The sequence below is a fragment of the Amblyomma americanum genome, chromosome 3, assembly GCF_052857255.1.
Source record: "Amblyomma americanum isolate KBUSLIRL-KWMA chromosome 3, ASM5285725v1, whole genome shotgun sequence".
NCBI lineage: Eukaryota > Metazoa > Arthropoda > Arachnida > Ixodida > Ixodidae > Amblyomma > Amblyomma americanum.
In genome coordinates this window covers 71,051,255-71,123,343 of record NC_135499.1, presented here as the reverse complement: position 1 = coordinate 71,123,343, position 72,089 = coordinate 71,051,255, and positions in this window count along the sequence as shown.

The following is a 72,089-nucleotide window of genomic DNA, read 5'->3' as shown; positions in this document are numbered from 1 at the left end:
TCGTTTAGGTAGGAAAGTGATGTTTAGTGGTGACCGTGCAGCGTTATTCCGTGGTGTCGGTGGTGAACCTTTGGTTCCACTTGGTGTGTGTGCTTCGGATGTTGTTATTGGTGGTCTAACGTTTAGAACAGAATTCGCAGTGCTACCACGGTCAACGCATGATGTGATTCTTGGGATTGATTTTCTGCAAGAGTGTGGTGCAACTTTAGACTGTCGTACGGGAGAAGTTGCTTTGAATTCTTCGTTACTTTCAGCTCTTGTGGATAACTCGACACCGGATTTTGGAGCATTTGCGGTGGAAGAAGATACTATTGTACCAGCTTTCTCTGCAGCATTCGTGCGGGTTTCCTCTATTCACAATCAGTGCGAATCTTTTGAAGCTGTGGTAGAGCCTACGACACTCGCCTGCTCTAAGAAGAGTATCGTCGTGCCTCGTTGCGTCGTTCCCGTGGTGAGAGGCCATACCGAGCTGTGGACAGTGAACCACTCTGAAGAGCCAGCTGTGTTGCCCCGGGGCCTCAAACTCGCCCGTTTCGAGGAAGGTGTGTCAGGTTTCGTCGCGGCGTTAACCAACTCTGTCAGTGAGCAGCACGTGAAAAGAGATATGGAGACCCAAGTTAAGGCTATGATTAATCAGGCTCTTTCCCCAACCGAGCGTCGCACTCTAGTGGAACTCCTTCTGAAACACGTGTTCGTGTTCGACTTTGCCAAAGACGATTCAACACCACCGCCTACCAGTCGTATTCATCACACGATCAACACCGGCTCCGCACCTCCTATACGCCAGAAGCCCTATCGAGTCTCAGCCACTGAACGTAAGTTAATAGATGACCAAGTTCAAGAGATGCTAAAGCGAGGCATAATTCGAGAATCCTCCAGTCCTTGGGCGGCTCCAGTTATCCTTGTTAAGAAAAAAGATGGCACATGGAGGTTCTGTGTTGACTACCGTCGCTTAAATACGGCCACGAAGAAGGACGTCTACCCGCTTCCACGTATAGAAGACGCAATTGATTGTCTGCACTCCGCTTCATACTTTTCTTCTATTGATTTGAGATCCGGCTACTGGCAAATCCCCGTACACGCTGCAGATAGGGAAAAAACGGCATTCATTACACCAGACGGACTTTACGAGTTCAACGTTATGCCTTTCGGATTATGTAATGCACCTGCAACATTCGAGCGGTTCATGGATACAATCCTGCGTGGCCTCAAGTGGCAAATTTGTTTATGTTATCTGGACGACGTTGTAATTTTTGGCAAAACGTTTAGTGAGCACAACCGCCGTCTGGATATTGTGCTTGATTGCATGGAACGAGCTGGCCTTATCCTCAATTCCAAGAAATGTCATTTTGGGAACCGTGAAACAATTGTTCTTGGTCATTTAGTTGATAAAGAAGGTGTTCGACCAGATCCAAAGAAAATTGAAGCTGTCAAAAGTTTTACGGTGCCTCAATCAGTGAAAGAGCTGCAGAGTTTTTTAGGGCTCTGCTCGTACTTTCGACGCTTTATAGCTAGGTTTGCGGACATCGCTTACCCACTCACGTGTTTGCTGCATAAAGATGCACCGTTCAATTGGACCAGCGAATGTGACGCAGCTTTCCGGCATCTGAAATTTCTTTTGACCTCGGGCCCCATCCTACGCCACTTCTGCCCATCTGCACCAATTGAAGTGCACACTGATGCAAGTGGTATCGGTATCGGCGCTGTACTTATACAACGCCATGGTCACGATCAGCACGTGGTAGCATATGCCAGCCGTTCGTTGAGTAAGAGCGAGAGAAATTACACGGTTACTGAGCAAGAATGTCTCGCCGTTGTTTTCGCTGTACAGCGCTTCCGCTCCTATCTGTACGGGAATGCTTTCACCGTCGTGACCGACCACCACTCGCTTTGCTGGTTAGTGAGTCTTCGTGACCCCTGTGGCCGGCTTGCTCGATGGGCTTTGCGCCTACAAGAATTTAATTTCACTGTTGTGCATAAAAGCGGCCGTAAACACTCAGATGCCGATTGTCTTTCCCGTTTGCCGCTTCTAACGACTGAGGACGACGCAGACAACTTTGATGAATACTTGTCGTCACTTTCACAAGCCTTCCCCGATCTTCAAGTTTTTCGAACTGAGCAACGCAAGGACCAAACATTAACCTCTTTGTTTGATGCCGCTCAAGATTCTGTAAAGAATACTTTTTGCATTCGCGACGGTTTGCTTTATAAGAAGAATTTCGCTTCTGGAGGAGCACGCATGCTTCTTGTCGTACCCGAAAGCCTACGCATCACAGTTCTTGAAATGATGCACGACGACGCCACGTCTGGGCACTTGGGAGTGACACGCACACTCCACCGCACACAACAACGATTTTACTGGCCTAACATGCGTTCAACCATCCAGCACTATGTAGCCAGCTGTGTGCAATGCCAGCGCTTTAAGCTGCCGACTTCAAGTCCACCGGGCAAATTGCGGCCAATCACACCTCCAACAGCCCCGTTTGAGCAAGTTGGCATTGACCTCCTTGGACCTTTCCCACGATCCTCTAAAGGAAATCGATGGATTCTTGTGTGCGTAGACCACTTAACCCGTTATTGTGAGACAGCCGCGATACCAGTTGCTACTGCGTCTGAAGTATCTAACTTCTTACTTCGATTCGTCATTCTTCGGCACGGCCCTCCTGCAGTTCTCATTAGCGACCGTGGACGTCAATTTACAGCGGACGTTGTTGAAGAACTTCTCCGCCTCAGCAGCTGCAGTTTTCGCCACTCCACGCCATATCATCCCCAAACGAACGGTGTGGTAGAACGCACTAATCGTACGCTCACCACCATGCTTGCCATGTACGTCGCTGCAGATCATAAGGACTGGGATGGCGTACTCCCGTTCATCACTCATGCGTACAACACCGCGCAACATGAGACAACTGGCTACAGCCCCTTTTACCTGCTCTATGCTCGCTCGCCTCGCTGCGGCCTTGACACCATGCTACCATTTTTCATCCACGATGAACCTTCTCTTGCGACCACACTCTGCAGAGCTGAAGAAGCTCGCCAGCTTGCCCGCGTTCGAATTTTATCTTCGCAAGAGCGTTCCAAGAACCGCTACGACGTCCAACACCAAGAAGTTTCTTATGTTCCTGGTGACATTGTGTGGTTGTCGACCCCTCTACGCAAGCGTGGTCTGTGTCGGAAACTGCTATCCCACTACACTGGACCATTTGTTGTGTTGGAGTGCATAAGTGACGTTAATTACGTTATAGCACGACTAACTGCTAGTGGTCGACGGTCACGCCAATCTCAGGTGGTGCATGTAGCCCGCCTCAAGCGATTCCATCCCAGACGGTCTGTTTAACTCGCCCGACGGGCATCGTCTGCGAGGAGGGAAATGTAGCGTGCTTCCACAGAACCTCGACGGAAGAAGCAGAAGATGAAGGACTGACCCGCGGAGAAAGAGGAAGAAAAAGAGAGAGCTGAAGGACCCTGCTTCCATCCTGCTTCGACCGGTCCCCTCTTTGAATAAACCCCGTGCGTGCAAAGCACGTAACAATATATATATATATATATATATATATATATATATATATATATATATATATATATATATATATATATATATATATATATATATATATATATATATATGTATATGTTGCATGTGTGAAAAAAAATTTGTTGGAAGTTAGCGCTCGTGTTGTAAGCTTCTTCGGTGTCCTGTCTACTCTGTGCTATAGTCTCTTGCTTGAAGAATTTCAACTGCCTGAGGTTTTTATTGTGAACTAGCATTCAACATTCTGTCTCCTGTGATTGCTCAACTCTCCATGCCTTCTTGCGGTAGTTAAGATGCCTTTAATTCGTAGCCAAAAGCCAGTAAAAAGCCTTGGCAGTTAAGGTTACACAGTGTTTGCATTCAGCCTCCATCGTAATCTCAAAGGCTAACGCCTTAGTGGCGCCGCCACTAAGGCGTTAGTCTTTGAGATTACGATATAGATTAGGATGGCGCCTTAGTGGCGCCGCCACTAAGGCGCCGGGGTGGGATCGCGGCAAACTGTTACTTTTTAACGCATAAACGCGCCGAGCAACCACTAAGCTGTTCTGTCATCGAAAGGTAAAATCATTCTACGCCTGCATGATCGGCTTAAGTTACCGTGCACAGGTGGAGTGGAGGGCTGCTGATTAATATATGTTTTATGCTATTATGCTCCAGTGAATTCGAGTCAAACGAAGAGCCCCCTACCCGATCCAATTAATTGTTAGAATGGTCGTATTTGCCCTGTGACAGATTTGGGCAGACGACGGTCATTTTTATCCTTCAAAAATATCTACAGGAACAGTCCATGCAAGCGGCAAAAAGTGTTAAGTTAGCTTTTGACGTAAAAGCAATAAAAGCAAGTAAGCTGGAATCGATATGAAATACGGCTTAAAAAAAAACAACTCTTCATGTCTATGGAGGTAAAAATTAAGTCTCTGGACACGTCCGAGGAGCTCGCGGATGCTCTAAAATTTGCAGTTCAAGCTATCATGCAGCATTACTCCTTCTCTGTGCATGGACAGTTCTCATGTCGAATCAAGGCACCATAATCTCATATTTCTTTCAATATCTGACAAAATTGCATTATAGAGACAGTCCCCAGAAGGAGTAGAAACAGTTGTATTGATCGTGCTCGGTACAATCTGCATGCATGTTTGAGTCTTGCAGCGAATGTAGGAAGCGAAAAGCGTTTCCTATCGACGGAGTAAGGGGCACCTGGAGGAATCCGTTTTAATGGCTGAGAGATAAGGAAAATCTTGATGGAAATGAACGAAGGTTTTCTTTATGAAATAATATGTTTGTACAGAATAAAGCACGAATTTATGAAGCTACCCAGAATTTTGTCGTTGGTGACAGATTGAATCATACCTTCGTTGACTGTAAATTGGAGGTAAAAATTGTATTTTGCGTCAGTGAAACTGCACCATGCTTTCTTATCGCCAAACGCAATCTCAGGTGACGAAGATGCCTCAATGTAGTCGATACCGCTCCTTGCACTCTTACACGAATTCAATGATATGGAGTCGTTTAATTTGTTGTCTCGTAAGTGCTTTTTTCGTCGTCCCTACTTTTACGCTATCAGCCGCTTCATGGCTACTTATCGGCCATAAGCAAGCCCAACATTCGCCTAAGCCACTAGAAGTGCATGTGCGAATGTCGTCGGTACACGTACTGATGTGGGTATTGCTTGGAATTTCATCGGCAAGTGCAATCAAGGCTACGTTGGATAATGCTGGGGTCAGGTCTCCTGCTTGGGGAACGATACCACATATCTTATATGGGCCTTACAATCAATCCTGCCCTACACTTGGGAGCGAGGTGCTGGAAATGGTAAGAGAAAACGTCTACTTTGGTCTGCTGGTGATTGCAGATACTTGGTTTATGGTTTATGGGGGATTTAACGTCCCAAAGCGACTCAGGCTATGAGAGAGGCCGTAGTGAAGGGCGTCGGAAATTTCGACCACCTGGGGTTCTTTTACGTGCACTGACATCGCACAGCACACGGGCCTCTAGAATTTCGCCTCCATCGAAATTCGATCGCCGCGGCCGGGATCGAACCCGCGTCTTTCGGGCTGGCAGCCGACCGCCATAACCACTCAGCCACCGCGGCGGCTGATTGCAGATGCGGATCACGAGAGTGCAGTAATTAAAAGAACAAGAATGGGGTGGACCGTATATTGTAGTGTCTGTCAGATCAAACATTAGATTAAGGTGGGTTCGGACAAGAATACCGGATCGCGGGTGAAGCGGGTGCATCAGCGCTGTCCGCCTGCCAATTGACGTAAACGTCACTGCTCTTAGTGACCTTGAGCTTCACCTTGAGCTGACAGCGCAGTCTTTTCCTGGCCCTGAACGCGGACCGGATGGAAAAGAGGAGTGCCTTATCAGCCGGCGGACTTGGCGGCGGACCGGGATTGTTTTTCCTCTTTTTTTTGCTTCTAGGTCTGTCTACGTTTACTCAAGCGATCGTCCAGCTAGCTATCCGGAATTAAGTTTGCTTTGCTCTATGCTGGCACCTTGCAAAAGTGGCAGATCGGGCTAGATGGTAATTTATTATGCGATACAGCGCGAGCATAGACAAGGACGAAGAAAGACAAGACACCACAGCGCTGTGGTGCCTCGTCTTTTTTCGTCCTTGTCTGTGCTCGCGCTGTATCACATAATGCTGGCCCCACTCCTTTTGGCGCGCTTATCGCCGTATTTGGAGCACGAGGGCAGCTTTGTGCGTCCTCCTTTTCGTGTTTTGTTCACTGCGTTATGCACTCCGTATGCGCTTCACTGCGTCGTTATTGTGTGTTTGAGCGTGTTCGTTGCGTGAGTGCCCGCATTCCTTTGTTTATGCTATTAATAATGACCGAAGATGGAAAGAAGGCGCTCCGTGACGAAGCGACTGTCACGTTTTTAGCTCTCCTTGAGAGCTGCCATCCTATATGGAATATTGAACACGCTGGCCACATCAACGTGACGTTAAGGAATAGGTTGCGGCAAAAGATCGCGCGGAACTTGCTGTGCGACATCCTGAGTCGGCGCCGCACACAGTCTGTACGTAAATTTTCTTATTTTTTTTTACTTAAACCTTGGAGCTAAGTGGAATTTCGAAGTTGCCCTTGCGATGTATTTTGCTTTGTTATGATTCGCTACGCGGGATTCCTGAAGGCGATGTTTGGAAAAAGCGCCGGACGTTTCGAAATGAACGTAAAAAAATTATAGCGATGAAGAGCCGCCAGGGAGACGCTCAAACAGAGCCCCGAAAACAGCGCATGCACGTTCGAGGAGAGAGTACGCGCGGATTATCCTCGTCATTCGCGTGAATGCTAGACGTCCGGACCCTCTAGCGGATGCTTGGTAAGGTGTCACAATAACCACGCTGACACGCGCGGACCATCTGCAATCCGGTCCGCTCGTCTGAACCAACCTTCACCAGTATCAGCAGAGATATGTATGAAAGCCTCATTTTACCGATGCTCGCCTATGGGGAAGAAACATGAAGGACAACGAAAAAATTTGACTTGAGCGCTACGCAGCGAGCTATGGAAAGAAAAATGATTGGTGTAAACTTCAGCTGTCATGAAGGCAATCTGGAAGCATGGTGTGGAAGGGCCTTACGTAAAAATGCTGGAAGATATCTATTGCGGGTGCACAGCTACAATAGCACTACATAAAACCAGCGATAAAATTCTAATAACAAGCATGTCCGGCCGGGAAACACGATGTAGGCAATGCTATTCACCGCCTGTTTACAGGAGATATTCAGATTGCTTCAATGGGAACACTTGCGAATGAGTGTAAATGAAGAATTCCTTAGTAGTCTGCAATTCGCTGATGGCATTGCCCAGTTAAGTCACTCCGGAGATTAAGTGCAAAACGTTATCAATGATTTAGACAAGTAAACCTGGGCTCTCAGTCTAAAATAATATGCAGAAAGCCAAAGTATTGTTTAGCAGTCTCAGAAGAAAACATGAGTTTACAATTGGTAGCAAGATGCTGGAAGTGGTTAGGGAATACGTCTACTTAGGGCAGGCAGAGACCACATATCCGGATCACGAGAGTGGAATAAGTAGAAGGATAAGAATGGGGTGGAGCGCATTAGGCAGGTTCTCTAAGATCGTGAATGGCCGTTTACAAATATGCCGGAAGACAGAAATATGTACCAGCTGTATTTTACCCTTACTCACCTATGCTTCAGAAACGTCGAGGTCAACAAAAGGGGTTTAATTTAAGTACAGCGCAATGAGGTTTGGAAAAATATGATAGGTGTAACATTGAGAGTGAAAAATATAAGAGTGCACGTTGTTGGGCGCATCGGTCGCACTTACTCAAGCAAGGGAAATGCGCAAAAAAAGACACGAACGAGAAAAACACAAAAACGGGGCCATACTCGCGACTGACTGCTCAGAAATACATATTTCTACCTTAGATATTAGACAGGAAGAGGGCATAGTGGGTCAGGGATCAAACACGAGTGTGAGGTGCACAAAAGATCCTCTGAGGATTTGTGAACGCGGTGCGTCCACGGTGGTGCGTCGGATAGCGGAGCGCAGCGCGTGCCAGCACAGCGTTGCGCGTGTACGCGTGCGAAGTATGTGGCGAGGCGACAGCGACAAGGAGCGTGGCGAGCATGAGGAGCGGAGAGCTGACGTGTCAGAAAAACGAGGTGTTAAGGAAGACAGCGTGGCAGAGTTCGTGTCATTCAAGCGTGGAGGTGGCAGCCGTCGGACGTTGGGTCCGTGCTACCGTGACCTCTCTTGGATCACCGACGTTTGCCTCCTGCGTTCTTTGCAAGTGTGGAGGTGGCAGCCGATGGACTGAGGGTCCGTGCTGCCTTAAGGCACCCTTGGAAAGCCTGTTTTCAGCCTCTGGCGTTTCGTGACGCTGTCGACGAGACATGGCTATATTTTTCCTGCTGCTGCCAAGTTCTTCGGGCTCTTGACGGGAGACCACCGGCGCCTCCCTGTGGTCGTCTCTGCTCCCACTAACACCCGGCTCCCTTCCGTCGCTTCCTTCGACGCATCGCCAACGACGCGTCGCACTACACCAACCCGCGTTCGCCGTGTCTGCAAGGCATCCCAGTTTCACATAGGACGCTCCACACCTGGTGAACTCTTTTCTTTATTCTGTAATGTTGTACGCGTGTTGAGTGTGTGTTTCTCTTGTCTTAGTTTCCGTTTCTTATTGGCCCTTTTCCTTTAAAGTATAAATGCGGATTCGTTTCGTTTTGTTTCAAATCTCTGTTCTCTTGTTCGAACCTGCATGCGGTAGTGTTCCCCTTCAGAAAGTGGGGACGCACTTCCGATTCGCGAGAATAGGCGTCCACGTCACGACGAAGCCGTGTTTTTTTTTCATTTCGTGAGTCCGTAAAGAAACGATGGCAACACTAAAGGATTTGGTCGAGTTGGCGAACGCATGGGGTTGAAAGACGTCGAGCTGCGCGCGTGGGTGGATGTGGAGCAAGAGAAGGAACGCGCAACACGTGCAGCCGAACGCCAGGCTCAACGCGAGGATAAAAAAACGCTAGCAGAAGCGGAACGCGAGCGCGCCAAGGCGCAAGCAGAGGCCGAAGAGCGTAAAGCTCAAGCCAATCGCAATCAAGCAAAATCGCTAGCAGACGGTGAAGAGCGTAGATTGCAGCTCCAATTGAGGCTTGCAGAAGAAGCTGGTGGGGGTAATCGTGAACCCGCATCGGGGCTCTCAGCAGCGGTTAGCCCGCACAAATTGATCCCACCCTTCGACGATTGCAAGGATGATTTGGACGCATACCTCAAACGTTTTGAGCGTATCGCAGAAGGGCACAGCTGGCCCAAGGAAAAATGGGCTACAGCACTCAGTATGTGTTTGACTGGGGAAGCTCTCCGTGTGTTCGGTCGACTATCCCGAGCGGTTTCAATGGATTACGATAAGGCGAAATTAGCCCTGCTCCAAGATTTTCGGTTTACAGCAAAAGGTTATCGCGAAAGGTTTCGTGAAAGTAAGCCGCTGGATAAAAATTAGGCAAGCAATACGCGCCACACCTGCTCAGTCCTTTCGATCGATAGGTTGAGATGTGGCATCTCGAGAGAAAAGAATGTTCCATCAAAGAGACAGTCTAGAAGGTGTCTGATTTGTAGCCGACCTGGACTTAAGGCCGCTGACTGTCGCTCGGCACGACAACATTCTTCAGAGCAGCATGGCTAAAATTGCCTGGCTGGTTGTGCAGGTTCTTTGCCTCACCGGGCCGCCGCCTGGACCCACCAAGCCCGGTCTGAGTGGGCACGCGCTGTGCGACAACGAATGCTTGGGCCTCATGTCACCGACTTTTCAACATGATCGACGCGGAATTCAAGCTGCATTCGTTGGGTGGCATCACCGGGCTTCCACGACAGCGATGTCACCAGACAACGTTATAAAACCCTCGGATCGCGCTGTGAACTTCAGAGGGCACGGCAACATTCTTCAGAGCAGCATTGGTAAAATTGCCTGGCTGGTTCTGCAGGTTAGTTTTTAAAATCCATATTGTTCAATTAGTTCCAGCCATTATGCAGTTGTGATTCTGCCGTGCCCTCATAAGTGTCTTTGCATGATTGTTGATTGCTGGTCAGTTCTCTTGATTCTTGTGTCCGGAGATGTTGAGCCTAATCCGGGTCCCGGACAAAAGGAAACTTTCAGTATAATCCTGGAAGAATTGCAGGAAATGAAGGCAGGTAACGCGAACCGCGATGCCAAACTTTCTGAGATAAACTCAAAACTATCAAAACTAGACGAGGTTCTAGAATTACGCAAAGCTAACGAGGACAAGATACGGCAATTTGAGGAATCGGTGAAGCATTTGCAAAAAGTCTTGGCAACACAAGGTAAGAAAATGGTGGATTACGAGGACCGCGCTCGCCGGAACAACGTTGTGGTGTTTGGTGTAAAAGAAAGCCCAAAAGAAACGAAAGCTGATTTAGAGAAGAAGGTCCTCCAGAAAGTATGTGAAGACAAACTAGGCGTCTCAGTGAGCACAGTTGAACGAATCCACCGAATTGGCAAACCCCACAAGGATAGACCTTGGCCAGTAACTACAACGAAAAGCTTGCAATCTTTCAAAACTGTTCCAAACTCAAGGATTCTGAGGTGTCGGTTTCGCACGATTACTCATACGTCACACAACAAAAAAGAAAGAAATTGTGGTAGTCCTTTGAAGACGATCGTCACCCTAATTATAAAGCAAAAGCTGATTCATGACAAACTGTTGATAAATGACGACCTTTATGCATGGGACGATGATAAGAACTGCAGGATACTGTTGCGTAGCACAACGCAGCCAGAAGAGCCCTGACGATAACGGGTTGACTGAGTTGAAAGATTTTTGCCTTAATTGTTTGAATGCGCGCAGTGTGTGCAATAAGCAGGAACGTCTTGAGCATGTTTTAATTTCTTACGATCCTGATGTGGTGGTTATCTCTGAAACTTGGCTGCAGCCTCACGTGCTTGACAGTTGCACTTTCCCACCTTCTTACACTAGCTACTGTAAGGATCGCTTATCGAGGGGAGGCGGAGTTGCGATTCTGGTTAAATATGAATTATCATCTTACACTCTGCCTCCCATCGACAGTGAGCATGAAAGAGTATTGTGTCAAATTGACTTTTGTGGTAATCCTATAGTTATCGTTGGTGTCTACCGAGCGCCTGGAGTTCACCATGACTTTATGTCGAAGCTGTATGATCAGCTAGGTAAATACCGAAGACACAACATGATAATAGCAGGTGATTTTAATCTTCCAAATGTTGACTGGGAATATCTGAGTGCTGGCACGCATGAAGTACTAAGTGGAGACACTCTTCTGGACATGCTTTTAGCTAATAATCTTAAGCAGGTGGTTCTACTCCCCACTCGCGTAACTGAATCAACAGCTTCAGTGTTAGACCTAATCCTTTGTCCAAATACCATAACAAACTGTACTACTGAAGTGCATGATGGAATCTCGGGCCATAAGTTGGTATTTTTTTCTTGCTCACTTTCACGTCGATCCCTGAGGCTTTCTGCCAGGATCGTAACGATAAAAAACTTTGCCATAGCGGATCATCCTAGCATTGTTTCCTATCTAGAAGATTCCCTACAATCATTCGATAGTGGTGATGTTAATATACTTTGGGCAAGGTTTAGGACTCTCTGCCACTTCTGCCTACACAAATTTGTTCCAGATAAAAAAAAAGAAGGTAGATAAGAGAAGTCCTTGGATAACTAGAGAGATAATTCACGTTAAACGCAAGCTGAAACAATATCGGAGACAAAAAAGCGCTGCCATTCCTATCATTAACAGCCTAAAAGCTACATTTGCGTCACAGTTACACGAATCAAGACAGCGCTACTTTGGTGAGACGCTTGGTCGTTTCTTGACAAAAAATCCCAGTAAATTTTGGCAGTTTCTCTCAAACAAAGAAACTAGAAAACTTAACAAGAAAACTGTCAATGACTCTGCCATTACAGATAAAAAGGAGATCGCCGATGCTTTTAATACTTACTTCCAAAGCGTGTTTACCAAATCTAGTACAACGGTTAATGGTTGCTGTCTGAATAATCTCGAAAGAGGTGTTAATATTAGCAGAGAAGGAATAGTAGAACTACTCCTGCGGCTAGACCCCAAGAAATCCTCCGGCCCCGATAATATTCCCACTACCTTTCTTAAAATGTACGCTGAAATACTAGCTACGTTTTGGTAATAATATTTAATAAGTCTCTTGAATCGGGCATAGTACCTGATGAGTGAAAAATTTCCCGCGTGGTTCCGGTTTTTAAAAGTGGCAACCGACTGCAAGTTGGTAATTACCGCCCTAATTCACTGATTTCCACCTCCTGCAAAGTGCTAGAACACGTACTCACCAAATACTTCAACAAATTTTTAGACCAGACGGGAATAATGACCAAAGCGCAACATGGCTTCCGTCGAGGATTCTCCACAACAACACAGCTAGCGGTCACTGTAGATGAACTTGCCAAAGTGTTCGATTGTGGTGGCCAGATTGACATGATTTTTTTAGATTATTCCAAAGCCTTAATATAGAGTCCCTCATAATATAAACTAGTAACAAAAATTAAAATAATAGGCATTCCGGATAAAATAATCAATTAGATCGCGTCATATTTATCAAAACGAAAGCAGGTTGTATGAAATCGATGAAGCCACCTCTCGATTCTTAGAGGTTTATTCAGGTGTACCTCAGGGATCGATTTTGAGTCCAGTACTCTTCAATATCTATATAAACGACCTCACAGAAGCTCTCGAATCATCTGTATCCATAAAGTTGTTTGCGGATGACTGTTTTATATTTAATACTGTCAAATCTGTGTCTGACCAGCTTACTTTGAACGGAAATCTACAATTATTAGCTAAATGGTGTAACAGATGGGAAATGATTATTAACTTTGACAAAACAGTTTCTCTCTGCATCAGTAAAAAGACTACACCACTTAATTTCACATACAACATAATTAACCATGCCATCAGAGATGTACAAGAATATAAGTATCTAGGTGTCGGAATAACGTCACAGCTCAAATGGACGAAACGCATCGTTAATATGTGTTCCTCCGCCCGCAAAAAGTTAGGACTTCTTAAGTTTCGGATGGGCGGTTGCCCTAGTGCCCTAAGACTGAAGGCATATAAATCCATTGTAAGGCCAACTCTTGGATATGCCTGTATTGTGTGGGATCCCTACACTACAGATGACACCAAAAAACTAGAAAAGATACGTCTTGCGGTTCGCTTTATTTTCAACCGTTACCGGCGCCCAGACTCTCCTTCCGCCATGCTGAAACTTGCAGACTTAGAATCACTTGCAGATAGAAGAAAGAAAGCCCGTCTCAATTTCCTTCATTCATAATACTTTTCTCAACTTGGTATTTGACCCGAAAATCACATCGCTAGTGATTCTAGACGAGCCTCGCGCCACAAGTATACCCTTAGCCTGGAACCTATTTTTGCCCACACAAGTACGTACAAGTTTTCTTTTTTTCCAAGAATCTGAACGGAATACCCTAGCGCAGAACTCTCCGTTGCTTTCTAATCATTCTTGATATCTTCTCTGCTGCATTCGTAGCTGCACTGTAACTGCATTTCTATGTGTGTTTTTGCATTGTCTATTTTGTTGCATCTATATTGTTCGGTACTTGCTTTGCTTTTCTCCTGTATGTATTTCCCTCTCCTGCTTAGACATACAGCATGTCCGCCGTATTCAATAAATAAATAAAGAAACCAAAACAGCTTTTTTGCATTTTTTCTCGGAAAACAGGGCATGATCTAAGCTCCTGCTCAAGAAAGCACGAAAACCCGAAGCAGTCCTCCAGTTGTGTTCAGCGAGAGAGTGTGGCGCATGAAATAGTGTGCACAACAGCAGATAGGCTTGAACCAGCTGAAGATAAGTTGTTGGTCGGACTTGTCCGTAAAAAGCCTGCAGACGCCCAACACATGCCTGTACTAGAGAAAGAGATCCGAGCCCTTCCTGTGCGTGTTTTACGGGGCACGGGGAGCAATACAGTGGATCGCGGAGAGCCCTAGTGCTTGACTCAGCTCTCACCGGCTCAATATCTACGGTGTTCCTTGTTGATGGCAGTAGTCTGGAAGTTCCCGAGGCAGAAGTCTATATTGCTTCTCCTTATTTCACTGGAACGGCCCTGGTAAAGTGCATGGCGACACCATTGTACGATGTCGTAATTGGAAATATACCAGAGGCCCGTGCGCCGTCAAATAAAGGTATTAAGTGGAAGAAATTGGACGGCGTTGGTAAATTGTGGCCTCACATAGTCAATGACGAGGTCGCCAGTAAGAATCGTGAGGGCAGGGGGCCAAAAGTGGTGTTGTCTGGAAAGGACGTTTCCGGACGAAAGAGGGAAAATAATGTTTTAAGCGTTGGTCCCATGAGGTTCACCAAGGAAGTTCTAAAAACACAGCAAAGAAACGATGAGTCATTGAAGGCGTTTTGGATGAAAGTAGGGAAGGTGTTCCATGGCAAGCACGGCACTTCGCACTCGTATTCGGTTGAAAAGAGTTTCCTGTACCGCCTCTATCATCTCGCCTCTGGCAGAGAGGTTAGACAGGTAGTACTTCCCAAGTCTTGCCGAACACAAGTGGCTTGACCACGGTAGCCCGTTGGCGGGGAATCAGGGCATTAAGAAGACTACAGATCGAGTACATGAAGAATTGTGCTGCCCGGGAGTGCAGGAGGAAATTAAGAGGTATGTCAGGTCGTGCGACTCCTGTTAAAGGACGTGCCCGAAAGTCAAAGTAGGGAAAGCTCCGTTGGCACGCATGCCTCTTATAGACGCTCCATTTCATCGGGTCGCTGTCGATATGGTCCGTCCGCTGTCGCCCGCATTGGTGAGAGCGAATAGATATATTCTTACTCTCGTCGATTTTGCCACGAGGTATCCCTACAGTGTGGCTCTGCCAAAGATAGATTCAGCAACCATGGCAGAAGGTTTGGTGGAGATGTTTTCACGAATAGGCTTTCCGAGAGAGATCCTCTGTGATCAGGGCTCCTGTTTCACTTCCAAAATGATGAGAGAGTTCAATAATCTCTTAGCGGTGAAACATCTCACCACGACTCTTTACCACCCAATGTGCAATGGGATGGTGGAGAAATTTAACGACACATTCAAGCAGATGTTTCGAAGCGCAGTAAGTAGCAGCCCAAAACATAGGATCATTATATCGATCTTCTTCTGTTCGCATACAGAGAGGTGCCGCAGGCGAGTCGGGGGTTTACTCCGTTTGAGTTGATATTTTGACGACATGTGCGAGGACCACTCGCAGTCCTCGGAGAGCTCTGAAGAAATGAAGAGCTAGGAGAAGACACAAAGACGATATATGGTTACGTTCTCGATCTAAGAGAACGTCTGGAGCAAACTGTGAGAATGGCACATCAAAATTTGTTGGTTTCCCAACAGTCTCAGAAGAGATACTATGACAAGCATAGCAAGAAGCGGCACTTATTGGTTGGATAGCATGCCCTCATTCTTTTGCCGGTAGCCACAATAAACTGCTAATGCTGTGGAAAGCTCCGTATGTGGTTTGTGGAAAAAAGAACGCCATGGATTTATGGATCGACTTGGGCCACACTAAGAAGCTAATCCACATCAGTATGCTGAAAAATAAGAGCGTGCGTCCTAAGAGACCTTGCTGGCGTCAACTCTCTTCGAAATCGAAGAAGGTGGCTCAAGCTCCAAGTACGTAGGCGCTGCTTGCATGTGTGGTTTATAAATTGCACGAATTTAATGCCCCATGTAAAGTGCTACTATCCGGTGTATTTGCAATGGTTACCTGTTCAAATGTATTCTAGGAGTGTCTACGAGTTGTTTATTTCCCTTCCTTCTCCAGTTATGGGTTTTTCAGTGTGTACATATTCACCTTCATGGTGTACAGACAAGTTTAAAGTTTGTGTCTGGCATTTTGTGCTTTTTATTTTACCTTTTGTCGCATGTATAAGGTTTGACCCTCTGTGTATAATGTTTGAGATGTTCCCTCTGTGCACATTGTAATGTGCCTCCATGTGTCACTGTGTAACGTGCCTCTGGTGACTACGGCGGCGTCTAAATTGACAGTTTATCACGTGAACATTAGTGTTGGTGCATCAACGGCGTTTGTCTGCTTCCAACGTGAACATTCGTGTTGTCTGCACCAGCGGCACTTTTTTCTGCGACAAAAACTTTTTTTTTTGAAGGGGGGGGGGTGCATATGTGAGGTGCGCAAAAGATCCTCTGAGGATTTGTGAACGCGGTGCGTCCACGGTGGTGCGTAAGACAGCGGAGCGCAGCGCGTGCCAGCCCAGCGTTGCGCGTGTGCGTGCGAGAAGGGTGTGCGCGAGGCGACGGCGACAAAGAGCGCAGCGAGCACGAGGAGTGGAGAGCTGACGTGTCAAAAAACCAAGGTTTTAAGGAAGACAGCGCGGTAGAGTTCGTGTCATTCAAGCGTGGAGGTAGCAGCCGTCGGACGTTGGGTCTGTGCTGCCGTGACCTCTCTTGGATCACCGATGTTTGCCTCCTGCGTTTCTTGGAAGTGTGGAGGTGGCAGCCGATGGACTGAGGGTGCGTGCTGCCTAAAGGCACCCTTGGATAGCCTGGTTTAGGCCTCCGGCGTTTCGTGACGCCATCGACGGGAGCTGTCTACATTTTTCCTGCTGTTGTCATGTTCTTCTGGCTTTTGACGGGAGACCACCGGCGTCTCCCTGTGCTCTTCTCTGCCCCAACAGCCACCTGGCTCCCTTCCATCGCTTCCTTCAAAGTAACGCCAGCGAAGCGTCGCACTACATCGATCCGCATTCCCTCCTGTCTGCAAGACATCCCGCTTGACCTGGGACGCTCTACATCTGGTGAACTCTCTCCTTTATTCCGTAGCATTGTACGCGCGTTTAGTGTGTGTATTTCTTGTTTTCGTTTCCGTTTCTGATTGGCCCTTTACCATTAAAGTATACATGCGGCTTCGTTTTGTTTTGTTTCATCTCTTTGTTCTCTTGTTCGAACCTGCACTCGAGAGCGTTCCCTTTTGGTAATTCGGGGGCGCGCTACCGATTCGCGACAATGGGTTAATAATATCCAAGTCGATATCAAAAGGAAGGAATGGGCTTGGGCAGGGCATGTGTTGCGAAGGCAAGATAACTGATGGGAGGTCCTTAAGTGTAACAGATTGAATTCCAAGGTAAGCAAAGCGTAGCAGGGGCGCCAGAAAGTTAGCTAGGCAGATAACCTTAAGAAGATCGCGTGAATAAACTGGTCGCAGATGGCACATGACAAGCATAACTGGAGAGATATGAGAGAAGCTTTAGTCCTGCAATGGGCATAGTCAGGCTGGTGATGATGAATGCTAAGAGACAAAGAGAAGGCAGATTGGGTCGGTGAACAAACGCTTCTTAATGACATCCTACTCGAGATCAACAGAAAGGGACTTGGGAGGATATGAAATCTGACGGAAGATAATTGACGGTCGTAAGGGTAACGAAATAGGTTCCAAGAGAACGCTGATGACGATTATAATTTCTTACGAAAGGTCACCTCTGAGAAATGTATGTCTGCATTACAAATGTAGGTTGTCGGAATATTGGCGTGGGGGAACATTTAAAGAGGGAATTTCGTACAAAATTCGCCAATATTAGGGTCCGCATTGGTCACGACCAAGCTGAACCAGTCTTGTTGTCTACGCGTTCCTTCTACGGGTCAGGAGCAAGCTTCTAACCTCCGAGCAGCTTGAAACTGTAAGCTCACTAATGGCTGTTTTCCACTACAATCTTTTTCGACGCATCTTTGTAAGAATCCTTGAAGTAAATTTCACGTTAACAGCTCTTCCGTCTGTGGTGAAATTTGATATTTTCCCCTAAAGAGATGATTCAGTCTTTTCTGCACTCGCTTCCAGCAGTCTCTGCTTCACCCGCGCTGCTGTGCTCACCGCTCCTTGCCACTTTGTTGCTACAGCGCGGGCGGGGCTGTCGCGTAGGATGTGCGTCATGGAGTTACGTGATCTGACAGAAGTTGCTTTTCACCTTCTCGCAGGCGGCGGTGGTGATGGTGGTGGAAACATTTATTAATGATAGGGAGAGGTGTTGGGGGTCGTGACCTGAAGGGTCACGCCCTTACAACCGCTAGGTGGGATGCCTAGTAGGCAACCTATTGGCGGTTGCCGAAGCCCGGGCGCGCTGCGTTAAGGCCCTTTGGGCCTTGAGGGTGCAGCAGCCGGACAGGGTCCCCTCCCAGGCCTCTCGGGTGGTGTTTGGGATAGGGGATAGCGATGGGTCCTGCTGGCATGCCCACACCATGTGGTAGGTGTCAAACACCACCCACAGTGTGAGCACCGCCCATCGAATTGAGGATCGAAATGCTTTAGAGTTGCCGGGCACAGCATCATGTTAGTGAGCAGGCGCAAGAGTACCCGCTCGTTGGCCTTCCCCAGCTCTTTGCACAGGGTGAGAAGATATTGGTGCGTGGATTTGTGATAATCGCATATTTCCTTAAAAGTGTAAACTGGATTGAAATCGGAGTCCTTGTCAGCGTTGGGTCCCGTGGGAAATGCCCGGGGAGAGAGCGCGCGGGCGGCGACGTCAGCTGCTTCGTTTCCGCGCAGGCCTTGGTGACCTGGAGCCCAAGCGAGAGATCGGTGCGCAGGAAATGAGTATCGGCTACAATTTTGGTAGATGCGATAAGCCAGGGGAGTAGCCCACCCTTGCTCGACGTTTCGACAAGCCCCTCGCGAGTCGGTCATTATGTATTCGAAGGAGGAGTCGGAGGCTGCCAGGGCGATGGCAACCTTTTCTGCGTGAATTGCTGACTGGGCTTGAAAGTAAGGCCATCTACTGTTTTGCCTTCGTGGACGACCGCGGCCGTGTACCATCCCCTGGGGTCCGGGCCGGAGGCGTCCACCTAGAAGACTCCTGGTTTGCATCCAAAATGGCGGCGCAAGGGTTCCGCCCGCGCCAGGCGCTTGCCATTATGGCCCTCTTTGGACATGTTGGTGGGAAGAGGCCTCATGTGGAGGGCGCGTCTCCAAGGTACGGGAAGACATTTCTTCTCTGTGAATTGGGTGTGCCGGGTGTGAAGACGGGCTAGAAGGCGGCGAACCGACCCTGTTTTTGTGAGACGAGTGTATTGGTTGTTGAGGTGGGCCTCCCGAAGCTCCCTGAAAGTGTTAACAATCCCCAGTGCCATGAGGTGGCTGGTAGAGCTGACCTAAGGGTCCAGCGCCCGTTTCATGATTTGGCAGAAGGTGACCTCAAGGGCATCCTCTTCCTGTTTCCGCAGGTGGAGGTAGGCAGTCGAATACAAGATTAGACTGGTTACGCATGCGTTCGCCTGCCGCAAGGCGTCATTGCATCGTAAACCACCGCGCTTGTTGGAAACCCGGCGGACCATGTGGCCCACCTGGTCCCCCACCTGGCGGAGCTTGGCGAGTGTTGTGTCGCAGCATCGCTGGTTGTGTATGAAGAGTCCGAGGACTCTAATTTCCTTGGATTTGTGAATGGGACCGCTTTGCAAGGAGATATGGATTTGTGTCGAGCATGTGCGCGAGGGGCACAGATGCACGAATGCCTATTTCTGCGGGGAGCATTGCAGACCATAGTCTCGGGAATAGCGGTGCACTATGCTGGCGACCGTTTGCAGGCTGATCTCCATGCCCCCTAGGAGTCCTTGAGTAGCCTAGAGGGTTATGTCGTCGGCCTACAGCGCGTGCTGGACCCCTTCGACCGCACCCAGCAGGGCAGAAGGCGCATCATGGCTATGTTGAATAGTAGATGGGACATCACCGCGCCTTGTGGAGTCCCCCTCGTGCCGAGCAGAAAAGGTCCATCCTCTTGCTCCTGTATTCAGATGTAGGAAAGTCTCTCGGTGAGAAACTGTTTCACGTAATTGAAGGTATTGGTGTCGCAGTTAGTTTGACTCAAGTGTAAGAGTATGACCTTGTGGGTTACGTTGTCGAACGCTCCTTTCAGGTCGAGCGCGAGGACAATTTTGGCCTTTTTGGGGGTGTGTGATGGGGTTCAAGATTTCACGGTCGAGTTGGAGCAGGACATCCTGTGCGGATCTGTTTGGGAGAAATTAGAACATGGTGTCCGCGAAGGTGTTGTGTTGTTCGAGGTATTCGGGCAGCCGATCCCGCACCATCGTCTCCATCAATTTGCCCACAAACGAGGTTAGAGAGATGGGGCGGAGGTTGACCGTGAGGATCGGTTTCCCGGCCTTCGGGATGAAGGTGTCAAGGGCCGTCTTCCAGTCAATGGGGAGGGGGTTTCCCCCGTCCAGATCGCATTGATGTAATTTGGAAGGCACTGGTACGCTGAATCAGGAAGGTTCACCAAAAGTTTGAAGGTGACCTTGTCCCGGCCCGGTGCGGTGCCCCTCTTCATTTTGGCCAGACTGGTCCGCAAATCGTTAAGCTTCAAAGGCTTGTCTAACTCTGCCTGCGTTTTCTCTGCCTGCGTAGGAGTACGCCGATCTGCGGGCGTCCTGAGTTGTGCACAGGTAGCGATCGCGGAGCGCCTGTGCCAACTGCGTTGTATTTCCTTGGAATGAGTGCAAGGCTTTTTGTAATTGATTCTGCGTTTCTGTGCGGGTATGTGTTGTGTCTATGAGGGCTCGGAAGAGCCGCCACGTGTTGCGGTTCGACATCTGCCTCGTCGCCGTGTGGCAGCTGTCCACCCAGTTGGAGTCATTTAGTTGGGCCGCGTACTCTGCTGCCTGCCGGGTGAGGACCGCAATGCGCGCTTTGAGATTCTTGTTGTGTTTCTGGCGCATCCAGCGGTGGGTAAGGGCGCGAAGCGCTTCTCAGAGGTAGAGGAGGTGGTTGTCCACGTCCGTGACCACCTCTGTGAGCTGTATCTGCTTCTCGTGGGAGCGAAGGTGCGATATGACTGACCGGGACCAGTTCGTGTAGTTCTGCTCTATGATGTTTCTGTTGGCGTCGGATGGGAAATTTTGGCGACAGGTGGTCCAATTGAGGATGCGTGCTTGTGTGGTGGGGTGCTTAAGGGGGCGTGTATACACAGTGGTGTTGACGATGCAGTGGTCGCTGCTGAGGGTATCCTCGGTGTTGATCCAGTCTGCGTGTCCTATGTTGCGAGTGAAGGTGAGGTCCGGGCATGTGTCTCGGCTCACCGAGTTGCCTGCGCGGGTGGGAAATGCCGGGTCGGTGTGAAGGGTGAGCCCCAGTGTGGACGCCAACTCCGCCAGCACGCGTCCGCGTATTTCCTCCTTATGTTAGCCCAATAGCTGGCTACGGGCGTTGAAGTCCAACATAATCTGCAGGGGGTCACGAATCGCCTCTTTAAGTCATGGCTAAAGAGATCCGCGAAGGTCACTCGCTTCAATTTCGGGGAGCAGTATACTTTAAGTACGTGCAGGGGAGGATCCGATCGGCGAAGGGAAATGATCCTTACCATAGCGTACGACTACGGTATATTTAGATCGAGGTCTCTTTCGGTTGCTGTTTACGACTTGTGTACGAGGAGACACGACGAGGGGTCTCGCTGGAACTTCGCGTAGTCAGTCAACTTGGCCGACGCTCCTGGCTTCTGAAGGGCGACCACGGCGGGCAAAGCCTCGAAAGTTTCTAGGTAGAGGCGCAGGTTCGCGCGTTTCTGCTGAGCCTTGAAGCCTCTACAATTACACAGCGCTACAGTTACCAATTTGTGCGTTTTCGTAGGATTAGAAGGCTTGTTACGCCATCCCACCATCATTAGGATTGGAGGTGAGAGATGAGGGCTGATTGGACTCCGGCCCAGAGCCAGCACCGTGTGGGGATGCGGGGTTGGAGTCCTCCGATTCCGTGTCACTGGGATTGCCGAAGGCACAGATCCCCTCGAACCACCGGCTCGTTCGGGTGGTTTTCGATTTCATGCAGCGGCTAATAGCTGCAGGGACCGATGCCGAGCATTTGGTCTCCATGCTGTTTATCGCCGATTCTACCATTTTCTGGAGATGGGAGGTGAGACGCGCCTCCATCGCGGTCACTGCCGACGCGAATGCTGGCGGCAGTTCGGGCTCACTCTTCATGGCGTCGGAACTCGCAATACCTGTCGCAGCAGCTAGATTTTCTTCTAAATTTTGAATTTTGGTGAACAACTGCTCGATCTGTGCTCTAAGCTGCTCATTTTGTTTGCGGCTTTCGACATCTACTGCCGTAAGCCGAGGAGGGGGAAGTAGGTGAGGAGGAGGGAGGGGAGGAAGCGAGTACTGCCCAGCTGCTCACCTGATGGTGTTGTTGCTGCGCCAGGGCCCGGGTTCCGGCAGCGCCAATTGGTTTGAGGGCGGGAAAGTGCATGGCGTCGTCTCCACTAGGAGGTAGTGGCGGCGCTTGCTTATTCTCTTTGTTTTCTTCTTTCGCTTCTTCTCTCCCATTGACTTCAGTCCGGAAGATGAGAAGGCCGGGTTGACGTCTCCCTCGCACGAGCCACTGGCGTGATTGCCGCATACCACGCCGCCATTGGCTCCGTCGGCGGGGGGACCTTGCCTGTTTCCAGGCGCTGCCTTCTCGGATACTCCATGCTGGGAGTGCTTGGCTCCGGCAAGATGAAGTTGCCGGAATTTTGCCGTGCACTCCTTCGAGCCCGTGGGGTGGTCTAGTCCACAGATTGCACAGGTTGAGTCGCACCCGTGTGGCGCACGGCCGTCCTGCATCACAGTCATAGTTTGACGCAAAGGCCACACTTCGGCGAGTTCAGCGCGGGGCAAGTGTCAGCGCGGTGTCCCACAGTACCGCACTTCACACAGGCCGGCACGGTTCGTTTCTATTCTCGGACGGGGGTGAGTTTCCTGTTGTAGTGGACGTACCGAGGGACCACCTACCCCACAAAGGTGATGACCGCGATGGATGATTTTCCGAGGCGGCGAATGCTGGCAATCTGGCCGCCTCGCCAGACAATTTGGGCGGTGTGAGTTGCGCTGGTTTCCTCGTCGGCGATGCCTCCGATGACGCCGCGGCACACGTCCCCGGCTTGTTTCACATGCCCGTGCACGGGCAGGGTGCCTTTGCTTGTGGACAAGTCGAATTCGCCGAGCAGGCGATAGGCGAGGTGCGGATTTGTGCGCCCATAACGAGCAGATTCTGCTCCCAGGCGGGGACGATGCTCAGAATGTCCTCGCCAAGTGAAATGCCGTAGTGCGAATTTAGGGATTTGCCCAACCCACCTCGCCGGGAGGTATTCCTTAGGTCGGCAGTGACCCTGGGCTTAATAATCACCACGTAGTCTTGAGGGTGCATCTGTGGCATAGGACGGGGCTTCCACTGACGCGACCGGGCTTGGTTTCTGCGCGATGAGGCAGGCCCGTGCGCGAGGGCTTGCTGCTTGGCTTGGGAGGCCGCCGATGTGGCAGCCGCCACGTTGGAGCCTGCTCTGCCGCGCCGGTTAACAAATTGAAAAATCTCCTCGTGCTCGAAACGTGCAGGTTCCGCGGGAGCTTTAGGTTGGGTAGCCAAAACAGTCGTCCAGGCCATTTCTGATGGGTCGTAGTCCCTTAGAGGCACTCGAGGAGCCACTTTGAAAGGCGGCGAGGGTGTCACCGCCGCGGGAGCGACGCAGCCGTTAGGCCTAGCGCCCACTTCTCGTGGCAAAGTGAACATCTCTCGCAAAGCGAAAAGTAGAGTCACAATGTGGAGTGCAGTTGCGGTTTAGTAATTCAAAAAACTGATATGGGTATTACCTACGGCGGGCCACAAATCTCTAATTACAATAGAGTACGTATCAATACTTTTAAAATTGTTAACTGTTAGGTATTAGGTTACCAGTTTACTAGTTAACATGATCCGTGAGTTTTTTAACAAAAGCCATCACTCACAGAAACCAAGGAGGATAGGGTGTTTCCGATCTGCTCAACAATGGGGCATCAATAAGATAATTATTATTATCACTTTTGATATAACTCATTACAATCAGGAGAAAAAACTAGAAAACGCTGCCGGTGAGATCCAAACGAAGAACCTACGAATTTCGCGTCCAGTGCTCCATGAACTGAGCTAAGGCAACGGCTGTTCAGTGTTCGGCTTTTGGGTGTATTTAGTGCCGCCTCGCGTGCAAAAGCAAAAGGACCGGGGTTCAAATCATGGTGCCGCGCAATTCTCCACCGGGTTAAAACAAAACCCGCGTGTCGATGGAATGTCATAACGAGGCCTGGGGTTACGCCTGGTCTCGGTAATTGAATTCGCAGGTACAAAAAATATACAGAACATGAACACCTTCTTCCCAAAACGAGAAAACCGGAAGTGGACCTGGAAAAGTCCCAATGGTGAGACTAAAATGAAATTGACTTCATATTATGCGCATAACCTGGCATCGATCAGGATGTGGCCATCCTCGGAAAGGTGCGTTGTAGCGACCAGAGAATGGTAAGCTCTCGAATAAGCTTAGACTTGAAGAGGGAACGGAAGAAGCTAGTGAAGATGGAGGAAGTCCATTAATGAGTTAGCCGTTAGAGGGAAAGTACAGGAATTTAGGATAGCGCTGCATAACAGATATTCGGCTTTAACTGGGGAGCACGATCTTGATGTTCATACAAAGAACGATAATCTGACAAACATCATTACGGAGTGCGCAGTAGAAGTAGGCGGTAGAACAGTTAGACAAGATCCCGGAAAGCTATCTCAGGGGACAAAAGATCTGATTAAGAAACGCCAAAGCATGAGGGCGTCTAACCCTACCGACAGAATAGAACTGACAGAGCTATCGAAGGTAAAAAATAAGCGCCAGGTAGCCGACAGAAGGAAGTTTTATATGGAGAAAATTGAGCATGCTCTGAAGAACGGAGGTAGCCTAAAAGCGGTGAAGAGGAAATTAGGCATAGGTAAAAACCAGATGTATGCGCCAAAAGACAAGAAGGGCAATGTCATTAGCAATATGAATAAGATAGTTAAAGCATCCGAATCGTTGTACACAAATATGTAGAGTAGCCAATGTAATCAGAGCACTAATGAGAAAGACAGTAGTGCCCAGCAATACGCCATCCCCACAGTAACGAAAGAGGAAGCAAAGAAAGCCTTAGGAGCAATGGAAAGGGGAAAAGCAGCTGGGGAGGATCAAGTAACAACAGATCAGTTGAAGGATGGAGGGGACATCGTGCTAGCAATCTAGCCACCCTGCATACGCAATGCCTTATGACCTCGACCGTATTTGAAGCTTGGAGGAATGCAAACATTATCTTAATTCATAAGAAGGGAGATGCCAAGGACTTGAAAAATTACAGACCGATCAGATTACTATCCCTTGCCTACAAAGAATTTACTAAGGTAAGCGCTAATAGAGTCAAGGCAACCTTACACTTTAATCAACCAAATGATCAGGCAGGCTTTCGTAAAGGATATTCCACAATAGATCATATTCACACGATCAAACAGGTGATAGAGAAATGTGCAGAATATAACCGACCTCTATATATAGCCTTCATTGATTACGAGAAAGTATTCGACTCAGTGGAAACCTCAACAGTTATAGAGGCATTACGTGATCGAGGAGCAGAGCAGCGTTATGTAAAAATACTACTGGAAAATTATTTAGTAACCGCAAAGCTACTATAGTCCACCATAAAGTCAGCAATAAAATTCCAATAAGGAAGGGCGTCTGGCAAGGAGACATGATCTCGCCAATGCTAATCACCGCCTGTTTACAGGAGGTATTCCGAAGCATGAATTGGGAACAGTTGGGGATAAGAATAAATGAAGAATACCTAAATAATTTGCGAATCGCTGATGAGATTGCCTTGCTGAGTCACTCAGGATGTGAACTGCAAATCATGATCAATGAGTTAGACAGGCAGAGCAGAACGCTGCGTCTAAAAATTAACATGCAGAAAACCAAGGCAATATTCAACAGCCTAGCAAGAGAACAGCAGTTCATAACTGGCAGCGAGAGCCTGGAAGTTGTAACGTCTACTTAGGGCAGGTAGTGACAGCTGATCCTGATCATGAGAGGAAAATAACTAGAAGGATAAGAATGGGTGGAGCGCATATGGCAGGTTCTCTCAGATCATGAGTGGCAGTTTACCAATTTTCTCAAGAGAAAAGTGTACAAGAGGTGTGTCTTACCGGTAGACACCTACGGGGCAGAAACGTGGAGGCTAACAAAATAAGTCCAGCTTAAGTTAAGAGCAAAGCAGCGAGCCATGGAAAGAAAAATGATAGGTGCAACGTTCGGAGACCGGAAGCGGGCAGAGTGGGTGAAGGAACAAACGCGTGTTAATGACATCCTAGTCGAAATCAAGAGGAAGAAATGGGCTTGGGCAGGGCATGTAATGCGAAGGCAAGATAATCGCCGGTCTTTAATGGTGACGGAGTGGATTCCAAGAGAAAGTAAGCGTAGCAGGAGGCGGCAGAAGGTTAGGCGGGCGGATGAGAGTAAGAAGTTTGCAGGCAAAGGGTGGATGCAGCTGGCAAAGGACAGGGTTAATTGGAGAGACATGGGAGAGGCCTTTGCCCTGCAGTGGGTGTAGTAAGGCTAATGTTGAAGATGATGATGATGTTTGCGAACAAATGAGGCGGCGCTTTCGTCGCTAAAGGACTCGTGGTAGTCAAGAGGCCAGGGAGCGGCGTCGTCGCAACGTCTTGCACGCTTATTTTAGAGGCTTGTAGGAACTTTTCAGTATCTGTGAACCACAACTGTGGTTGATGCTTTGAAGTGTCATTTTTCGACGCACATGGGCTCGTGTTTACTACGTGCGGGGCATTCAGAGCATTAGTTAGGGACTAGGTATTATCTGTGGCAAGACGTAAACTGAAATTGCTGCAGCTGTTAATCCCTACGCAGGACATACAATGAAATATTCAGGCATTGGCGCTGTAATAGCCACTATGAGTTTATTTCAGAACTATATATATATATATATATATATATATATATATATATATATATATATATATATATATATATATATATATATATATATATATATATATATATATATGCTGCTACGATGAAAAACTTCCTCGACTGCTGATATCCTAAGAAAAGAGTTGAAGAACACTTGCAGAAACTTTTATTTACCAACGGTTTCGAACGGTGGACCGTTCTTAATCAGGATTAGATAATTGTGAACACAAAAGCACAAAGGGCCGCGTTCTCGGAGTACCGAATACACGTGCAGAGTAGAAAAAACGCTCTCCTTTGAGCAAACAAACAGATCACACAAGAGACAAAGAGCGAGCGACCAGACTCCTCCCTTCGACTGAGGGAAAGGAGGAGGGTGGGCAAAGGAACAGACGATAAAAAAGGGGGATAAGAGAAAGCGCAGGTTGGAGACAGCGAGGGCGGAGATGGGTGAGTTGTCCGGAAGGAAAAAAGGGGGGGGGGGGCGCCGACAAGAATTGTTATTGTGTGAAGCTTCATTCGGCAGTAGCGAGAGGTTCGAATAGGAGAATCAAACAGCAAGAAAAGAACAAATAGACGGAAAACAACACTGCGCGCATATGCATCAGAGCGCGATGCGCTCCCCACAGGTGCGGCTGTAAGCAGTTAAAATGTAAGTTACGGCGGCGGTGCAGTTACGGCGGCGGCAAAGACCATAGTAATTCTAGGCAAAGAAAAGTACATCCGTGAGGGATATCGTCAGCTCAAGAACTCCAATATTTATAGGTTACTCCCATCAGATCTCACCGTTGAGCACAGGAAAATTGTAGCAGAAATCTTAAAACAACTTACAGATGAAGGCGAGTTACCATCACGAATAAGTAAAGCACTGACGGTATTACATGCTTCTCCAGGCCGCCTCTACATGCTCCAAAAAATACACAAAGAAAATCATCCGGGTCGACCGATAGTTTCTGGCATTGGCACACTCAACGAACCAATCTCCAGCTACATTGATTCTCTCATCAAGCATATGTCTCCCAAACATACATCTTACATTCTTGACACTAAACACTTCCTGAAAAAATTAACTCAATTTACCACTCCAGAAGGTGCCTTTTTAGTTACCCTTGATGTAGTGTCTCTTTACACCAACATACCGCATGATGATGGCATCCGAGCTCTGGTAGCATCCTATTGAAAACACAAAAGCACTGATGCTCTTAGCCAAAGTACCATTGCTGCACTTACTAACCTGGTCCTCAAACTCAATTCTTTCGAATTCAACAACTCCTTTTACCTACAAACGAGTGGTACGGCTGTGGGAACGAAAATGGCGCCAAACTATGCCAACATATATACGCATAGCATATATGCATAGCATTGAATCAAAGTTTCTCCGCTCATACCCTACAAAACCGGCTTTTTACAAACGCTTCCTAGACGACATATTCATAATATGGACGAAAACCAAGGACCAGCTCATCCAATTTATTTCAGCATTTAACAACGTACATCCAAACATCTGTTTCACACACACTTACTCCACCAGTCAAATTAATTTCTTGGATGTCTCAATTCGAATAGAGAAGAGTAGCTTAATCACCAATGTCTATAGAAAGCCTACAGATAGGCAATGGTACCTTCATTACAAGAGCTGCCACCCACGCCACTGCAAAACTTCAATTCCATATTCCCGAGCCATCAGATTCAAACGGATCTGCTCACGACCAGAAGACTTCAAAGAAAATTCTAACCGTATGCGGGAGGTTCTGAGGGACAAATGATATCAGGCCTCTATTATTGATGATGCGATTAGGAAAGCGGAAGCAAAAAATCGTAACGAAATGTTTGGGGATCCCCCATCAGCAACTGCAAATGAGCACCGCTCTAATCTCGTCTTAACCTTCGCAAACAACCTTCCTAATGTCAACAAAATTCTAAAAAAAAACATTTCAACATAATCGAATAAAACGATCGACTGTCAAAAATTTTTCCAACAGTAACACAGCGGCCGGAGCCGATAGAATTAGAAACTCTCTCATAAGAAATTTAATTGACGAAGCGGTGGACCAGTTGACGGCCTACCTAACAGACTATGGGAAGAAGGAAAGATGCCAGCTGAGTGGAAGCATGCCGTAGTAGTCATGAAACCCAAACCAGCCAAGAAGCTGCAGATCGAGAACCTCAGACCAGTCTCCCTCAATTCTTGCCTGGGAAAACTGTACGAGAGGATCGTCACGAAACGCATCCAGCAACACCTAGAAAATAGGAGGCTTTACCCAGACACCATGTTCGGCTTTAGGGCGAACCTCTCGACACAGGACGTACTTCTGCAGCTTAAAGAAGAAGTCCTGGAGACAATGCCCAAGCAAGGGGAGAACGTAGTCATGGCACTCGACATAAAAGGTGCCTTTGACAACGTCGGCCACGCCGCTATAATGGAGGGGCTAAACAACACCAACTGCGGGAGAAGAATTCATGACTATGTCAAAGACTTCTTGACCAACAGAACGGCCACGGTGGGACTATGAGAGCTGAGGAATGACGTCTTCACCACCCCAAGCAAAGGAACACCCCAAGGCTCGGTCATCTCGCCGATACTCTTTAATGTGGCGATGATCGGCCTAGCGAGAAGACTCAGCAGAATCCAGGGCATCCAGCACGCGATGTACGCAGACGACATCACGGTCTGGGTGAACCATGGATCACTGGGGGAAAAGCAAGATCTGCTACAACGAGCAGCAGCATGCGTTGGAAGATACGTGAAGAAAAGAGGACTTACCTGCTCTACAGAAAAGTCTGAACTATTAGGATAGGAAGACATCCCACCGACGCGCCGCTCGAAGTGAAACTTGAAGGGCGAAACATCCCGGAGAAAAACATGATAAGAGTCCTATGGTTGTGGCTGCAAGCAAGCAGAAAATGCAGCCACACACTCTGCTTGCTCGGCAAGTCAGCCGAACAGGTAGGCAGAATGATAACCAGAGTCTCCAATCGAAGACATGGAAAGAAAGAAGACACGCTAAAACTAGTACGAAGCCTCATAGTCAGTCGGGTAATCTACTCGCTACCATACCACCCCATGATCAAAAGCGAAATGGAACAGGCAGAGACAATCCTAAGGAAGGCATACAAGACGGCACTCCACCTACCAAGAAACATATCGAATGAGAAGCTGCTACAGCTAGGAATCAGCAACGCCTTTGTGGAGCTGGCAGAAGCACAGCACGAAGCACAGCTGCAACTACTCAGAAACACGGCTACAGGAAGAGCGCTCCTGACAAGGTTGGGTCGCGACCCAAAGGGGCATCTCGATCGATCCGCCGATATACCCGACGGGATCCGTAAAACTCTGCAGGTCGATCCCATTCCGAAACACATGGACCCAAGTCTCCACGTGGTCAGGAGACAGGCGCGGGCGGATTATGTGGAGAGGTACTTAGCCAAATAAGAAAACACAGTCTTCACGGATGCAACCATGTATCCATGGAATAGACGCGAAAGCTACTACAAGACAGCTTCGGTGGTAGTTGATAACGCAGGCAATCTCATCAACTGCGCAACTACACGTAGCGACAGGAAAGCGGAAGCGGAGGAAGTCGCTGTTGCGCTGGCAGCGGCTGAGGGCTATCGAAAAGACGAATCATTGGTCATCCTAACGGACTCAAAAGGACATGCAGAAACTATACGAAAAGTAGAATCTCCAGGTCTGTCTTAGCTGTCCTCCGCGAAGCAGTACACCTAAAAAAAAACAACCCACAAATTAATCTGGATTCCGGCACACAAGGGGATAGAAGGAAACGAAAGGGCAGACAGCTTGGCTCGAGAGATCACGTACCGAGCCGAGCAGCCATACGCCCTGGGTCAGCACTTCACCGTGGAGATCGGATTTTCAGAATACCTGAACTGTCAAAGAGGCAGGAGAATTAGATACTCCCCGCCACATAACGGCCTAACACAACAAGAAGCAGCTAGTTGGCGGAGGCTGCAAACGAGAACATTCTTTAACCTACATATACTTAGCAAGATGTGTCCTACACAGTATTGGAGCACATGCCCGCGGTGCGGGGCAACCCCCACGCTTTACCATATAACCTGGGAGTGTAAGGGAAACTACACGTTCCACCAACACAAAACCCCGAGTGCGGAGCAGTGGGAGAGCCGGCTCACAAGCTGCGAGGTGGCCGCCCAAAGTGCAATGGTGCAGCACGCAAGCGAAGCAGCGCGACACAGTGGAGCCCTGGACTAGGGGCCCAATCCTGCTTTGAAGGTCGAGTCTGCAGCGATGCAGACGAAGACCGAACGCTAAACCCTTAATAGACCAAAAAGTTTTTCTCTCTCTTCTAACAGTTCCACAGGTTACCTATAGACGACCAAAAAACCTACAGAATTATGTAGTTCACTCTACTGTCAATAGGGGAAAGCCTGTGGGTTGCCTGCCTTGCAGGAAGAATCGATGTCAAGTTTGCCAGCACATGCGGACAACACTAGCTCAAAGCACTCACTCTAACTTCAAACACTCCATCCGTGAAAACTTGAATTGTGACAGTAGTAACGTAGTATACATGCTCGAGTGTGGCGATTGTCAAATGCAACACATTGGCGAAACCGAGAATTCCTTCCGAATTAGATTCAACAACCACCGCCCGCACATCAGATCTCTTCCTCTCCTCCCCCTGTCGAAACACCTTTCCCAGGAAGGTCACTAAAAGTTACGCTGCTACAGAGCGGCTTCCAAAATACCCGTGAGCGTGAGCAACGAGAATCATACTTTATATATATATATATATATATATATATATATATATATATATATATATATATATATATATATATATATATATATATATATATAGGTTTAATACTGTGCAGGCCGGTATGAATAGGAACCCTGGTACTCACTCCGCAATTCAGAGGTCAGAGTCGTATCACAGCACCCCGACTGCATCGCCTAAGGTCATGCCAATTTGCGTGCTTGCTTCCACATGCCGCCCTTCTCCTCCCCCTGCCATTCTTTCTTGCTCATAACCAGAGAAAACAGTTGTGATAGCAAAGCGTATTGCCTATTCCCCACTCAACTTTTTATATTTTTATATATTTTATTTTTCTTTATTTCTTTTTTCCTGCTTCGAAGATAGTAGTGCGTGATGCTTCATATAGGACAGTATAACGGGCAATTGGGCGATTTCGCGCCTTCGTTCCCCATTTTCTTTCTGTTGCTCTCCTCTCTCTCAGTTTCTAGGAAGGAGCCCTCTTTTTTGTCTCCGCGACGGAACGCGGGGCGGAGGCGCCCTTGTGACGCCAAGCAGCGCGGAGACATTTGCGCTTTGCGGCGCCCGACTGAGGGACCGGGTTTCTGCGGAGCGTTTGGCCGGCCACATAACCGCCGTAACTTACATTTTAACTGCTAACAGCCGCACCCGTGGGGGCGCATCGCGCTCTGATGCATATGCGCGCAGTGTTTTTTTCCGTTTCTTTGTTCTTTTCTTGCTGTTTTATATTTTCTTTCCTCGTGTTCGAACCTCTCGCTTCCGCAGAAAGAAGCTTCCCCCAATAATAATATTTGCCGGCGCCCCCCCCCCCCCCATTTTTTTCTTGCGGACAACTCACCCCTCTACGCCCCCGCTGACTCTAACCTGCGCTTTCTCTTCCCCCCCCCCTTTTTTTATCGTCTGTTCCTTTGACCACCCTCCTCCTTTCCCTCAGTCGAAGGGAGGAGTCTGGTCGCTCGCTGTTTGTCTCTCGTGTGATCTGTTTGTTTGCTCAAAGGAGAGCCTTTTTCTCCTCTCCACGTGCATTCGGTGCTCCGAGAACGCAGACCTTTGTGTTCACAACTATCTTACCCTGATGAAGAACGGTCCACCGTTCGAAACCGTTCGTAAATAAAAGTTACTGCAGGTGTACTTCTTTATATATATATATATATATATATATATATATATATATATATATATATATATATATATATATATATATATATATATATATATATATACACAGTATAGAAAGATAAACGTATTTGGTTGCTAGAGGCAAAAATTCAAAGTTGAAAACGCTTCATTTAGCCATAGATTTATTTTGAGTCGACGTTTCGGACAGAGCCTGTCCTTTCTCAAGACTGAGGTTGCAGGGGTCTTCTTCCTCTTCTTAAGGGGTTGGCACTGGCACACATGTAAGACACATGAACAAAAGAAACAAACGGAGGCAAAGAATACTAGAAAAGATACAGATAGAAAGGGAAAAAAGGGGGAACAAATAAAAAAGAAAAACGTGTTGTCCCCCGCCGCCCACCCCGAAGCCGCGGGGAGCCGACCCCGGACGAGGGAAACAAAAAAAAAGGAAAACACGGAGCGGGAGGGGATAATGGCTACCCATCAAGGCAACAGAGCGGCGGCGTGTAAGGTGGACAGGAGCAGACGGTGGCGGGATCGCCCTACACAAAAAAGTTAAAGACGCGTGCACTCGCGTGCCCCGACCATAAAGAGTAAACAAATAAAAAGAATAAAATGCAGACAGGGCCGTAGCTTCCGTCATCTGGAACCACTTCGGCAGCCAGAGCCAAGGCCGAATCAGCGGCGCCGTGAGCTTAACTAAACACACGTGCACTGTGCATGAAAACACCCAGACACACAGCAGTAAAACATCCGAGCTCATGCCAGTGTCGTGTGGCGGCTAAATGACAATGGCGGGAGCATTTAAGCGAGTAAGGTGTACAGAAACAGACGGTGGCGGAATTGTCCAAAATATATAAATTGGAGATGCTTGCACTCGCGTGACCTGGCCAGAAAAAGTAAAAAAATAAACAAAATAAAATGCAGACAGGACAGGAGACTTCCGTCATCTGGAACCATTTCCGCAGCCCGAGTCAAGGTAGAATCAGCGGCGCCGTGAGCTTAACTACACACACGTGCACTGTGCCTGAAAACACCCACAAAAGAAAAAAAAAGTGGAAAAACATCCGAGTTCGGCCAAGTGTGCTGTGGGAGGTAAATGTGAATGGCGTGAGCACTTAGGCAAGGGTTCTTCAATTGCACCCCGTCGTCAAGGTAATCGAACTTGGAAAATAGGGGCAGGATGGGGTAGGGAATGAAGAAATTTGTGTGAGCTTGAAAAAGATGTCGCTGGCAAGAAACGACCGAGGTATGTCAAGCTGGCTCTCGTAATGTCAGCAACGGCCCTGCAAGGGGCGGATGGAGGACAATACACCTGGACTTTCATTAATGCCGTGAGGAATTGTTTCAAATTTGTAAATGAAGTACGACTCGCGTTGTTCTCTTTCCCGGGTGTTGTGGAACCCACCCTGTAGGACTGCTAACTTAATTGCATCAAATGGGTGGTTTCGCTCATTAATGTGTTTTGACAAGGGAAGGTTGGGTAGGGATAAGATGTGCGCTCGGTGGTTATTAAAGCGAATTCGTAGAGGGTTGACGGTCTGTCCAATGTACTGCATACTGCACACACTGCATTCTAGGAGGTATATTACGTTGCAGGAATCACAATCAAAGTTGCCATTAATTTCCCATTTGAAGCCTGAAGCTGTGCTTACTGCACAGCTTGATGTTTTTATGTGTTTGCAGACCTGGCATCTACTTTTTACACAGGGCCGGCACCCCAAAACCGGCTGGTTATTTGTTTTTGAGTGTACAAGAATATTTTTAATGTTTTTTGGTCGTCTGTAGATCACGTGAGGGGGAGCAGTGAAAATTTTGGTGAGGCGCTCGCTTTGTTCGAGGATGTTGAAATGTTTTCTGAGGATTTTGTTTACGTTAGGCGGGTTACTGGTGAAGGTAAGCACGAGATTTGCCCGGTGGTCTGTTTCGTCGTTGTAGCGACATCCCTCCAGTATTTGCTCTCGGTTGAGTTTAGATGTCTTTTCAATGGCATCGTCGACAATGGCGGGGGGGTATCGTTGCTTAATGAGGACTTCTCGCATGCGTTTGGAATTTTTTACGAAGTCCTCGTCTTGGGAACATATTCTTTTAAATCGATGTGCCTGAGAGTATGGGATGCTTGTTTTAGAGTGACGAGAATGGCAGCTTTGGAAGTGTAGGTATTGTTGGCGGTCCGTTGGTTTTCTATATACACCGGTGGTAAGTGAGCCTTTGTTTACCGAAATCTCAACATCTAGAAAGTTAATTTTGGTGTTGGAGTACGTGTAAGTGAAAGATATGTTGGGGTGGACGAGGTTGAAGTTTTCAATAAAACGTATGAGTTCTTGCTCTGTGTCAGTCCATATTAAAAAGATGTCATCCAAGTAGCGTTTGTATAGGGTGGGCTTAATGGGGCAATCTTTCAGAAATTTGGATTCAATACTATGCATGAAGATATTGGCGTAGGTTGGCGCCATCCTTGTACCCATGGCTGTGCCATTAATTTGCAAATAGTGTTCATTGTTAAATTCGAAGTTGTTATATTCGAGTACGATTTTTGCCAGTATTTCTAAAACACGTGGGGTAGGGGTTTCCTCCTTTCTGTTTTGTTCATACACTTCGATCAGAGATTTAATGCCATCGGAATGAGGAATGTTTGTGTAGAGAGAGACTACATCTAGTGTTGCCAGGAAGGCTCCTTCCGGGAGTTTGAGACCTGCTATTGCGCGAAGGAAATGGTTTGTGTCGCGTATGTATGATGCGTGTGTTGTTGGAATATGTCTAATTAGTGTGTCAATGTAACTGGAAATTGGTTCTGTAATCGTGCCGATGCCAGATACTATAGGGCGGCCAGGATTATTCTTTTTGTGGATTTTCGATAACATGTAGAATCGGCCCGGCGACGGGTGTGGTGCGGTGAGGGCTTTAGATAACCGTAGGGATATGTCCCCATTCTTCGCAAGTTGACCCAGGGTCTCCGCTACAAAATGTTGGTATTGCGCTGTTGGGTCTGCTTCAAGACGTTGATAGAAACTAATGTTAGAGAGTTGTCTCAAGCCTTCTTCAATGTATTTTTCGCTGTCCATGACAACTATACCACCTCCCTTATCCGCTGGCTTTATGATTATATCTGTCCTTCTGCTCAGAGCCTTCAATGCATCCCGTTCGTTTTTAGACAAGTTCTGCCTCCCTGGAGTGTGGTTCTTGTAGGCGTAAATAATGTCTTTCTGGACGGCGTTAATGTACATGTCCAAGTGTTTGTCCCTTCTTATACTAGGAGTCCAGTGGTGGTTAGTAACGACGAGTTCTCTGCGATCCGCGGTAACCCGCGCCCGATCGAAGAAGTATTCCCGGAGTCGCAACATTCGTGCAAAGTTGTCCAAATCTTTTAACACCGAGAATTCGCTGTATTTACCGGTGGTAGGGCAGAATGTAAGGCCTCGAGAAAGGATGGATATTTCCACTTTCGTTAAGGCCCTGGTTGATAGAATAATAATATTGTGCTGGAAAGCAAAGTCGGCGCTTGGAACCGCAGGATTATTATTTGTAGATGCTGTCATTTCAGATCGTTCTACGCGTGTTTCTTGAACTGTTGATGTTTGTGTCGTTCTACAGGATTGGTTGTTGGAGTTTATTATAATAGTGGGGTTAATATTTGTAGCTGCCTCCGTTCTTGATTCTTTTTCGCTTGTTATTGATTTTGACCACAACGCGGCCACCACATCGCAAATTGGAGAGTAAAGTTGTTCCTGCTATCCCGAAGTCGCCCAGGGACACCACACGAGACAGCACCGCCGAGAGATCCACCTCAGCAACAAGCTTATCCGCTGGAACCCACCGACAACAACCACCATCTAAGGCCAACCATGTGCATACCCCCACCACTCCCAGCACAACACCGAAATCCGGAGCGAGCGGCGCCAGTACTCCAGCAAGCCCAGGCGGAGCATCAGGCCATTCTAGTGCAGCGCAGCGTCAACTGACTTCCATGGTGGAGGGCCAGGTTGATACGATATCCAGCCGGAAAGAAGAGCTTCCCAGCACCCCTCTATCACGCTACGATCATCGAAAGCGCTGCGGTTCGGCACAACGGGTTCGTCAACAGTGACATTCAGGCCGCGTGAGTACGCCGACTCTCTCTCACTCATCCTACCGACAGCCGTCCTCAAATAACTCTAAATTTTTAAAATTAAGAAAAATTGCGGATAAACGAATTAGGCATGAACTACATATTCATAGCCTAAAGGCCTATCTTGAATCAAAAATCGTACCAAAAGGTTTACAAGTGTCGCTAACACCATCAATGGGTGACCTGTGTGAAGAGGAGAAGGCTAATTGGAATCGTATACTACAATCTGCCTCTTTAAATTTGCTTGTAGTTACCATTGGCCACTTTGAGAAGGCGTTGGTGGCTCTGAGAATGGAAGAGAGTCGTGCTCATCAACAAATTACCCTTACCGCGCTGGAGGCCACAGAGCTTATGTTCTTTGAGGAAAAGAGAGCGACTGAGGTACGCAAAACCAAACACAAAAAATTTATTCGAGACGGGGTTCCAGAACACGTGTGGTCAAAATCAATAACAAGCGAAAAAGAATCAAGAACGGAGGCAGCTACAAATATTAACCCCACTATTATAATAAACTCCAACAACCAATCCTGTAGAACGACACAAACATTGAAGAAGGCTTGAGACAACTCTCTAACATTAGTTTCTATCAACGTCTTGAAGCAGACCCAACCGCGCAATACCAACATTTTGCAGCGGAGACCCTGGGTCAACTTGCGAAGAATGGGGACATATCCCTACGGTTATCTAAAGCCCTCACCGCACCACACCCGTCGCCGGGCCGATTCTACATGTTACCGAAAATCCACAAAAAGAATAATCCTGGCCGCCCTATAGTATCTGGCATCGGCACGATTACAGAACCAATTTCCAGTTACATTGACACACTAATTAGACATATTCCAACAACACACGCATCATACATACGCGACACAAACCATTTCCTTCGCGCAATAGCAGGTCTCAAACTCCCGGAAGGAGCCTTCCTGGCAACACTAGATGTAGTTTCTCTCTACACAAACATTCCTCATTCCGATGGCATTAAATCTCTGATCGAAGCGTATGAACAAAAGAGAAAGGAGGAAACCCCTACCCCACGTGTTTTAGAAATACTGGCAAAAATCGTACTCGAATATAACAACTTCGAATTTAACAATGAAGACTATTTGCAAATTAATGGCACAGCCATGGGTACAAGGATGGCACCAACCTACGCCAATATCTTCATGCATAGTATTGAATCCAAATTTCTGAAAGATTGCCCCATTAAGCCCACCCTATACAAACGCTACTTGGATGACATTATACAAACGCTACTTGGATGACATCTTTTTAATATGGACTGACACAGAGCAAGAACTCATACGTTTTATTGAAAATTTCAACCTCGTCCACCCCATCATATCTTTCACTTACACGTACTCCAACACCAAAATTAACTTTCTAGATGTTGAGATTTCGGTAAACAAAGGCTCACTTACCACCGGTGTATATAGAAAACCAACGGACCGCCAACAATACCTACACTTCCAAAGCTGCCATCCTCGTCACTCTAAAACAAGCATCCCATACTCTCAGGCACATCGATTTAAAAGAATATGTCCCCAAGACGAGGACTTCGTAAAAAATTCCAAACGCATGCGAGAAGTCCTCATTAAGCAACGATACCCCCCCGCCATTGTCGACGATGCCATTGAAAAGGCATCTAAACTCAACCGAGAGCAAATACTGGAGGGATGTCGCTACAACGACGAAACAGACCACCGGGCAAATCTCGTACTTACCTTCACCAGTAACCCGCCTAACGTAAACAAAATCCTCAGAAAACATTTCAACATCCTCGAACAAAGCGAGCGCCTCACCAAAATTTTCACTGCTCCCCCTCACGTGATCTACAGACGACCAAAAAACATTAAAAATATTCTTGTACACTCAAAAACAAATAACCAGCCAGTTTTGGGGTGCCGGCCCTGTGGAAAAAGTAGATGCCAGGTCTGCAAACACATACAAACATCAAGCTGTGCAGTAAGCACAGCTTCAGGCTTCAAATGGGAAATTAATGGCAACTTTGATTGTGATTCCTGCAACGTAATATACCTCCTAGAATGCAGTGTGTGCAGTATGCAGTACATTGGACAGACCGTCAACCCTCTACGAATTCACTTTAATAACCACCGCGCGCATATCTTATCCCTACCCAACCTTCCCTTGTCAAAACACATTAATGAGCGAAACCACCCATTTGATGCAATTAAGTTAGCAGTCCTACAGGGTGGGTTCCACAACACCCGGGAAAGAGAACAACGCGAGTCGTACTTCATTTACAAATTTGAAACAATTCCTCACGGCATTAATGAAAGTCCAGGTGTATTGTCCTCCATCCGCCCCTTGCAGGGCCGTTGCTGACATTACGAGAGCCAGCTTGACATACCTCGGTCGTTTCTTGCCAGCGACATCTTTTTCAAGCTCACACAAATTTCTTCATTCCCTACCCCATCCTGCCCCTATTTTCCAAGTTCGATTACCTTGACGACGGGGTGCAATTGAAGAACCCTTGCCTAAGTGCTCACGCCATTCACATTTACCTCCCACAGCACACTTGGCCGAACTCGGATGTTTTTCCACTTTTTTTTTCTTTTGTGGGTGTTTTCAGGCACAGTGCACGTGTGTGTAGTTAAGCTCACGGCGCCGCTGATTCTACCTTGACTCGGGCTGCGGAAATGGTTCCAGATGACGGAAGTCTCCTGTCCTGCCTGCATTTTATTTTGTTTATTTGTTTACTTTTTCTGGCCAGGTCACGCGAGTGCAAGCATCTCCAATTTATATATGTTGGACAATTCCGCCACCGTCTGTTTCTGTACACCTTACTCGATTAAATGCTCCCGCCATTGCCATTTAGCCGCCACACGACACTGGCATGAGCTCGGATGTTTTACTGCTGTGTGTCTGGGTGTTTTCATGCAAAGTGCACGTGTGTTTAGTTAAGCTCACGGCGCCGCTGATTCGGCCTTGGCTCTGGCTGCCGAAGTGGTTCCAGATGACGGAAGCTACGGCCCTGTCTGCATTTTATTCTGTTTATTTGTTTACTCTTTATGGTCGGTGCACGCGAGTGCACGCGTCTTTAACTTTTGTGTGTAGGGCGATCCCGCCACCGTCTGCTCCTGTCCACCTTACACGCCGCCGCTCTGTTGCCTTGATGGGTATCCGTTATCCCCTCCCGCTCCGTGTTTTCCTTTTTGTTTGTTTCCCTCGTCCGGGGTCGACTCCCCGCGGCTTCGGGGTGGGCGGCGGGGGACAACACGTTTTTCTTTTTTATTTGTTCCCCCTTTTTTTCCTTTCTATCTGTATCTTTTCTAGTATTCTTTGCCTCCGTTTGTTTCTTTTGTTCATGTGTCTTACATGTGTGCCAGTGCCAACTCCTTAAGAAGAGGAAGAAGACCCCTGTAACCTCAGTCTTGAGAAAGGACAGGCTCTGTCCGAAACGTCGACTCAAAATAAATCTATGGCTAAATGAAGCGTTTTGAACTTTGAATTATATATATATATATATATATATATATATATATATATATATATATATATATATATATATATATATATATATATATATATATATATATATATATATATATATATATATGTATGAAGGGAGTCAACAGTCAACGAAACAAAGGTGCATAAGGAATGTTTCATTTTTTTGTTATTATGTGTTGTGCTTAACAGTGGGATAACAATACTTAGAATAATCTATCGCTTAAAGAAAATTACTTATAAAGCACCAGAAAAACAACCGTGCCGTCGGTGTGATCCGAACCCACGACCTCCCAATATCGCGTCCGGTGCTCTAGCAACTAAGCTATGGCGACGGCTGTCCAATCTAGTGCTCTCGTGGGTATTTATGTTTATTGTGTGTAACCGAACCTTAAGAGTGTTCACCAGCGCCACCCTCGTCCATAGCGGCGGACGTAGGACGCCCTGTATTACCGCGAGTGTGACGTGGAACGTCATCTAACGGCGAGAGTGGAAACTGTGCAAGAGCCCTCGTATGCTACCTATGGCATTCAGACTGCCAGAACCGAGACCTTCGTTAAACTATTAGCAGACAAGATAAAGGAAATAAGGGGCTCATTTGACAAACCTATGAAGGGAGCCAACAATCACCGAAACCAAGGTACATAAGGGAATGTTTAAGTTTTTGTTATTATGTGTTGTGCTTAACAGTGGGATAATAATACTCAGATTAATCTATCGCTTAAAGAAAATTACTTATAAGGCAGCAGAAAAAACAACCATGCCACCGGTGGGATCCGAGCCCACGACCTACGAATATCGCTTCCGGTGTTCTACCAACTGAGCTATGGCGACGTTGGTAAGTCATTGGTTCCATATAAACTAGGTTATGCACCCACCGTATGGGACCTGGACCATGTTAACCTGATAAACCATCGAGAAGCAGCCAAAATTGCGCTGCCGGATTGATCTAATCTTCTTATTCCTATGAGGTTGGTGTTTCAGCCATAGAAGCAAATTCCGCAATATCATCTTTGTCTGCTCGTTGTCGCATAACCACCGTTACTGCACCTGACGCTCCAATAGTCTGCTCTGAAGCAAGCACCCTACATCTTGCCAACATAGTACATATCTGACTGCAACAGCCACTGGTTTCATGTTTTCAGTCCCTGTGTGGGACCCCCCCCCCTCCCCTGTTACCTTTTGAGCCTTCCCCAGCATATTGTTTGCAGCACCAGCCCGTCATCGCTCATTGAAAAATTAAATAGCCTCCTTTGTATCTGAACACATGTTGCATTGCTATTCTTTTTTCTATTTTTGCCCTTCATGTAATATACACCTAAACACCCCCCAGAGGAGTCTTTAACGAAATAAACTGAGAATGAAAACAAGGCACGGTGCGGTAATAATATGGGTGATGGTGCACCTAGCCACTCAGGGGAAATTTAACAGCTTAGGCTGCCCACGAATCACTTATCTGAAAAACTAACATTGGATAAACGATCGCATTGCTCTTCCGCTATTGTTGTTTCGCCATGACAATGCTTTGCTTCATTTTCACTGTTGCTGCTTGCTTGCGGATGACACATCGATGTCTTTATGGCTAGAGTTATGAGGTATACTTCAGCACATGCGATTTCGCACACATATTCCAAAATAGAAAGTACTGGAGCGCTGCTTCGTTTCCACTGGTCGTTATAATTTTAATTGTATCTATGAACACGTGGATAACGTGACTACTTTGAAGAGACCAAAACGGGCCGTTTAGGTCCCATGAGGTTGATGATTTAATATGCGCAGGGTAAATAGTAAACGCCCAATAGGCAGACGTGTCGCCTCGCTTGAAGGTGTTTGTGTTCATCGCATACCAAAGGATTAGAACAACAGAAGCATGCGCCGAGTTCCAAAAGAAACTGTTCACCGGTACTCCTCAAGTTAAAATTCAAGTAGAAACTCTCCTAATATCTCTGTCTAGAATCCATAACATGTTCCTATGCAGCGGCATCTCGAGGGTGCTAGATTTGTGGACGTTTACACGGCATGGGACCAAAACGACGACAGGGCGGGTACATGCATGCTGGCATTAAACACGCGATGATATATATATATAGGGATAAAATACGCAAGCGTTACAAGCAAGCTGTGTATTAAGAATCGTTCATGTTGCGCCATAAAATTTAAACGACACCCCATAAGCGAGCTTTTATAAAAGGTTGGACTTATTAACACCTTGCTGGGGATAAAACGCCTCTGAGGTCAGCAGAAAAGCTTTCGAGATTGAGGAGAAAATTTTCTTTCAAATACAACTTGCAACGCAGTCATTTGAGTCTTGCCTTGTTAGTAATATCTGCCACCGCTATATATTTCAATGGCGCTGTAGTTAAATGACCAAATTAAAGCAGCAATCCTCACATATCAGTGACCGAGAAGACGTAAAGCTTTGTTCAACGTCGCCTATGATCTCACTTTAACACGATGCCCTAAGTTACTGGACTCATCAGAGGAGAGAGAGTATACACCTGAATTACAGCGGCATAAAATTAGTAGGAGCACCGGTACCAAATAATATTACTGGCAGACAAGCCGGAGTATGCTTGGTAAGACTTTGGCTCCTAAATGCTGACATGTGTCGCACGGAACCACAGGCGATGTAAAAACCAGTGCAACGATTCCGGTGATAACATTCGTCAATTTCTTCAATGAAATTACACGCTACAGTAGAGACGCAAATGAAAAACAACGTCGCTTCTTTTTATGTCAGAAAACAATTGCCGAATAGCTTTTACTGGCAGATTTTAATGAAAATGTCATGTTATTCGCTCAGCTAAAAAATATAGGGGACAAGTGTGCCTCATTGGTATGACGAGATAGGATTAATTTGTTTATGCTCTTATAGGACATAAACGCTACTTTATATTCGTAAGGCGCGGAGAGTCCTCATAGGACTTCTGGCGCAGTGGCGCAGCGGTTTGGGGATGAGCCACTGCTCCGGCAGGTGGCTGCTTAAAATACAGCGATCGGTGGGGTTGTGATACCCAGGTTGCTCTTGCCTCATAACATCTCGCGACCGGTCATTACTTCAACAGCCACCTACGACTTTTGGGTTCCTTCATACCTGCCCCGGCAGAAATTTGCCCAAAATCAGGCACGCATGGGGTGATGACGTCAAAAAGACCTATAAACAGAAGGGGCCTACCTGTTCGTTCGCTGATGACGACAACGATGACGACAACGATGATTTCCGCAGAACGGGAACCTTAAATCTGTCGCCTTAATATTTGATCACATCGTGCAAGATATACAGTCTGCAAATTTAGGCTGCTGAGAATAGATGAGACGCAGGCAGCGTCTAACGCACCTCCCGAGGCTGGTCCGCGCCAAAACCAGATTGTCTGGTTTGGTTTGATTTATGTTGGTTTGACGTCCCTAAGCGGCTCAGGCTATGAGAGACGCCGTAGTGAAGGGCTCCGGAAATTTCGACCACGTGAGGTTCTTTAACGTGCACTGTCATCGCACACTACACGGGACTCTAGAATTTCGCCTACATCGAAATTCGGCCGCCGCGGCCGGGATCGATGAGATTGTTCGGTTTGGTCGCGCGCGCTCCTTCGTCGGCGCTACTCAACCTATACTGACAGCAATGCAACAAGGCTGCAATTTCAGACTCAGGGAATTCGTAGGACGGTGAGGGAGTGCGTTCTTTACCGAGACGCCCTGAAGGGGCTGAAGAGTAAGGTTAAACTGTCTACTTGCGTGGCTCTGCTTGCGTGGACCTGCCTTCGCTTTCTTAAATTCTACCAACGTCTGAGTAAAAACGCCTTTTCAGACAGATTTAGAGCCTCGCGCTAGCCTTGGAAACCCTACAGCGGAGGCGTGCAACTCGATAAGTGTAGACTAGAGAAAGGACATATAGAGGCAAGCGTTTCTTGCATCACCGAGAGGCAAAGGTAATTTTCTTCCCAACATACTGAAACTATCAATTAACATAGCAGCTAATGAATGGCCGCAGTAAGTGCACCATACCTGAGGAAATTAATATCTTTGGCATCAGTTTGCGGTCTTGTATCATTCATCAACTGACTGCAGTCAGAATCCTCATGTCAGCACCATCCGCGCAAAACGCCAGGGATATCGACTGACGATATGTCACGACAGCACTTAGCGGCGTGTGTGGTAAAACGCCAGGCAGCACAAACCATCGGCCCAATATTGGGAGTGATCTGGCTGTGACCGGCCCTACATAGGGCAAGTGCTTACATCACTCTCACCATATTGGCCTTGCCACTCTGTGCCATATCCAACAATGACCCTACTGGCCCGCTCCTTTACCCATATTGACATTTCTCTTTTATAACATTCCCAACAATGGCCCTAAATGTACGCTGTCCACATATTAGCAATTCCACAGCGTTACACCTCCAACAAGGGCCCTATGTGCACTGTAGCCCCCATATTGGCAATGCCGCATCATTACGCCTCAACGATGGCTCTTCTTGTGTGCTGTAACTGGCTATTGGCTCTGCCACCTTATTACACCTCCAACAAAGGCCCTACTTACCCGCCCTTGACCCCATATTGGCAGTGCCTCTTCATTACACCTCCAGCGATGGTCCTACTTGTCCGCTGTTGCCCCATATTGGAAATGCCACTTCTTTGGACCTGCAATGATGGCCCTACTTCATCGCTGCATCCCCCATATTGGCAATGCTGCTTTATCACACCTCCAACAATGGCCTTACTTCTGCGCTTTTTCCCTATGTTCGCAATGCTACTCAAATGAAATTCCGACGATGCCCTGCTACTTTCAATGCCAATTTTCGTCAAACAATTTCGTTTTCGATATGTGCGCTTGTTTCGTTACTTGCAAATAGATGTCTTGTTTAATGAGCAGCAGCCTCAAACATTGTCATGAAAGCACTCAAAACTGCGATGTAAACACGCCAAGTGATTGAAAACTGAGCAGCGGTTCGATTCATTTCACAAGGCAACAATTTTGAAAAAGTGCGTCTTTTGTCGTTATGCTCTGGTGTGTAGGGGGCAAGGAAACTTCTAGCTTCGAATACTCATCCGTCAGCACTCAGAAAAGTAAAACAGAGGCACGATCATTTTCGTGTGCCTGGAAGCTACATCGCTATGTTTCTGTCTTCCTTTTTTTAATGCAAGCTTGGTGTTCGTATCATTCCTTCAGTTACTAATGTTGCATCAGAATAAAATTTGGTGTATGTGCAGAATGCGGCGATTATCACTTGCTACGATTTATGGTTGCAAAATAAATATCTAAGTTTGTTACAGCTCTCGTAGTTCTATCCAGAACATGCATTTAAAAGAGTAATAATTGTTATTTCATGAAGGTTATGTTATGTATACTACTCTCTCATTGCTTAAAGGTTGTTACAGTAATAAAAATTACGTACTTTTTATCGTTTTCCTACTTCTACTCTAACAGTAAGTATGCATGTGCGCAGCCCTTTTATTTAGACAAAATGCCGCTTGAACCGTGCAAGACAGACAAAAGTGGACCACAGATTGAAAGGGCGCGTCACCTGCACTGCCGTCTTATCAGACACTATGCGGAATCCTTGTAATGCCGCGCTGGCTTATAAAAACGACTTTAAAGTGACACCATAACATACCAGACCAACATCGTTGCAGGACGCCAGATAACACAGAGCCATTGGCAGAATGGCACGCAAAGTTCATGTAGGCGCTCTTACTGTAAAAGATACGGTGTTTATTCAAGGCACTAGTCCTAGCCCAAACGCAGGGCATTATTCATGGACTGGCTGAACATGGGCGTACTCCTGGCGAAAACGTCGGGCCATTATTATGTACAGACCACCTGAATATGGGCATAGTGTCGGCGTGAATGTCGGGCCATTATTATTAGACTGGCTGAGTATGGGCATAGTCTTGGCGCGAATTTCGGGCCAATTTGCACAGATTGGCTCTCTATTTGCATAGGCTTGGCGCGAATGTCGGGACATTGTGCATAGATTGGCTGCATATGAGCACAGTCTGAGCAAACGTCGAGCCATTACTAAGAGACTGGCAGAACGTAGGCCCAGCCCGGGCGTGGACGATGGGCCACTGAAGATAGTTATACTTGCTGATTATAGAGCCTGTCTTGGCATGAATGATGGGCCACTGTTGGAAAAAGTATCCGATTGGCTTAAAGCCGATGTAGGACAGATATTCGCGCCAATTTTTCCACCATGTTTCACCGCCACTGTAGGACCATTTTTTTGTGTTTCTTGGGACCGGAAATGAAGCAAAACGCTACATTTTATCGTTTTCGCCCACTAAATTAAAATTGTACGATAGAATCAAATAATGAAAATCTCGGAAAAATATTGTTTTATTAAGCAAAATTTTCTATGTATACGTTTTTTAATTATATCAAGAAACATTTTCCTCGAAAACAGCCCCGAAGTGCCTTTAAGAAAATGATTTTTAAGAACTGGCTGAAATTTTCTGCAAGTCAGGTTTCTCTAAAGTGTTTTTCCACATGGCTGCCTGCTTGCAGAAAGCATAGTATGAGAATGCGTTGAATATTCAAGCAATTTGTTGTATTGTGCTCCTTGATTTTTTTGGAGCAGTGCTGATTTACTTCTTATATACTGTCTCATTTTTCACTGTGTCACTTGCATGACATGACGATGATGAGTGCATTGTCCAAGAGTGGATATACCATTCCGTGCATAAAAAAATCAGGCTCTTAAAAATATTTGGAGGAAATCACTGCATCGACCATTTCTTTGGGTAAAACTTCAGAGTGAGAACAGGCTCCATGACCCCGTTTAATTGTCACGCCTGGCTTCCTGCGGGCTTCGTTTAGCAATTAAACATACACAACCTCAGGAAGCCAGAAGTGCTGAAGTTATTTCGGTGAAATTTCATATTTAAATATTCTTGAAAGTTTCCAATAAGGGTGGCAAATTTCATTGCTCTATATGGAAACTAAAACTTTTTCCTCCTATCCACGTAATTAGCGATTATACTAAAGTGGTAGCTTCCCAAGCAGCCCGCCGATAATCGCCCGGAACTGGACAAACACCGAGGAAAACTGGCTACAATAAAGGCCTATAATGGCATCTGAATGGGGCGCTACCCGATCTAGTGATTGAGCCAATGCAACCATCTGGCTTTCCAATAAGCAGCCATTAATGGCATACAAGGTTATTGATTTGTCTCAATGGCATCCCTTGGCTATTTAGTATTAGATATCCAAGATTCCTCATTGGCGTCTGTATCTTAGACAGGCAGCCAAACTCAGCGGCTATCCAATAATTCCCGTACAAGATTATCCACTGGCTGTTTATCACAGGCATCCAGTGACACTCGCTGGTTATCCAGTATATGCCATCCTAGCAAATCCACTGGCTGTTCGCCAAAGGCATCCGGCCACTCATTGGTTAACGAATATTTCCCACCCAAGTTAACCCACTGGTTGTTCAGCGCATGCATACAGGAGCACTCACTAGCAGTCTCATTGGTCGTTCCCCAACAGTGCTTAATATGCATTCAGTGCTTGACACGGCCAAATCCATCTCTGACGAATGTTTCATTTTTGCAACCATTCTCTGTGCAATGATTTCGGAAGTGCCATATTCTATTGTTACATGCATTGAAAATGAGCAAACCAACAATTATGTTAAATGCTTGAGCATATATTAAAAACATAACAAAGAGCCGCTGGTCTAGGCGGGCAGTGGAGTCTGCGCGGAAGCGATTAATTGGTCCTGCAGGGCCTCATCAGGCCTCGATCGCATCGTCATAGGGTCCGATGCTGCAGCAGGCGCCGAATTCGAGGGAGCACCTGCATTGAGGGCAGGTCCAGGTTCGATCTCAGCCAGCTAGCACCTCCGCCATGCGCTTCTTGCGGCCGCCTATCCCGGTGACAAGCTGCGGACAGCCGTCTTCCGGTGTATGTCGAGACAACCAGCACAGCTGTTTTCTCCTTTTCGGTGACGGCGTCTGAACATACAAACACCAAAACAAAACGTTATTTGGCAAAATGCATTTTGGACAATAGTAGCCAGGATAGCTAGTATACGCAGTAAGGATTGGAAATAAAAATATCACCTGCAGGCTCTCTTCAGAGCCTTGTCAAAATAAAGGCTTTCTTGCCGAACTTGGGCTAATCGGGAAGGCCCATAATAGCCATCACAACACTGGGTTCAACCTCTGGCAGCTTGCTGGCCTCCAGCTGCACTGAGCTGCTGGCGATGAAAACAAGAAGCAGTAATTATGAATGGCAATTTGTAATCACAAAAATACAATGCCTTCGGTGGCAAAACAAACTGCTCGGGTAGTTGCATGGTCATGTATGTTAAGTCTTGCAGTGCAAAAAGGAACAGGAACAAGCTTGAAGAAGCACGGCGATCCTGGTCCTTTTTTCCCGAAAACATATCTGCGTGTCTCAAACCTGTTTGAACGAGCAGTCGCTTTCTACCACGACCCAAGGACCGCGTCTCGACAGACAAACACTAGGATGTAATATACAAAATGTCATGTTCCATGTGCCCGGCCTAATTCATCAGCGAGACAAAAAGCCTCGATCAGAGAAACAGGCCTCACAAGAATAATGTGCGGTCATTAAATTCGGAAGGCAACACCATCGCTGTTCACTGTGAACGCATCAACCGCAGAATCGCCTTCGGAGAGGAGCGACATAATTAGCCGTGAAGCGTAATCCGGTCAATGGGAGCAATATTGAGTCATGGAATATCCGGCTGACAAAGGCGACTGAATAAAGCTCTGAAAAATCTCCGCTCCGCTTACGTTAATAGACTTCGCCATGCGTTAACAGAACGAAAGCGAAGGTGTTCTCTCCTGCTACTGACTCGCATTTCAGTCAGCCTTCAAGAAGAGACCGAGTTGGTCTCAAAATGTAATTTGAAAATAAATTATTTGTACTGTCATATTTTTCCAACATTTGTTTCCTTTCAAAATTCCGCTTCAATTATACGACACCTGAACAAAATCTTCGGTCAAGACATGCTCTGCACCGGCGATGCCACTTCGAGAGAATTTCGCGCATGAGGTACAGCTCCCAAATGATAAGCAACATCCGCCGGTAAGCAATGACCCATCGGTTTGCTGTCATTAAAAATATGAATGGGAAAAGGAGCAAAAGCTGAAGCGGGCACAAAAGCCCATTACAGCTGTATCCCATCTAAAGCGAAATACCACACCCGAGGAAGAATTTCTTGAATGATATGTATTGTCCATCATTGCGCAATGACGCATTGGTGGCTGCTATTAACCAAAATCATGTGCAAAGTCAGCATAGACTATAAGGATGAAAAATACACCCATACAGAGTGTTTCACCTCACTTTGTGCAATTGCTTTAAAATACGCTTTTTGACTTAAAAGAGCGTTTTTTTGACATAACATTGACAGCGGTGTAATGCATTAAGTTACAGTTAAAACCAGCTACTTGGAATGATGCTTAACCTAATGAGTAGTTAATTTTTAACTATTACTGTTAAGCTTTGTAATTACTGAGAGGCGTGTAGCCCACGGTAAGTAACCTCTATATCAGATTTTCAATTCCGAAAACAGCGTTACCCTGGGCGCTCTGGCCCCAACAAATTACGTGTGCTTTCGAGAAGCTTCAAGGTAAAGCAAGTTCTCCAAGCAAAATAGCAAAGAGCAGCCATTAGTTGTCGGGTCCACAGCGCCTAAGGTAACCACATTTTCAAAGCTATATAAACGGATTTTCATATTACTTACGGTAGGTTAGCGCCTCTCAATAATTAATGAGCCTAAAAGTAGTCGCGAAAAAGTTAATTATTCTATATTTGTTAACCAACCTGGTAGTTAGCACTTCTTAGCTGTGTTGTGATGTGCTACATCACTGTCAAGGCTATGACTTAGAAAGCGCTCTAGTGGCTCAAGAAGCCTATTTTCAAAATTACTGAAAGTGTTACGTGAGCTAACTCATAACGGCGTGTATTCTGCAGTTTATGCACGTGCGAAGCAATACCTACAAAATTTAAAATAAATATACAAGAAATGTACTCAACGTATTATTCAGGTGGTCCCAAATGGTTGGCGATACCTAAGAAAAATATCAACTGCAGAAGGCGAAAACCGGATCCGAAGAGCTTTGCATTCCCGCAGTGAACTGAAGTAGAGGTTACAGTGGGAGCGCGGCAAGCCTTGGGAAACAGGCACAGGGTGGACAGAACACGGAAGACTCAAAAAGCTCGCTAAGTCAAGAGAAAAGAATTTTGTTCTGTGCTACGATGGGGTAAAGGGGGGATGCGGCGCGGGCATTAACCTTTCTGTGACGAGGCGCCACGTTGGAAGGGGGGATTGAAAGGATAGTAATGTGAAGGACCTCTCGTGTGCCAGGAAAGAGGGTAAAAGGGCACGAGGTAAAGACGCGCGCGTTTCCTTGCTAGGTGCCGGAGAGAGGAGGTTGCAATGCAAGTTAGGGAGGTCGTGGAAAAGAAAAACGGGCTGCACTCGGCGGCAGCCACGAATAGCCCATTGAAAATGTGCGCGGAAAAACACGTGTCCGCGGCACTCCCATGACTGGATCCTCTGTAAGCGCTGTGCACTGCCGCGCGCAGCTCAGCCATAAGGGCTAGAAAGTAAGTTAGCTTTGTAGGATATTTCTGAATTTTAAAACGTCACACGCACATAAAAAGGAGGTTTTCGTGCCTGACCACGTCACGGGCTAATTCCTTTCGCAACGGGAGCTGCGACAAGCAAATAATACACTAGACAGTGGACCATCGGCTGATCACAGGGAGTTTATCTTGGTCATAACCTTAGAGTGAGTCGCTCATCTTATAGGGATAATAAAGGTGTTACATAATGATGCGAGTTGCAGGATACCGCTGATGCATATCTAAAATATGCTTCGCGCTCACCCTGTACTTCGTTTGATGTGGTGGGTGGTATAAATACCCGGCCCTTATTTGTTATGATTAAAAAGTGTTGTTATTATTACTTGCTCATTGGGTGTCTAATGCTTCGTCAGTAACAACTCATCGATAACGCGTCTGGGATTGGTTTACCGCGGTTTAAGTTTGAGGGGTCCAGTGTGAGAATGCATGAGGATTAAATTCGCTGGCGTTTGGAATAAATGATTTGGCGCTTGGCTTAAATTCTGCGGCACCTGGATTAGATTATATGGCACTCAGGTTAAATATTCTGGCGTTTGCATTAAATTGAGCGGAAAATACTGTAGTTGGGTGCTGTTATGAGCCGTGTGACCTAGTCTGCAGCATTTTTACATCCTGAAAAGGTGTCCAGTTTTTAGGCTGATTCGGTATTGTTTCATATATTCTCCTAGGAAAAATCGCTTGATAGCAGTAGCTAGCGCCTCAAGACACATGCTCTCTGAAAACAAAATCCGCTCATTTCCGGATCGCAGCCCCGACTCGATCGCCTTTTCCAGACCGAACAAAATTTTCCAGACCGAACAAAATATAGACTATGCCTCCACGATTCTCAACAGTGCAAAGATGGTTTAGCTGAGACACTTTCATAATATTTGCCTACGACTTCCAAAAATTTCAATACGTAATAAATTTCCAGTGGGTGAGGCGTAATGGAATACATAATGCTCATCCGCTTTTCTAAACCGCGCAGTAAACGTCATGTCATGCTAAGAGGATAAAAAGGCGTCTCGATCATGAACAATGCCGGGGACACGTGAAGATGGCATGCGAACGTAAACGGATGAGCTTATATAAGCGATCACAGCAAGAAGGGGAGCACAAAATGCGCCAGTGGTCGTATCCAAGTAAATCTTGTCCATATATCGCATGACGAGGTGAAGCAAGTGACTTAAGCACCATACAGTAGCGTGAACTGTTTTCATGGAGTAAATAAAATCTCACAGGACCGTTTCACGTGAGTAATGTGATCGAATGTTCAGGTGTTCGCTGCAGTTCGAGCAAACATTAGTCCAGACTTCTTCTATTTTTACAGTTTCAATTTTTTAATGTAGCGATGACGGCCTTGTGATCGCTGTGGATCATATCATTTTTTTAACCTTATCGCGCACTCCACCAGAAAGCTAAGGATATAAACTTGTCACACTGCCTCAGACGAAAAATATCGATTTCACCCTCTGAACTCAAGCGCATGCTCACAATTGTTGAGCGGCTTGGGGCCATGCTCGAAGAATCTCAAACGCACTCGAGTCGAAATTCTTGTGACAAAATTAAGTTCATTGGCTAGGAGAGTCCATAGATTACCGAAAACGCTGTAATAACTCGTCGCAAGCAGCCTGCCGCTTCGGAGGGCACAAGATGCTGGCCGCCTAAAGTGCAGAATTTAGGTGGCAGCGCATTGGATTGAATCTTCAAGGAGGAATCGGTCTTTCTGAACACGGGCGCCGGTGGAGCCGTCCTCTGCCTTCCGCCGTATATGCGTCGACCGCGTCTCCTTGTTGGCTCCTCTCTCCCTGGGACCCCCCTCCCTCCCCCAACCCAGTGGGCCATTCGCTGCTCCCGCAGGTGCCTACTTCGCACAGGTGAGGCAACGGCCCAGCAATTTCCAGGAAACTCGCGGGTGCAGCGCCGAGTTCACTCCGCAACCCATCGGGCCGCGTTTCGTCACAGCGGGTGGACCAGGGGTCGCACTGTGTCCTCTAGAGCGATTAGGAAGTGTACACGCGCACACGGCGCTCGTTTTTCCAGAGCTTGAGGGCAGCTCAACCAAATTCAATTAACCCAGCGTACGGCGATCGAGAGAGACAGAGTGGAAGATTCTGTCCTGCGGATGGCGTGTGGGCGCCGCCGAAGACGATGACGCAAAACTCAGGGAATGAAGAACAAAGAGCGCGCGCTCAAAGAAATTCCTCATCAAGGACCCGAGTACACACGCATAACGCGACTGGCTCCGTGCACAACTGTCAATGCGCTCGGCCGCGCTCGGCGCTGTCTACTTTGAGAGCTCGCACATGCGTATGGCTCTCACCGTTATATCGACAAAACTGAAAAGTGCATTCCCAGCCGTCTTTTTTTCTGTCTTTGGGCACTGCGGACTAAGCAAAATCTAGTTTGCACGGTTTATGAAGTAGAACATTACAATACTTGGCTCGGGCGACATCACACGTCGACGAGCCATAAAAATTGCTGCGAAAATATTGGCCAAAGAATGCGAGGATGTATGCAATTTCGGTGGCCAATTGCCACAGGCAGGACAATGTTGAACAACATTTGCCAGGATATGCACATTTTTTATATGCGATCTTTACTGGTTGGACAAGATTTACCAATGCATCCCAAAATGTGTGCTACACTGGCTACCCATCGCAATCGATAGAGTAATACTGGGCAGCTAAGCCCAGTTTGTATACATTGTTGGGAGGCCATCCCAACTTCCAGGGCAATACTGACCAAATTATACCAAGAAATGTCTGATGCTCACAAGCCATAAAACCTGGCATGACAACATTGAGCAACGAGTGCTATGATGTATGCCACTCAGGCTAGCCATCGAAACTGCCCGGACAATATTCGTCATCGAATCACTAGTTGTACGCGATGTTGGCAGGCAATTGCTTCTGGCTGGCCATCAGTGATCGTTGTTCACCAGTGTATGCCAATGTTTGGGAATAAAGAACATAGCCGGGCCATTAATGGACGTGTTTTCGTACCGCATCCCCATTATTGGTCACGCAAGAACGGGGCACCGTAGGACCGCGGATCGCAAACGCGTTTACAATATCGGGCCGATGGCATGTGCTGCCTGGGTTTAAGGCTCCACCAGTTCAGCGGAAATTGGGGCGTCCCTTTTGCGGTGTGACGCTTACGTTGTTGTGTCGCAAAACTCAGGACCGGTCGAAAAGGTTTGATGTCAAACTCCGAGCGGAGGGGTTGAAAAGAGATTAAAACTTTACATCCCAAGCAGCACTGGTCATCGGCCCAATATTGCAACAGGATGGTCCCATCCTGGTCTTTTGTAGGGCCAGCGTTGCCAATACAGTTCCAATGTTGGGCCAATTACTTGTGCTGCTTGGGATAAAAGTGACTCCAAAGTACCACCATAAATCTAACGTAATTACGACCCGTAAATATATAAAATAAATGAATACCGTCCGAAAAAAATAGGAGTAATTAGGAGGAAACCAACCGCAGACCCCTGGATTGCGATTCAGTCACGCCACGCTTAGGCAACACGGGCACCTTTCTACGGCTTGGTTAAAGTGGGGGTTTTATATGTGTCGTGTGGTCTCTCTCACTTTCACAGCTTGTAAGTGTATGTTAATGAGTATGTGTGTGATTAGAAAGGCACAGATTAGTGGGATATTGATTGAACGAAGTTTAAAGAGCATGCCGGTGCCACTCGTAGCATTGTAGAGCACGTGATCAGGTAATCTGATAATGAGATCAAGTAAGTCGCAGACGGGGCCCGTTAATGCTATTACGTCGTACCTGAAAGGCGGAGCTTACTGTACTCCTAAAGTTAATTTTATTTCTGTGTGCTATCACCCCCACATGTCCACAAATACTGAGTTTCTGGTTCTCCAATTTGCACCCTCGTAATCAGAGATATAAATTGCGAAGTGAGCCTTGGGGAACAAGAAATCGGTGGGAAAAGTGCGATATTCTGCACGCCAGATATTTCAAAGCTTTGCGGCTTAATCAACGTGGCATCCTGGATTAACGCAAGTGTTTACTTATTACAATTGGTAATTCCTTTATTTAATGTTATAGGTTCAGATTTGATTTTATTTAACCTCGGGTAAATAAGTTGCAATCATTTTAGCAGCAGGGTATACATCGGTAAAAACGCAATGTTGTGATGTTCTGAGGGGACCAAAATACACGTAATAATTTTATTGCATGGCCTAAAGCTCTACTCATCTTTCGCCGTTCTCTGGTATAGTCTATAGCCTAAAAATGTGAAGCTCTGGACTGACGGAAGGCGCGCCAGTGCCATCAAGCGTTTTGGTGTTCCAAAGGCCACCTTACACAGACCTGCGAAGAAAATGAGAGAATATGAAAGGCGAAACTGTATAGAAAGGCTTGTCAACCTAACCGTGTCACTCTGTCTGGCGGTCATTAACAGTTAATTGTACAACACATTATGCCAAAGCCGCAATGCCTGCCCTACAATCACATTGAAACATTCGTGTTCACCCGCTTTGAATCAAACCACATCGCATGTTTGTTTAACACGGATGAGCGAAAGAGCAACAACTGTGGCACTAAAACAGAAAAAAGTTGTCATCAAGGCAGGACATTCAAAAACGTCGCGTAGCCATGCTGCATGCAGATCGCGCTCAAACAATTGCAAGAAAATAGTGGGCCGTGGAAGAGAACAGTGCTGGGTTTGGTTTGTCTGCAGTGTCTGTCATTCAAATAGGCTCCCAAAAATTGTCTAGATGCTCATGGATCCGACTTTGTGTGCATTCATAGCAAGGATGAGTAGTAAAGTGATTCTGAAGGGAAGTGTCATTTTTCTTAGTGTACTGTCCCATTTTGCTCTATGGTGAGGAACAAAATTTGACATCTTTAACTCTACAGTTTCATTAAAATATACCATGTTCCTATGTAGCTAAACATTCGTTATTTGGTGAGCGCAGAGGGGATGGTAGGAAAAAATGGAACCGTTTCTTTCATTTTGATATATGTGAACAAAATTAATAGACACGATTTGCTAAGTTTTGTGCTCTTTTGCCCTACTTTCACCCACTCTGGCTTATTTTGACGCTTTCAGGAGAAAATGCACCCGACAAGCGCTACAGCTTTGAGATCTGCCTCCCGTGCACATGCACTGAGACAGACGCGAGAGTCGCGTGAACTTATATCGAGTGAACAAAGGGGAACTCGCGCGTTCAGCTCAAGGAGGCAGCAGCGTCGACCGATTACTGCGTGACGGGCAAAATAGTAGCGGGCATCTAAGCGTGTGTTTTGTATTAGTCACGCACAGACTTATACCTCACGCTTGCAGAAAGATTTAGTTCACCACGAAGTATCATGCCCTCCGAACTATTGTCTGCAAGGCCGAAAGGTAACGGCTAACGAGGAATTCGGAGAGGACAGTGAGGATAACCCAACAGTGCAAAAAAAATGATAGGCGCTGCTGGAAGCGCCATAAAGTTTACTGAACTGTCCACGCTATAGAGAACACTCTATATGTGACCTTTACCAAAAGTTCGCAGGAAGTTTTGTGTACCACCATTTTTTACAAAGCGAAAGAATATGCAAAAAATGTTGGCTGAAACGGTTGCTAACGAGACGCCTTGGGTGCGGCATAAATTGCGCCATGGCACATCTGTTTCTTTCGGCAACAGAGCAGGTACAAAACGCATGAGTGGGCTATTGATGCTCGGCTCTAGTTACCATGATAGGGAGCCTTCTGGAATGTTCTGGTTGACGGTGACAAAAGCCGGATTTAGTGCAGGACATCAAACACGCAATAGATTTTATGTGTGCTTAGCTCTGATCCTGATGACTGCGCATTCATACATAGTATACTTTAGAGTGGATATGTACAAAAAAGAATATGAGCCTCCACAGAGCTGAAGACTAGCACTGAAAGGAAGGCAAGTCATTATTCCTCTCGTTATTCATACCTATAGCGCTCAACTAGAGCAAATGACAGTGACTGTGTACAGTTGAGCATAGTATTCGCCATACATTTGCGTGCTAATTCCGTACTTTAATCATCTTATTATGAAATCTCACTACCATGTTATAACTACCCCGTTGTGTCTACCTTTAGTTCATTAAGTTCTTTATATTAAATTGTAACCCTCCCCTCTTTACTTCTGTGTTTAATAGCCTCGAAAGAAGGCATTTAGAAGTATCTTAAATATATGATAAACTAAATAAATGTTCACAGAACCTACGCACTAGGTTTAGAAGCTAGATCTGTTTTTCGCGTGCACGTATATTTATCTTCATTCGCCTTATTAGTGCTGCCAGGCTACTGGTCCAGACGACAGGGTTCACGCGTTTCCCTTTTAGTGTGAATGACTGAGAGGATTCATACTGATTAAGGCTACGTGAAAGAAAACTATACCCGAGTCCGCGCCAAGCGAGCTGACGCCTGCAACGAAAGCTGATGGGAGCCTGTCCTTTTGATGCCGTTCCGTTTCTTTTGTACAGGTGTGACATGCACAAAAAGCGGGAACACGAAACGCAGGAGTCGGCTCACACGTAACCAACAACGTGCTCACTACCACGGGTGCCGCTGTTAGCATGAGGGCAAGGACTGCAGAAAAAGCGTCCCGTTCTTTGCCTAGTTTTTCCTTGTGGAATGATAAGCTACCGATGGCGAAGATACATTTTATCCTTCCGGTTTTTTAAGAAGACGTTGTACTGCTAATTAAAACGGCGTGGAATTCGCGCGCGGCGGTACATCAGGCGGCAAGTTCCGCTGCACTTATTTCTGGTTTGGTCGCATATTACCGTTCGCTCAGTACACCTAAACCTAAACCCATCAGCGGCTTGATACCACCAGTTCATACACAATACTGCGACGGCAGTTTCTCTTCATTATGTTAATAAATTAGCTCTCTTTTGACAAGGACAGATTTCAGCGAAGCCTAGTTTTGCCAGAAGCCCTGTACAGGAGGAGATAACAGATTGAAGGGGTGAGTACTCCTCGCGGTATGACGCTAGTATCGGTATACGCTTAATTTCGAACAGGGCTCGCAGTGTGGCTTCGGCGCGATAGTTTTGATGCCTCCATGAAGACATCGCCGAACTGATTTCGACTGAGGACTGTCTACTCGCCTTCTCAGGTACCCATTTTCTCACGAGTGCCCTCAGAGAAGGACATTCGCGGGATTAGTTCATTGTCAAGGCATTTCCGCTGCAACTCCCTACAGCGGCTGTAACCTTTTATAATGAGATTCCCATGATGCCACCTATACCAGCCCGTACTCTCGTGCTATCTTTTGAGGATATTTGATATTCTTTGCACGTTTTCTGTAATGAGTTACTGGATTTGATTTAGCAGCATATTTGTGTATTTTATATTCTGTTGCGGTCCTCGTTTAGAGGACGCTTCACTCTAAACTGCCTCTTTAACTTCTGTTCGTTTCTTGCGCCAACGCTTAGCGTGTCAGCGCTGCGCAGTTGTGATATGGTTGTGTGAAGACAGCTGGTTCGTTTTCATGAATGGAGACAAGCCGACAGCACCTAACGACCTCTGACAGTGGAGCTTCGTTTAACCGATAGTTCGTGGCAGGCATATATGCTCGTTCTTTCTTGACAGTTGGAAGGCTCGCAATGACTGCCACATAAGTAGTTTTATTTCCTCCAAACATAGTGTACGACATGGGTATAAATGGTGGCAGCATGAACCCGCCATGGCAAGATTACACAGAAAAGTTTCTCCTTTCAAAGTATACACAGGTCCAAAACATCCAGGTACGCGTCATGCCTTTACCGCACTGGTAAAACGTGCAAAAACATATTTCTTGTTTTTTGTTCGCAGTGTAGAGGAATATTTTCATAAGGTAGCAAAACTTCGTGTGCTGGCCGATCTCTCAGTATATACATTGCGAATTTGTGACACATGCAGAACAAACTTTGCTCGGCGATGTTCATAACCCCTACAGCAATCCCAAACCTGCCCTCCACCCCACTCTGATAAAAAAAAATTAAGAATAAAAAATCCAAACATTAGTCGAGTGCACGCGCATGTTAACCACTGGGCTAGTAAGCAAGATTCGGTCGCCTTTTGTGATACTGCTTACTGCTCAAAAATTTGCTGGAATATTTCGTTTCAGCGCGGTCGTTTGCTGAATGTTTCAGGTCACGAATACGCGGGAAGCAGAATCTGTGAGCGCTTCAGTCCAGCGGAAGACAATGACGAGACTGTTTGGTTGTTCTAGAGCTAGCTTCAGTTACAATCGGTAAGGAAGCTAAATTTTCTTTTTTTTGAAACACTTTTATAGAAAGAGAAAACGAATGAAAGTGTACGATTAATAAGTAGTTATAATATGGTAGCATCTATGTAATAAGGTGTAGAAGTGATAATGTTACTGGCTGTTGCGACATGTGGTGTGGTGAAAGAGTAAATGACTCGATATATTCTAGAACCTCTTATATTTGTTTTCGAAGTGATTGGTCTCACTGGTCTAATAGGCAGAAATTATCTCGCGGTAATATATTTACTTCACTCATAGCGTCGCGTGAGATTATTGAAATCTAAGGGTTAGGTAGTATTCTTCGAATCCAATTTTAACGTGTATAAAAACGATAAGTTGAGTATGGTTGATTACGACACTCATTGCGGTGGTCACTGAAACAAGACGTTGACTATATCGACTTCATGATAGAAACATGAAAGTACGTAAAATGGCTTGTACGATGTTGTAAGTCGGGTCGTTAAGGATTCCTTTGAGATCCGAACTCACAGTCTCTCCTCTTGAGTGCAAAGCCGATCTCAAAGGCTCTCAATGATTCGCTAAACAGATGCAAAATGAAAACAGACACAATCGCATTGCGAATTCAAAGGTCGCCAGTAACATGGGTATCCGTGGATACAAAATTTCGTAGAGACTTAGGACTGCCTACACGTGGTATTGCGAAAGCATTAGTTTTTTTCTGAGTTTCCTTCATTAAAGTTCTTTACCGCGAGGTGGTTCGTCTGCGTTGTTCGTTTTGGACAAACACCGGCACACGTTCGGAACTTCGAGCTCCACAGAGTGAGTCTAGTCAAGGCCAAGTGCGCTGCAGGAGGGCCAGGTGGCGTTGCGTCTGGAAAGAACCGCGGCAACAACCCTTGAAGGCGAAGTGCGCCGTCTGATGACATGAGTACCGCAGCGGTGACTCAGCGGTTATGACACTCGGCTGCTGACCCGAGAGATGCGGGTTCGATCCCGGTGGCGGCGGTCGAATTACTATGGAAGCGAAATTCTAGAGGCCCGTGTACTGTGCGATGTCAGTGCACGTTAAAGAGCCCCAGGTGGTCGAAATTTATGGAGCCCTTCACTACGGCGTCTCCCATAGCCTGAGTGACTTTAGGACGTTAAACCACCGTAAACCATAAATCAAAGATGACATCACTGCGCGCGCGCCGTTTTTTTTCCTCACCATCCGGCCTCCGCCCGAGTCGGAGCAGGAATGGGATCGCCAGCGCGGTGAGCCGGTTCCGTGATGACATCTTATATGCAGGCGCCATCTATAGGCACTACGCGTGTGTCTCGTAAGGGGACGGCGTGATGATGTCATCTTTTTTTGGACCATCTCTTGGTCTCAACAATAACAACATTTCCGGTCGCCGACAGAATTGCGCCTTATTGGGCAACTAATGCTTTCGAATTGAGAGATATTTACTTCAGCATTTCAGTTGCGGGAGCCTTACATACAGTAGAAATATGTATTGATCAGTTTGGGGCTGCCAAGCTTCAGAATGAGTGCGGCATGTGTGTGACAGGCTTCATGGAGATGCTTGAAAAATGCTTTGTTCTACGAGTGTAAAAGTGGACTTAAAACTGAACTTTCGAAGTAATTTTACAACCATATGTTGTCGCACCGCGACGGTAATTTCAGGCATATACGTGGCAGAAGGGAACCAGGTGCAGAAATCAAGGTTTAGAGAGCTTGATTTCCATGAGGAGAATAAATACCTGATTTTATACTACGCTTTGCTTCTTACGAATGAATCATCTGAAAATGGGCTGTATCCTGAACGTTTTTGAAGCAGTTTTCTCTGGGCAAGATTTCATCTACGAGGAAAGTGATGAGCATCTATGCAAGAAAGTGATCTGAACACACGTTTGACATACAAGATAAACATGTAAAAAAGCCTGTTGAGGTAACATTCGGATCCATTAAATATAGTAAAACGGACTCTAGCAATTACCAGTTTGTTACAGTGCGCTAAGAAATCACGTCCGCATCACCTAGAGCGTAGCATCAGTACATTTTTTTCCGTGACTAAAGAAAAGTGTTGACCTGGATGCGATGGTTGCCTCTGCAGCAAAATTAGACATACAGAAGCTGATAGATAGCAAACGGGGCCAACGAAGCGACAGCTCGGAGGCTGCAGGTAGATCAGTGGCAAAGCTATATGTATGTAAAACTGGCGACAAAATAACTCGCACCACGCGACAGCCAGGAAAAGTGAGGACAATTGCATTGCCGCACCATCTGACACTGCAGTTCTGGTGTCGTGATCTTGAGTGCAGATCTGCGTCCTTTCTTGTCAACAGGCGCATCTTTTTCCGCGACTCCAGAGAGCGAGCTGGTGATGTGCAGTGCTGAGCACGATACGGCGTTCTTTTTCTGCTACCAGGTCGTGGGCGCAGTTCAGCGGTGCATGAGGGGGGGCCAAGGCGTGTCATGCTCGCTTCGCATTGACTAGGCAGACAACCTACTTTACCGGCTCACCACGCATTACTTCCTCGCTTCACTGCTGCTTTCGTTGTTCAAAGTGAGTGTCTTACCTACTAATGAATGCTAGCACACCGACAAGGAAGGCGCTGACGCGACTCCGGATGTAGGGCCGGAGCCGAAGGTAGTGAAGACCAACTCGGCATTGAAGGACCACGGAGAAGAGGAGCTCTCGTAACAGAACTAATTTACTTTCGTCTCACATGTTGCATCTTAGAGATATAAGAAGAATGCTCTCCGATACTAAATCATGGCTTTTTAACCCCTCTCTCTTTCCCCAGGTCCCCTAGTCAGGGAATTGGCACGGGCCAATCAACGAACACACACGACCACCTTTCCACACGGCACTATGGAGACCCGCCTCCCCGACGCGAGCACGCATATCACCGCGTAAAACAAACACAACCAGCGTTGCGCAGGCAACCACGGTCTGTCTGGCATTTCGGTCCGTTTCGCCGCAGTTCTTGAGTGCGCCTCCTCGGCGGCGTGTCGGCTCCGCTGAAAGGTCGTACAGTTGATTCCCGCTGCAACGAAATCGACGGGACGCGTGAGAAATTTCGTTGTCGCGAAATTTCCCTGCATAGAAATTAACCAAAAGTGCAAGGCAATAACTCCAGCAAAACATAGTTTTATTGCCAGAAATCTGTGAGCTTAGCCTGAGTGCGTTATACTGCCAGCAGCGGCGTCACGCGACTCGCGCACTCTGTTAACCGCGACATGGTAACGTCGTCATCGTGTGTGCCAAGGAATTTTCTAATAACGTCGAAGGCATGCAGTACCTGCGATGAGGCTGCCGGGGCAGGTAAATCTTGAGCGGAGTCATCTTTATGATCTGACGGCTCTTCCGGCTCGCGAACACTTCTGATGATGTCTTCATTGCTTCATTCCTCGTGGAAAATCCCGTCCGCATCAGCCTCGAGGAAATAGTCCAGCGCTATGTCAGCAGGAACGTTTCTAGCTTCTTGGAGTGATTTCCAAGCAGCGTAAATCCCGGAGTCAATGACGATGGTACACTTTCCGCGGCTGCAGTCGTGCTGGTCGCCTTGCTGTCGTTAAACCCGGCGTGCTTGAAGCAGTTGCGGATCACGCTGCACCGTGTTGCTCTCCAGGCCGCAGCCATCATTTCTAATGACATGAAAAGATCGACTTTCGTCTCCCTACCAGTGTCGGTGTTCAGGAGAAGCCGCTGGATGAACCTCTCCCGGTAGGAAGACTTCATGCTCCGGATGATGCCTTGGTCCAGGGGTTGAATGACTGATGTACAGTTCGGCGGGAAGAACTTCAGCTCCACACTTGACAGCTTGACGTTGTCAATGCGGTGTGCTGAACAATTGTCCAAGAGCAAACAAATCTTTGATTTCTGTCTGCTCATGTCGCGGTCAAGTGCCACCACCCAGTCTGCAAAAACGGCACGGGTCATCAACGACCGGCTGTTTGCCACGTACTCGACAGGTAGGCTCCTGTTCCCCTTGAAGCAGCGCGGTATTGCACTTTTGCCAATAACTAATGAGGGGGCGTTTGTCAGACCCATCCGCATATGTGCATAGCAGCACAGTCACTCGTTTCTTGTTATGTTTGCTTCCGTGGCAACGCTGCCCTTTAATATCAAGCGTCTTAGCTGGCAGCATCTCATAGAAGAGGCCCGTCTCGTCTGTGTTATATCAGACGGAGCGTAACTGCTCATTATGTCAGTCACGTTGTCCGCCGCCCATGCTGATGCGCCGTCAACGTCCGCAGATGCCAAATCACCGCACGAAACCTTGTCGACGATGTTATGCCTTTCTTTAAAACGATTCAGCCATCCTATGCTTGTCTTAAACTCGTTCAGCCCTAGCAAACAAGCATAATTTAGGGCCTTCTGCTGTGCAATTTTACCGCTCAGGTTCATGTCTGTTGGTCGCGTATCGACGAACCAAGCATAGACAGCCTTGTCGAGCTCTTCATATGTTGCTTGAGTCACTTTCTTGTGCTGCGTTGAAGTGCCCGATAAAAGTGCCTTCCTAATGCTGTCCTTATTCTTCAAAATCGTCGATAGCGAACTCGGCGCGATGCCAAAATCTGCGGCAATAATTGCCTTCTTCCCGCTTTCCGCTTCGGCGATAATTGTATCCTTTTCTTCTAGCGAAATAAACTTTTGCTTCTTCGTTGGCGGCGACATGGCAGAGGCGATCGACGAGATCAGACTGCAGCGAGAGATCGACGATCAACACACACCGACACACGAGAAAATGGCCGCATGGTCTGCGGAGAAGGCAAGGAGGGGAGGCTGGCGACTGGATTTGGATTCGTCTTTGGCCCTCGTACGGCCGGCGGCCTTCGCAAGCCGCGAACAATTCCCCTCGCTGCATCCTTATGACGAATAAACGACTCTCAACAATTTTTTTAATAAAGAATACATTAAAATGTAATAAACATACATTCCGTGCATTATTTAGCTGCTCCAAGCCACTGCTTTAGCAGAGAATAATCTCGTACAGCACCCAACTTTTGAAGCAAAGCGGGCCACTGACCGGTGAAGGCTCGCGAAAAATTCATAGAAGCGAATGCGCGCTCACAAAGTAATTCGTTTTCGGGGAAATTTTAATACATTAACTGCTATGGCGATTTCACGGGAAATAAAAAATACTTCGTTGTGGCGACAATTTCGCTGAAGCGGCATTCGTTTGCCGGGATTCAACTGTAACAGTAAACCGACCTCCAAGAGAAGCCGGAGACGCTGTCCATCACTCTTTCCCTGCCGCACCGGGGTCCGTTGGGTCGCCCGCGGTAGCGTCCGCCACTTACGGGTTCTAGAAACGACGCAAAGTGGCGTCCCATCCACACATTCCAAAGCTCGGCAGTCGTTGAGGCGTGTTGTTTTCCAGGCCTTGGTTGCGATCCGCTGGCTTCCGTGAAAATGCACTGGCGTTCTTGCTGTCACGATAGGTCGTACTTTTCAGCTTTTCCGCCGACCTAACAGGCCATATATACAGCTCCGTACATTACAGCTCCTACGCCGACGGGATGATCTCGGACGGCAAGGAGTATCAGCTGCGCGAGGTAAGAGATCTGCGTCCTCCTTCAAGGGGTGGCCGCTCATAAAATGCAAGAACAGGCGCCACAGAATAAGCAAGCGCCAGCAAAAGCTTTCAGGCAACCAGGCTGCTGTTGCATGATCAGAACGTTCGCGCCTGATATTGGATTCTCGATCATTGTCACACTAATGCTGTCTTATCGCTACAAGAAAGAAAATATTCACTCAGACACGTAGGATGCTCAAAACGTAAGTGCAACAACACGTAACACTAACAATTATGAGATATCAAGAATATTCCCATAGCTCGCGTAGGCATATTAGGAATCAGTAGGCACGGCTCAAGCCATCGGCGTTCGTGTTTGCCTTTCCTTTTCTATACCGAACATTAAAGCACAAATCTTGATGTGCAAGGCTCCATCTTAGCAGTGGACGGTTTTTGCCTGACATTTGAGATAGCCATGTGAGCGGGCAGTGGTCTGTCACAAAGACGAACGGGGTTCCGTAGAGATAGCAGGCAAGCTTTTAGGATGCCCAAAGCAAGCGTGCACACTCTTTTTCGCATGCACTATTGGCCTCCTCTCTCGCCGTGAGCTTCCTACTCGCGAAGAGCACCGGATGCTCATTGCCGTCTTCGTCTTCCTTACAAAGAATAACTCCTAACCCTCCGTTGCTTGCGTCACATTGAACGATAAAGGGTCGGTCATATCTCGGAGCAAGCAGTACAGGGGTGCCGGACAGCGCTGCCTTGAGCGCCCGAAAAGCCCTGTCCATTTCCTGGCTCCAACTCACTCTCTCTGGCGCGTTTTTTCGCAGTGCGCCTTGCAAGGGAGCGGCGAGTTCAGAGTAGCCGGGAATGTATCTTTGATAATATCCCGTAAGCCCCAGGAATGCTCTGGACTTGTTTTGCGGCTCTGGAAATTCAGCTACTGCCTTAGCTTTCAAGTCATCTGGTCTCCTCTTTCCTGGCCCCACTACGTGTCTCAAATATCTCACTTCGGCTCGCGCGAGTTGGCACTTAGCGGTTTCACCGTTAGTCCTGCGCTCTTCAATCGGTCGAAAACGTCTTTCAGGTGAGAAAGATGCTCGTCCCATGTAGCAGAAAATATAGCTATATCATCCAAGTAGGGGAGAGCGTAACTCTCTGTGCCTTTTAGCACTCGGTCCATGAGCCCTGAGAAGCAAAATGGTGCATTCTTTAGGCCGGAACTTAACGCAAAATGGCGCATTCTTTAGGCCGAAACTTAACGCAAGGGGTCTAAAGGTGCCCGCAGGTGTGGTAACTGCGGCATACTGGCTAGCCCGTTGGGTCATAGGTACTTGCCAGTACCCCCGAACTAAGTCCAAAGTGGATACATAGTTCGCAGTACTATCTCTCTCCACCCGCTCTTCTACGTTTGGGATCGGGTACGTCTGATCTTTCGTTATCGCATTAAGCTACCGCTAGTCTATGCAAGGTCGAGGGTCCTTTCCCGGAACTTCCAGAAGTATCATAGGAGACGCGTAGGCGCTTTCGCACGGTTCGGTATCTCCCAGTTCAAGCATACGCTCCACCTCCTTCTTTAGTATTTCCTGCTGACGCGGAGCCATTCTGTTAGACCGCAACTTAACTAGATCGTCGGATGTTAGCTCTATATCATGAGCAACAAGAGCTGTTCTGCCCGGCGTCGCCGAAAAAAGGCCATCGTACTCAGAGATTAAACTGTGCAAGTCAGCGCACTGCGTTTCGGTCAGTCCTTCAGCAGGAGCTGCCAATTCCATAGCGGTATCAGCGTCAATGCTTTGGGCAGGACCGTCCAGCTGAGGAATGTCCGTCGTTAGTTCCTCATCGGCGTTAAGAGCCATATTGACTGTCTGAATCTTTGCCACCTAGCGTTTCATGAGGTTGTGGTAATATATCATGATCTCTCGGCGCTTTCCTTTCCGTTCAATGGCGTAATTACTGTCCGAAAGTTTCTTTACAGCTCTAAATGGTCCTTCCCATTGAACATCGAGCTTATTCTTACGGTATGGCCTTGACTTGATCTCCTTCCTGATACGACCGCAACTTCGCATTCCGATCGTAATAACTTTTAGCCCTAGTCCAAGGCTCCTTCATGTTGAATTCTGCGATTTCGTGGCATCGGCGTAGCCTGCCTAACATGTCCAATATATATTTTACTACAGTCGGGTCTGTGTCTATTGACTCCCAAGATTCCCTGAGCAATCGTAAAGGGGAGCATAAGGCCCGCCCGTACACGAACTCCGCCGCACTGAATCCGGTCGCCTCATGAGTGACTGTCCGCAAAGCAGATATCATAGCAGGGCCACATTCATTGCACTGGCGTTCCTTTTCAAAAATCAGTGCTCTTATTATGCGCTTCATTACGGAGTGGGACCGTTCAACGTTGTTCGACTGCGGGTGGTACACAGAGCTATGAATTAGTTTCACCGCGCGCTTCTCCAGGAAGCCGGATCTTAGAAGACTCGTGAACATGGTGCCCTGGTCGCCTGAATTTCCTGCAGAAATCCTACTCTTGCGAAGATGGATAGTAGTGCGTTGACTACTTCCACTGAGCCCTGTTCGTTGATGGGAATAGCCTCCGGGAACTTTGTGGCGGGACAAACCGCAGTCAGCAAGTATCGGTGCCCTGGTTGTGTTTTGGGGAGCGGTCCCACGATGTTTATCACCAGCCGGCGAAAGGGCTCCGATATTAGCGGTACCAGTTTTAGCGGTGCCTTGGACTTCTCGTGTGGTTTCCCCACTCTCTGGCAAGTATCGCATGCCGTGATGTAATTTTCGACTTCCTTGAAGCAACCCGGCCGATAAAAGTCAGATAGCAGGCGGTTTTTCGTCTTACGGACCCCCAAATGTCCCGACCAACCTGCTCCGTGACAAAGCGACAAAATGTCGGTTCGATACTTGGACGGCACTACCAGCTGATCAAGGACGCGCCCTTTTGCAGATCTGTAGTGGCGACACAATATGCCATTTTTCACAGGGAAGCTCACATTCTTACGAGCAACTCCTTCCTTAGCCGTATCCCACACATGCTCGAGAGTCTGATCTCCTTCTTGCTCCTTAATCAGAGCGTCTCTGGTCACCTTTCTAAGAATTCGATCTAGTGAATCGGATGATGGGAGAGCGAACAACCCTTCACATCCCAATCGTTCTCTTCCTGATTGCTTTGGGTTGCTTTGATTAGCTCCTTCCATATCAGTCACCTCTTCATCCGAGTTTGTTACGAATGGTTGCTCTGACATTTCGGTGTTATCTCTGTTTGACTAGTCATCTTCGTTCTCTTTCTGTCCGCGCTTCTGCGCAGTCGGAGGCTGTGCACCCGTGTCACGTGTGCACAGCCCCTCCCCTGAGTTCGGTTCTGTCGTCTCTAACTTAGTCGCTAGAGCACGCGCCTTAGCTCTTGTGAGAACTTGAACAACTCCTGTCAAGGTTTTCCCTTCATTCTTTAGAAGTCGATCAGTTTCGGTTCGAGAGCAAGTAAGGATACTGGGGTGGTAGCATGTTGGAATCTGCTGCCTCTGTGTGAACCTCACCGAACGGCCCGTCCCGCTTGAGATCACGTCAGCAACTGGAAGGCAAATGCTTGCTTCCTCTAGTAAAGGCTTGATCGATGCACTTTTGCCGTTGTATTGGGTTTGCTCAATGTAGTCTGGATACAAAAGGTCAATTGTTGCTCCACTGCCCCTGGGCACCCGACATTTTTTGCCGTTCACAATGAAGTCCGATAAATATGGTCTCAGTAGCTCGTCATTAGTCGCTGAATCGCATGCGTAAGCAAATGTTACTTTTGGTTTGCGACATCCTGCAGTGATATGCCCAGTTTCCTAGCAGTTATAGCAAGTGGGCGGCTTGCACGCTTCAAAAAACTTTCTCTATGAGCGGTCATCAACTACTTTCTTTCCGTTTCACTTTCAGACCTGTCAACCTTAGGAGGCTTTAACGTAGCTCCCCACTGTCCCAATCTTGGTTTTAGGTACCTCTTTCCACTGGCGGTCTGTCTAGCTCTTTTTCTTCTCTCAACTGACCTGGCGGGAAAAACTTCCTCTCGTACTCCTCGGCGGGAGACATACTCGTCCGCCAGTTCGGCCACTGCCTGCACCGAGCTGACTGTCACCCTGTCTTGAATCCAAATTTTCTTAGACTCATGCACTTTGGAAAGAAACTGCTCTATAGTGATTATTTCTAGAGCCTTGCTGAACTTAACATTAGCTTTGGCGCTTTTCATTCATCCACCAGGTTTGTCTTCAACTGATAGGCAAACTCTGCGTAACTGGCACCCTGCTTCTTTGTTAGGCTCCGAAACCTTTGCCTGAAAGCCTCTGGCGATAGACAAAATCACTTAAGAAGGTAATCTTACACTTTATCGTAATCGTCAGATTCCTCGGCAGAGAGCTTGGTGATGACTTCCGCTGCCTCGCAAGGCAACAAGCCCAAAAAAAACGTCGCAGCCAAGAGCTGCGAGCAAACTGTGCTTTTTCTCAAACTCTTTCGAAGTTAACGAGATAGAGGCCTATATCCTGCCCAACCGTGAAGGGGTGCAATAGTCTCGATAGATCGTAAAGATCTTTTCGTGCTACTTCCTCTACTGCTCGAACGCCACTCCTCTTTTTGAGCTGAACGTCTAGACGAAGTTTCTCCACTTCCAGCTCTATTTGCTTTCGCTCAACCCCTTGGCATCTCTGAATCTCATTCCATGCTTCCTCTACTTGCCCACTATCGGCATCATAAGATTCTATAGCCACGATGATTTCTGCTTTTGTCATCTCGGGGCTAATCTTCACTCCTAACTCCTCACTCAGACTCGGGAGCTCTGTCTTGAGCAGCCGCTCCAAATCCATGACTGACTGCAAGCAGTGTGATAAAACAGTGGCCTCCAACCAGAAGTACTTTAAATCACGCTTCTGCGGCTGGCCTTGCCAGCGAATAGATCACACCTCTATCTTTTCAGCCTGGTGCCCGAAAAGCAATGCCAACACTCACCCGTCCGCAACTGCCAGTCTCTGCGATCTCAGCGTGCTGTCCTCCGTCGGTCAGCCAGGCTCGATCCCACCGCGCTGCCACCAGTTTTCGTGACTCCGGATGTAGGGCCTGAGCCGAAGGTAGTGAAGACCGGCTCGGCGTTGAAGGACCATGGAGAAGAGGAGCTCTCGTAACAGAACGAATTTATTTTCGCCTTACATGTTGCAATCTTAGAGAAATCTGAAGAATGATCTCCGATACAAAACCATGGCTTTTTAACCCCTTTCTCTTTCCCCAGGTCCCCCAGTCAGGGAATAGGCACGGACCAATCAACGAGCACACACGACCACCTTTCCACACGGCACTATGGAGAACCGCCTCCCCGACGCGAGCACGTATATCACCGCGTAAAACAAACACAACCAGCGTTGCGCAGGCAACCACGGTCTGTCTGGCATTTCGGTCCGTTTCGCCGCAGTTCTTGAGTGCGCCTCCTCGGCGGCGTGTCGGCTCAGCTGAAAGGTCGTACAGTTGATTCCCGCTACAACGAAATCGACGGGACGCGCGAGAAATTTCGTTGTCGTGAAATTTCCCTGTGTAGAAATTAGCCAAAAATGGAAGACAATAACTCCAGCAAAACATAATTTTATTGCCAGAAATCTGTGAGCTTAGCCTGCTTGCGATTCACTGCCAGCAGCGGCGTCACGCGACTACAAAAGTAAAAAGGATGGTGTAGAACGCCTTATTTTTATCTGCACTTAATTATTGTCATCTTGTATGGGCGACCACATCCAAAAAAAACATTCATAAACTAAAAATATGTCAAAAACGCGCAATTCGAGCCATTGCGAATATTTCATACCGTGATCATACGTCCGCATACTTCGCATCCTATCGCATACTTCCAATTGAAACCATGCATTCGTCCCGCCTTCTTTGCCAGTACAAGACTGCTTTCGCACTAATTATCACTATTTTCTTCAGCTATTCAACCTTTACACGCGCAGTCATAGCCATAGCAACAGACACAATAATTCATGGGTCGAGCGTTTTTGCCGCACAACATATGGCAATCAATCTTTATCGTACCACATCGCCGTCCTCTTGAACGCACTCAGTCGCGTTGGTGTTGATACAAATACAGAATCTGCACGCTCACTTTTCAAAAAATTAGATCGCAATGCATCCGCTTTCTGTTAATACCCTCACCATTGTCTCTGGCTTCATATCTTATCCTCCGCTGCGCTATTGCCCACCTGTCTGATTTTATATCCCTTTCTTTCTTCTTTATATCGTGCAGCTAACAACATTTTTGCTTACATATTGCTGCAACTACGCCCTGTACCACGTGCATTGTATTATGTCATCCGCTTACTTTTTGCATCTCATGTATAAAACCCTGACATTGTCGTCCATATGTATATATCTTGTACAATGCTTGTTGCCGCATTGAGCGTCATTTGTTTATTTTTTCTTGAATTGGTGCTGAACTGTACCCAAGGGGGCCGGGCTTCGTCAAGCTGCGCATGTGCAGCTTTTTTCCGTTGCCCCTTTTCTTCCTCTCGGAGAAAAATAAATTTGACTTTGACTTCTCCCTCACAGTCAGCGCGGAATTTTACGATCAGCTTGTTGAGCCTTCGATGTGTCCTACGGGCTGCATCTTCAAGGCTTTTCGTCGAAAGCTCCTGGATGGTATGTTGCATCCTTCCGAGCTGACGGTTGATCGCAGTCAACCCTAACTCGGATATATATTACCAAAATGCCCGAGGTCTTTTTTTAGAAGTGACCGTCCTGAATCAGCTTCTAAACAAAAAGGAGGGGGAGTGCTCATTGCTATTGACAGTTCCGTGCAGTGCGTTCGTCGTTCCGACCTGGAAACCATCGAAGAATCTGTCTGGTTAGAGCTCACTTTAACTCGACATCAACAACTTTTATTGGCAGCTTTCTACATTTCCCCTAATCTACCTCCTCCTGCCTACGATGATGTACTACATTCTATCGAATATGTTATCACTTCTCATAAAAAGCACACACTACTCATTTTAGGGGATTTTAATACTCCAGGTATTAACTGGAATACCTTTGCATATTCTCACAACAATCATTTTGTAGTTAGTAAGTGCAACCTGCTTTTAGATTTCACAACTTTTAACATCTTGCAGCAACACAATTTAATTGAAAACTGTTGTGGTAAAGTTCTTGACATTTGTTTATCTAATTTTGAAAATGTTCGAGTCACGACATCTGACATCTCACTTACCTGCTGTGACAAATTTCATCCTCCAATTCTAATAACGGCTTCGGTTTCTGTCCCACCTTCTGCTAATTCAAATCGTGCGGGAAATTCCCCCCGTTTCGCTTACGCACTTGGCGACTATGTTGGTCTCTTCGGTTTCTTCTCTTCTGTCGACTGGTCTGTTTTAAGCGAAATCAGCGATGTTGACGAACAAGTCAGTCGCTTCACTGAAATAGTTCTCAATGGTATGCGCCAGTACATACCTCTGCACACTCCTACTCGCAGCAAGTTTCCGTTCTGGTTTGCCAAGGAACTTAGAATAGC